Genomic DNA, 72,089 nt, shown 5'->3' with positions numbered 1-72,089 from the left:
TCCCATCAGGGATGTCTGATACAGATTGTAACTTCTTAAGGAAAGATGCCGTATCCTTCAAGAATGAGTCCCGATGCATAAGCAACGGTTGCAAGATGGAATCTAGCAGCTGAGCAACAGATCTATATAAGGAATCAGGGGCCGAGATGATCGGGCGTCTCGGGAGTTTATGTGGATCCTTATGTAGTTTAGGAAGTGTGTATAGTAGAGGAACCCTAGGATGTTTCACATTAAGAGCTTTAAGAATTTTATCCGGGAGTTTGCCGGCCAGATTAGCTGAATTCAGAATCCCGTCCAGTTCTTTCTGAAAGGGAATCGTGGGGTCCGCGGACAATTTCTGATATACTTCTGTATCGGCCAACTGGGCATAGATCTCTTCCCTGTAAAACTGTAAATCCAGAACCACAATTGCCCCGCCTTTATCGGCGGGCCTGATTATTATATCTTCGTAGGATGCCAAAGCTGTTAAGGCCTTGGTTTCAGCCTTAGATAGATTAAACTTCATTTTAGCCGGTGCGGCTGCAAATTTTGTAATAGAATCGTCCAATAACCGATGGAAAGACTTCAAGGACGCATTCGTGGACACTGGATCAAAGGAAGATTTGGATGAGCGTTTCAAAAAATTAGAGAATATGGAGGTTTCACAGGTTTCAGGTGTATTCTGAAAGAATTCTTTACGCCTCAATTTACGTGAAAAAGAGTGAATATCTTTAGTCCAGCTGTAGGCATCGTGGAGATTGGTAGGGACAAAACTCAGGCCTTTGTTCAACACCGCCAATTCAGCCGGCTCCAATTTCCGCTGGGATAAATTAAAGATTAGCGAGGTGCTTTCTAGGTTACGGCCCGGTGTATATCATTACATGCCCGTGTGGGTTAATGTATGTAGGTCAGACTATCCGTAAATTCTCGGAAAGGATGGCGGCACATAGATCGGCCATCAAACTCATCTTAGAGGGTAAACTTATTGATCAGCCGGTAGCTAAGCACTTCAAGGATGCTAAACACACCTTAGAGTCTCTCCGGTATTTCATGATTGACCATGTACCTTTTAGTTTGCGGGGTGGGGATAGGGCCAAATCCCTCCTTACCAAAGAAACTAGATGGATTCTGAGACTGGGCACTTGTGCCCCAGATGGTTTAAATGAAAAAATTAATTTGAACATGTTGTTGTAGTTTATGGTTCGGTGTATGTAGTCTATATGTATGAATTGCACCTGCTAGGGTGCTGTTTCTCCGTATATGTACATGTATGTGTAGTGTATGTTTTATTCTTGTATATATATTCAGTGTATTTATATATCTCGAATTTTTTTCTGTTGGTTTTAATGTATGTAGATTTGCTGACTTCACTGTCCATCTCTCGTTTTGCAGCCCCTCCGCCCCCTGGTGTCTAGCATGCGCCACTTCCTGTCTGGTGGAACGCAGGTTGGAGTCAGGTGGAACGCATGAGGACGTTCCCTTGACGACGGCCGGAAACGGAGGTAGATGCCTAGTGACGGATGCGGAAGCAGGTCCGGAGTGCGGGCGCGAATGTGGAGGACGGCGGCGTCAGCTTTAGACGGATATTTAGGAGGGTAAGTGCAATATTGTTTTGTCTGTACTGTTGCTGTATGTCCTGACGACGAGGCTTTGAGCCTCGAAACGTTGACTTTGGAAATGAATAGCCTTTTGCTGCAATTTTGTCTTTGAGCGCCATTCTTTGTTGGAACTTTATTCTTTGTTTGGTTTGGCACCTGAGCATGTTGAAAATTATTACTGGAGTGCCGGCTGCTGCTGTATCTATATCTATATATATATATATATATATATATATATATATATATATTAGTGATGTGCACCGGAAATTTTTCGGGTTTTGTGTTTTGGTTTTGGATTCGGTTCCGCGGCCGTGTTTTGGATTCGGACGGGTTTTGGCAAAACCTCCCTGAAAATTTTTTGTCGGATTCGGGTGTGTTTTGGATTCGGGTGTTTTTTTTTTACAAAAAACCCTCAAAAACAGCTTAAATCATAGAATTTGGGGGTCATTTTGATCCCATAGTATTATTAACCTCAATAACCATAATTTCCACTCATTTTCAGTCTATTCTGATCACCTCACACCTCACAATATTATTTTTAGTCCTAAAATTTGCACCGAGGTCGCTGTATGACTAAGCTAAGCGACCCAAGTGGCCGACACAAACACCTGGCCCATCTAGGAGTGGCTCTGCAGTGTCAGACAGGATGGCACTTCCAAAAAATAGTCCCCAAACAGCACATGATGCAAAGAAAAAAAGAGGCGCAATGAGGTAGCTGTGTGACTAAGCTAAGTGACCCAAGTGGCCGACACAAAGACCTGGCCCATCTAGGAGTGGCACTGCAGTGTCAGACAGGATGGCACTCCCATAAAATAGTCCCCAAACAGCACATGATGCAAAGAAAAAAAGAGGCACAATGAGGTCGCTGGATGACTAAGCTAAGCGACCCAAGTGGCCGACACAAACACCTGGCCCATCTTGGAGTGGCACTGCAGTGTCAGACAGGATGGCAGATTTAAAATATAGTCCCCAAACAGCACATGATGCAAAGAAAAAAAGAGGTGCACCAAGGTCGCTGGATGGCTAAGCTAAGCGACACAAGTGGCCAACACAAACACCTGGCCCATCTAGGAGTGGCACTGCAGTGTCAGACAGGATGGCAGATTTAAAAAATAGTCCCCAAATAGCACATGATGCAAAGAAATAAAGAGGTGCACCAAGGTCGCTGGATGGCTAAGCTAAGCGACACAAGTATCCGACACAAACACCTGGCCCATCTAGGAGTGGCACTGCAATGTCAGACAGGATGGCAGATTTAAAAAATAGTCCCCAAACAGCACATGATGCAAAGAAAAAAAGAGGTGCACCAAGGTCGCTGGATGGCTAAGCTAAGCGACACAAGTGGCCGACACAAACACCTGGCCCATCTTGGAGTGGCACTGCAGTGTCAGACAGGATGGCAGATTTAAAATATAGTCCCCAAACAGCACATGATGCAAAGAAAAAAAGAGGTGCACCAAGGTCGCTGGATGGCTTAGCTAAGCGACACAAGTAGCCAACACAAACACCTGGCCCATCTAGGAGTGGCACTGCAGTATCAGACAGGATGGCAGATTTAAAAAATAGTCCCCAAACAGCACATGATGCAAACAAAAAAAGAGGTGCACCAAGGTCGCTGGATGGCTAAGCTAAGCGACACAAGTGGCCGACACAAACACCTGGCCCATCTAGGAGTGGCACTGCAGTGTCAGGCAGGATGGCACTTCAAAAAAATAGTCCCCAAACAGCACATGATGCAAAGAAAAATGAAAGAAAAAAGAGGTGCAAGATGGAATTGTCCTTGGGCCCTCCCACCCACCCTTATGTTGTATAAACAGGACATGCACACTTTAACGAACCCATCATTTCAGCGACAGGGTCTGCCACACGACTGTGACTGAAATGACTGGTTGGTTTGGGCCCCCACCAAAAAAGAAGCAATCAATCTCTCCTTGCACAAACTGGCTCTACAGAGGCAAGATGTCCACCTCCTCCTCATCGTCCGATTCCTCACCCCTTTCACTGTGTACATCCTCCTCCTCACAGATTATTAATTCGTCCCCACTGGAATCCACGATCTCAGGTCCCTGTGTACTTTCTGGAGGCAATTGCGGGTGAATGTCTCCACGGAGGAATTGATTATAATTAATTTTGATGAACATCATCTTCTCCACATTTTCTGGAAGTAACCTCGTACGCCGATTGCTGACAAGGTGAGCGGCTGCACTAAACACTCTTTCGGAGTACACACTGGAGGGGGGGCAACTTAGGTAAAATAAAGCCAGTTTGTGCAAGGGCCTCCAAATTGCCTCATTTTCCTGCCAGTATACGTACGGACTGTCTGACGTGCCTACTTGGATGCAGTCACTCATATAATCCTCCACCATTCTTTCAATGGTGACAGAATCATATGCAGTGACAGTAGACGACATGTCAGTAATTGTTGGCAGGTCCTTCAGTCTGGACCAGATGTCAGCACTCGCTCCAGACTGCCCTGCATCACCGCCAGCGGGTGGGCTCGGAATTCTTAGCCTTTTCCTCGCAGCCCCAGTTGCGGGAGAATGTGAAGGAGGAGCTGTTGACGGGTCACGTTCTGCTTGACTTGACAATTGTCTCACCAGCAGGTATTTGAACCTCTGCAGACTTGTGTCTGCCGGAAAGAGAGATACAACGTAGGTTTTAAATCTAGGATCGAGCACGGTGGTGCTCTGATTTCAACAGATTGACGACCTGTGAATTCTGGTTAAGCGAATTAAGGGTTCCATCCACAAGTCCCACATGCCTAGCGGAATCGCTCTGATTTAGCTCCTCCTTCAATGTCTCCAGCTTATTCTGCAAATGCCTGATGAGGGGAATGACCTGACTCAGGCTGGCAGTGTCTGAACTGACTTCACGTGTGGCAAATTCAAAGGGTTGCAGAACCTTGCACAATGTTGAAATCATTCTCCACTGTGCTTGAGTCAGGTGCATTCCCCCTCCTTTGCCTATATCGTAGGCAGCTGTATAGGCTTGAATGGCCTTTTGCTGCTCCTCCATCCTCTGAAGCATATAGAGGGTTGAATTCCACCTCGTTACCACCTCTTGCTTCAGATGATGGCAAGGCAGGTTCAGGACTGTTTGCTGGTGCTCCAGTCTTCGGCATGCGGTGGCTGAATGCCGAAAGTGGACCGCAATTCTTCGGGTCACCGACAGCATCTCTTGCACGCCCCTGTCAATTTTTAAATAATTCTGCACCACCAAATTCAATGTATGTGCAAAACATGGGACGTGCTGGAATTTGCCCAGATGTAATGCACGCACAATATTGGTGGCGTTGTCCGATGTCACAAATCCCCAGGAGAGTCCAATTGGGGTAAACCATTCTGCGATGATGTTCCTCAGTTTCCATAAGAGGTTGTCAGCTGTGTGCCTCTTATGTAAAGCGGTGATACAAAGCGTAACCTGCCTAGGAACGAGTTGGCGTTTGCGAGATGCTGCTACTGGTGCCACCGCTGCTGTTCTTGCTGCGGGAGGCAATACATCTACCCAGTGGGCTGTCACAGTCATATAGTCCTGAGTCTGCCCTGCTCCACTTCTCCACATGTCCATGGTTAAGTGGACATTGGGTACAACTGCAATTTTTGGGACACTGGTGACTCTTTTTCTGACGTCTGTGTACATTTTCGGTATCGCCAGCCTAGAGAAATGGAACCTAGATGGTTTTTGGTACCGGGGACACAGTACCTCAATCAAGTCTCTAGTTACCTGTGAATTAACGGTGGATACCGGAAACACGTTTCTCACCACCCAGGCTGCCAAGGCCTGAGTGATCCGCTTTGCAGCAGGATGACTGCTGTGATATTTCATCTTTCTCGCAAAGGACTGTTGGACAGTCAATTGCTTACTGGAAGTAGTACAAGCGGTCTACCGACTTCCCCTCTGGGATGAGGATCGACTCCCAGCAGCAACAACAGCAGCACCAGCAGCAGTAGGCGTTACACTCAAGGATGCATCGGAGGAATCCCAGGCAGGAGAGGACTCATCAGACTTGACAGTGACATGGCCTGCAGGACTATTGGCTTTCCTGTCTAAGGTGGAAATTGACATTGAGGGAGTTGGTGGTGTGGTTTGCGTGAGCTTGGTTACAAGAGGAAGGGATTTAGTGGTCAGTGGACTGCTTCCGCTGTCATCCAAAGTTTTTGAACCTGTCACTGACTTCTGATGAATGCGGTCCAGGTGACGTATAAGGGAGGATGTTCCTAGGTGGTTAACGTCCTTACCCCTACTTATTACAGCTTGACAAAGGCAACACACGGCTAGACACCTGTTGTCCGCATTTGTGTTGAAATAATTCCACACCGAAGAGGTGATTTTTTTTGTATTTTGATCAGGCATGTCAATGGCCATATTCGTCCCACGGACAACAGGTGTCTCCCTGGGTGCCTGACTTAAACAAACCACCTCACCATCAGAATCCTCCTTGTCAATTTCCTCCCCAGCGCCAGCAACACCCATATCCTCATCCTGGTGTACTTCAACAGTGACATCTACAATTTGACTATCAGGAACTGGACTGTGGGTGCTCCTTCCAGCACTTGCAGGGGGCGTGCAAATGGTGGAAGGCGCAACCTCTTCCCGTCCAGTGTTGTAAAGAGCAGGCATCGCAAACGACACAATTGGACTCTCCTTGGGGATTTGTGATTTAGAAGAACGCACAGTTCTTTGCTGTGCTTTTGCCATCTTGACTCTTTTAAGTTTTCTAGCAGGAGGATGAGTGCTTCCATCCTCAGGTGAAGCTGAACCACTAGCCTTGAACATAGGCCAGGGCCTCAGCCGTTCCTTGCCACTCCGTGTCGTAAATGGCACATTGGCAAGTTTACGCTTCTCCTCAGACGATTTAGATTTAGATTTTTGGGTCATTTTACTGAGCTTTATTTTTTTGGATTTTACATGCTCTCTACTATGACATTGGGCATCGGCCTTGGCAGACGATGTTGATGGCATTTCATCAACTCGGCCACGACTAGTGGCAGCAGCTTCAGCACGAGGTGGAAGTGGATCTTGATCTTTCCCTATTTTACCCTCCACATTTTTGTTCTCCATTTTTTAATGTGTGGAATTATATGCCAGTAATATATCAATAGCAATGGCCTACTACTATATATACTGTGCAAAACTGAAATGCACCACACGTATGGATGGATAGTATACTTGATGACACAGAGGTAGGTAGAGCAGTGGCCTACTGTACCGTACTGCTACATATTATATACTGGTGGACAGCAAACTGTGCAAAACTGAAATGCACCACAGGTATGGATGGATAGTATACTTGACGACACAGAGGTAGGTAGAGCAGTGGCCTACTGTACCATACTGCTATATATTATATACTGGTGGACAGCAAACTGTGCAAAACTGAAATGCACCACAGGTATGGATGGATAGTATACTTGACGACACAGAGGTAGGTGGAGCAGTGGCCTACTGTACCGTACTGCTATATAGTATATACTGGTGGTCAGCAAACTGTGCAAAACTGAAATGCACCACAGGTATGGATGGATAGTATACTTGACGACACAGAGGTAGGTAGAGCAGTGGCCTACTGTACCGTACTGCTATATAGTATATACTGGTGGTAAGCAAACTGTGCAAAACTGAAATGCACCACAGGTATGGATGGATAGTATACTTGACGACACAGAGGTAGGTAGAGCAGTGGCCTACTGTACCGTACTGCTATATATTATATACTGGTGGACAGCAAACTGTGCAAAACTGAAATGCACCACAGGTATGGATGGATAGTATACTTGACGACACAGAGGTAGGTAGAGCAGTGGCCTACTGTACCGTACTGCTATATAGTATATACTGGTGGTCAGGAAACTGTGCAAAACTGAAATGCACCACAGGTATGGATGGATAGTATACTTGACGACACAGAGGTAGGTAGAGCAGTGGCCTACTGTACCGTACTGCTATATAGTATATACAGGTGGTCAGCAAACTGTGCAAAACTGAAATGCACCACAGGTATGGATGGATAGTATACTTGACGACACAGAGGTAGGTAGAGCAGTGGCCTACTGTGCCGTACTGCTATATATATAGTTATACTGGTGGTCAGCAAACTGTGCAAAACTGAAATACACCACAGGTATGGATGGATAGTATACTTGACGACACAGAGATAGGTAGAGCAGTGGCCTTCTGTATCGTACTGCTATATAGTATATACTGGTGGTCAGCAAACTGTGCAAAACTGAAATGCACCACAGGTATGGATGGATAGTATACTTGACGACACAGAGGTAGGTAGAGCAGTGGACTACTGTACCGTACTGCTATATATATAGTTATACTGGTGGTCAGCAAACTGTGCAAAACTGAAATGCACCACAGGTATGGATGGATAGTATACTTGACGACACAGAGGTAGGTAGAGCAGTGGCCTACTGTACCGTACTGCTATATAGTATATACTGGTGGTCAGCAAACTGTGCAAAACTGAAATGCACCACAGGTATGGATGGAAAGTATACTTGACGACACAGAGGTAGGTAGAGCAGTGGACTACTGTACCGTACTGCTATATATATAGTTATACTGGTGGTCAGCAAAATTCTGCACTGTCCTCCTACTATATACTACAATGCAGCACAGATATGGAGCCTTTTTCAGGCAGAGAACGTATAATACTGGTCACTGGTCAGCAAAACTCTGCACTTTCCTCCTACTATATAATACTGCTGGTCCCCAGTACCCACAATAAAGCAATTAGCACACTGAGCACAGATATTTGCAGCACACTGAGCACAGTCAGATATGAAGCGTTTTTCAGGCAGAGAACGTAGATATTTGCACTTGCAGCACACTGAGCACAGATATTTGCTGCACACTGAGCACAGATATTTGCAGCACAATTTGCAGCCCACTGAACATAGAAACAGAGAGGACGCCAGCCACGTCCTCTCACGATCATCTACAATGCACGAGTGAAAAATGGCGGTGATGCGCGGCTCCTTATATAGAATACGAATCTCGCGAGAATCCGACCGCGGGATGATGACGTTCGGGCGCGCTCGGGTTAACCGAGCAAGGCAGGAGGATCCGAGTCTGCCTCGGACCCGTGTAAAATGGGTGAAGTTCGGGGGGGTTCCGAGGATCCGAACCCGCTCATCACTAATATATATATATATATATATATACACACACACACACACACACACACATACATACATACATATACATAGAAAGAGAGAGATCTATATCTATTTATCTATTTATCTATCTATCTATCTACAGCCGGCACTCCCCGTTTGTCTAAATAATGTGCGTCGGTACCTACCAATTACCATACTCCTGCTCGAAGTTGGCACAAATATGTAAACCATGTGGCGGCACTCAGACATCTGAAATAAAGATCTTTATTTCAGACACATCTGAGTGCTGCCGAATGGTTTACACACACATATATATATATATATATATATATATATATATATATATTAGTGATGAGCGGGTTCGGTTCCTCGGAATCCGAACCCCCCCGAACTTCAGCCTTTTTACACGGATCCGAGGCAGACTCGGATCTTCCCGCCTTGCTCGGCTAACCCGAGCGCGCCCGAACGTCATCATCCCACTGTCGGATTCTCGCGAGGCTCGGATTCTATCGCGAGACTCGGATTCTATATAAGGAGCCGCGCGTCGCCGCCATTTTCACACGTGCATTGAGATTCATAGGGAGAGGACGTGGCTGGCGTCCTCTCCATTTAGATTAGAAGAGAGAGAGTGAGAGTGAGACACTTGATTTACTGGAGCTTAGGAGCACTCAGAGAGTGCAGAGTTTACTAGTGACTGACCAGTGACCACCAGTGCAGTTTTATTATATTATTATTTAATATAATCCGTTCTCTGCCTGAAAAAAAACGATACACAGTGACACAGTAACAGTATACCATATCTGTGCTCAGCCTCAGTGTGCTGCATCTTCTATGTATATCTGACTGTGCTGAGTGCTCAGTGCTCACACAGCTTAATTGTGGGGGAGACTGGGGAGCAGTAGCAGGAGTACATATTATTTATCAGTGCACACTTTTGCTGCCAGAGTGCCACTGCCAGTGTGACTGACCAGTGACCACTGACCACCAGTATATTGTGATTGTCTGCCTGAAAAAGTTAAACACTCGTCGTGTGGTGTTTTTATTCTATAAACGCATTCTGCTGAAAGTGTCCAGCAGGTCCGTCATTAATTATATAATATATACCTGTCCGGCTGCAGTAGTGATATATATATATATTTTTTTTATATCATTATCATCCAGTCTATATTAGCAGCAGACGCAGTACGGTAGTCCACGGCTGTAGCTACCTCTGTGTCGGCAGTCGCTCGTCCATCCATAATTGTATACCACCTACCTGTGGTGTTTTTTTTTTCTTTCTATCTTCTTGATACTAGTAGCTTACTTTAGGAGTCTGCAGTGCTGACAGTTTCCAGCAGGTCCATTATTATAATATATACCTGTCCGGCTGCAGTAGTGATATATATATATATTTTTATATCATTATCATCCAGTCTATATTAGCAGCAGACGCAGTACGGTAGTCCACGGCTGTAGCTACCTCTGTGTCGGCAGTCGCTCGTCCATCCATAATTGTATACCACCTACCTGTGGTGTTTTTTTTTTCTATCTTCTTGATACTACTAGTAGCTTACTTTAGGAGTCTGCAGTGCTGCTGATAGTGTCCAGCAGGTCCGTCATTATATAATATATATCTGTCCGGCTGCAGTAGTGATATATATATATTTTTTATATCATTATCATCCAGTCTATATTAGCAGCAGATGCAGTACGGTAGTCCACGGCTGTAGCTACCTCTGTGTCGGCAGTCGCTCGTCCATCCATAATTGTATACCACCTACCTGTGGTGTTTTTTTTTTCTATCTTCTTGATACTACTAGTAGCTTACTTTAGGAGTCTGCAGTGCTGCTGACAGTGTACAGCAGGTCCGTCATTATATAATATATACCTGTCCGGCTGCAGTAGTGATATATATATTTTTTTTATCATTATCATCCAGTCTATATTAGCAGCAGACGCAGTACGGTAGTCCACGGCTGTAGCTACCTCTGTGTCGGCAGTCGCTCGTCCATCCATAATTGTATACCACCTACCTGTGGTGTTTTTTTTTTTCTATCTTCTTGATACTACTAGTAGCTTACTTTAGGAGTCTGCAGTGCTGCTGACAGTGTCCAGCAGGTCCGTCATTATATAATATATACCTGTCCGGCTGCAGTAGTGATATATATATATATTTTATATCATTATCATCCAGTCTATATTAGCAGCAGACGCAGTACGGTAGTCCACGGCTGTAGCTACCTCTGTGTCGGCAGTCGCTCGTCCATCCATAATTGTATACCACCTACCTGTGGTGTTTTGTTTTTTTTCTATCTTCTTGATACTACTAGTAGCTTACTTTAGGAGTCTGCAGTGCTGCTGACAGTGTCCAGCAGGTCCGTCATTATATAATATATACCTGTCCGGCTGCAGTAGTGATATATATATATTTTTTATATCATTATCATCCAGTCTATATTAGCAGCAGACGCAGTACGGTAGACCACGGCTGTAGCTACCTCTGTGTCGGCAGTCGCTCGTCCATCCATAATTGTATACCACCTACCTGTTGTGTTTTTTTTTTCTATCTTCTTGATACTAGTAGCTTACTTTAGGAGTCTGCAGTGCTGACAGTGTCCAGCAAGTACGTCATTATATAATATATACCTGTCCGGCTGCAGTAGTGATATATATATATTTTTTATATCATTATCATCCAGTCTATATTAGCAGCAGACGCAGTACGGTAGTCCATGGCTGTAGCTACCTCTGTGTCGGCAGTCACTCGTCCATCCATAATTGTATACCACCTACCTGTGGTGTTTTTTTTCTTCTATCTTCTTGATACTAGCAGCTTACTTTAGGAGTCTGCAGTGCTGACAGTGTCCAGCAGGTCCGTCATTATATAATATATACCTGTCCGGCTGCAGTAGTGATATATATATATTTTTTATATCATTATCATCCAGTCTATATTAGCAGCAGACGCAGTACGGTAGTCCACGGCTGTAGCTACCTCTGTGTCGGCAGTCGCTCGTCCATCCATAAGTATACTAGTATCCATCCATCTCCATTGTTTACCTGAGGTGCCTTTTAGATGTGCCTATTAAAATATGGAGAACAAAAATGTTGAGGTTCCAAAAATAGGGAAAGATCAAGATCCACTTCCACCTCGTGCTGAAGCTGCTGCCACTAGTCATGGCCGAGACGATGAAATGCCAGCAACGTCGTCTGCCAAGGCCGATGCCCAATGTCATAGTACAGAGCATGTAAAATCCAAAACACCAAATATCAGTAAAAAAAGGACTCAAAAATCTAAAATAAAATTGTCAGAGGAGAAGCGTAAACTTGCCAATATGCCATTTACCACACGGAGTGGCAAGGAACGGCTGAGGCCCTGGCCTATGTTCATGGCTAGTGGTTCAGCTTCACATGAGGATGGAAGCACTCAGCCTCTCGCTAGAAAAATGAAAAGACTCAAGCTGGCAAAAGCACAGCAAAGAACTGTGCGTTCTTCGAAATCACAAATCCACAAGGAGAGTCCAATTGTGTCGTTTGCGATGCCTGACCTTCCCAACACTGGACGTGAAGAGCATGCGCCTTCCACCATTTGCACGCCCCCTGCAAGTGCTGGAAGGAGCACCCGCAGTCCAGTTCCTAATAGTCAGATTGAAGATGTCAGTGTTGAAGTACACCAGGATGAGGAGGATATGGGTGTTGCTGGCGCTGGGGAGGAAATTGACCAGGAGGATTCTGATGGTGAGGTGGTTTGTTTAAGTCAGGCACCCGGGGAGACACCTGTTGTCCGTGGGAGGAATATGGCCATTGACATGCCTTGTGAAAATACCAAAAAAATCAGCTCTTCGGTGTGGAAGTATTTCAACAGAAATGCGGACAACATTTGTCAAGCCGTGTGTTGCCTTTGTCAAGCTGTAATAAGTAGGGGTAAGGACGTTAACCACCTCGGAACATCCTCCCTTATACGTCACCTGCAGCGCATTCATCATAAGTCAGTGACAAGTTCAAAAACTTTGGGCGACAGCGGAAGCAGTCCACTGGCCAGTAAATCCCTTCCTCTTGTAACCAAGCTCACGCAAACCACCCCACCAACTCCCTCAGTGTCAATTTCCTCCTTCCCCAGGAATGCCAATAGTCCTGCAGGCCATGTCACTGGCAATTCTGACGAGTCCTCTCCTGCCTGGGATTCCTCCGATGCATCCTTGCGTGTAACGCCTACTGCTGCTGGCGCTGCTGTTGTTGCTGCTGGGAGTCGATGGTCATCCCAGAGGGGAAGTCGTACTCGTAAGACCACTTTTACTACTTCCACCAAGCAATTGACTGTCCAACAGTCCTTTGCGAGGAAGATGAAATATCACAGCAGTCATCCTGCTGCAAAGCGGATAACTGAGGCCTTGGCATCCTGGGCGGTGAGAAACGTGGTTCCGGTATCCATCATTACTGCAGAGCCAACTAGAGACTTGTTGGAGGTACTGTGTCCCCGGTACCAAATACCATCTAGGTTCCATTTCTCTAGGCAGGCGATACCGAAAATGTACACAGACCTCAGAAAAAGACTCACCAGTGTCCTAAAAAATACAGTTGTACCCAATGTCCACTTAACAACGGACATGTGGACAAGTGGAGCAGGGCAAGCTCAGGACTATATGACTGTGACAGCCCACTGGGTAGATGTATGGACTCCCGCCGCAAGAACAGCAGCGGCGGCACCAGTAGCAGCATCTCGCAAACGCCAACTCTTTCCTAGGCAGGCTACGCTTTGTATCACCGCTTTCCAGAATATGCACACAGCTAAAAACCTCTTACGGCAACTGAGGAAGATCATCGCAGAATGGCTTACCCCAATTGGACTCTCCTGTGGATTTGTGGCATCGGACAACGCCAGCAATATTGTGTGTGCATTAAATCTGGGCAAATTCCAGCACGTCCCATGTTTTGCACATACCTTGAATTTGGTGGTGCAGAATAATTTAAAAAACGAGAGGGGCGTGCAAGAGATGCTGTCGGTGGCCAGAAGAATTGCGGGACACTTTCGGCGTACAGGCACCATGTACAGAAGACTGGAGCACCACCAAAAACGCCTGAACCTGCCCTGCCATCATCTGAAGCAAGAACTGAGCACGATATAGGAGGTGGAATGCACCTGTCTCAAGCGCAGTGGAGAATGATTTCAACGTTGTGCAAGGTTCTGCAACCTTTTGAACTTGCCACACGTGAAGTCAGTTCAGACACTGCCAGCCTGAGTCAGGTCATTCCCCTCATCAGGCTTTTGCAGAAGAAGCTGGAGACATTGAAGGAGGAGCTAACACAGAGCGATTCCGCTAGGCATGTGGGACTTGTGGATGGAGCCCTTAATTCGTTTAACAAGGATTCACGGGTGGTCAATCTGTTGAAATCAGAGCACTACATTTTGGCCACCGTGCTCGATCCTAGATTTAAAACCTACCTTGGATCTCTCTTTCCGGCAGACACAAGTCTGCTGGGGTTCAAAGAACTGCTGGTGACAAAATTGTCAAGTCAAGCGGAACGCGACCTGTCAACATCTCCTCCTTCACATTCTCCCGCAACTGGGGGTGCGAGGAAAAGGCTCAGAATTCCGAGCCCACCCGCTGGCGGTGATGCAGGGCAGTCTGGAGCGACTGCTGATGCTGACATCTGATCCGGACTGAAGGACCTGACAACGATTACGGACATGTCGTCTACTGTCACTGCATATGATTCTCTCCCCATTGAAAGAATGGTGGAGGATTATATGAGTGACCGCATCCAAGTAGGCACGTCACACAGTCCGTACTTATACTGGCAGGAAAAAGAGGCAATTTGGAGGCCCTTGCACAAACTGGCTTTATTCTACCTAAGTTGCCCTCCCACAAGTGTGTACTCCGAAAGAGTGTTTAGTGCCGCCGCTCACCTTGTCAGCAATCGGCGTACGAGGTTACATCCAGAAAATGTGGAGAAGATGATGTTCATTAAAATAAATTATAATCAATTCCTCCGTGGAGACATTCACCAGCAGCAATTGCCTCCACAAAGTACACAGGGAGCTGAGATGGTGGATTCCAGTGGGGACGAATTAATAATCTGTGAGGAGGGGGATGTACACGGTGATATATCGGAGGATGATGATGAGGTGGACATCTTGCCTCTGTAGAGCCAGTTTGTGCAAGGAGAGATTAATTGCTTCTTTTTTGGTGGGGGTCCAAACCAACCCGTCATTTCAGTCACAGTCGTGTGGCAGACCCTGTCACTGAAATGATGGGTTGGTTAAAGTGTGCATGTCCTGTTTATACAACATAAGGGTGGGTGGGAGGGCCCAAGGACAATTCCATCTTGCACCTCTTTTTTCTTTCATTTTTCTTTGCGTCATGTGCTGTTTGGGGGGTGTTTTTTGGAAGGGCCATCCTGCGTGACACTGCAGTGCCACTCCTAGATGGGCCAGGTGTTTGTGTCGGCCACTAGGGTCGCTTAGCTTAGTCACACAGCTACCTCATTGCGCCTCTTTTTTTTCTTCTTTGCGTCATGTGCTGTTTGGGGACTAGTTTTTTGAAGGGCCATCCTGCGTGACACTGCAGTGCCACTCCTAGATGGGCCAGGTGTTTGTGTCGGCCACTTGGGTCGCTTATCTTAGTCACACAGCTACCTCATTGCGCCTCTTTTTTTTCTTCTTTGCGTCATGTGCTGTTTGGGGAGTGTTTTTTGGAAGGGCCATCCTGCGTGACACTGCAGTGCCACTCCTAGATGGGCCAGGTGTTTGTGTCGGCCACTTGGGTCGCTTATCTTACTCACACAGCTACCTAATTGCGCCTCTTTTTTTCTTTGCGTCATGTGCTGTTTGGGGAGTGTTTTTTGGAAGGGCCATCCTGCGTGACACTGCAGTGCCACTCTTAGATGGGCCAGGTGTTTGTGTCGGCCACTTGGGTCGCTTATCTTACTCACACAGCTACCTCATTGCGCCTCTTTTTTTTCTTCTTTGCGTCATGTGCTGTTTGGGGACTAGTTTTTTGAAGGGCCATCCTGCGTGACACTGCAGTGCCACTCCTAGATGGGCCAGGTGTTTGTGTCGGCCACTTGGGTCGCTTATCTTACTCACACAGCTACCTAATTGCGCCTCTTTTTTTCTTTGCGTCATGTGCTGTTTGGGGAGTGTTTTTTGGAAGGGCCATCCTGCGTGACACTGCAGTGCCACTCCTAGATGGGCCAGGTGTTTGTGTCGGCCACTTGGGTCGCTTATCTTACTCACACAGCTACCTCATTGCGCCTCTTTTTTTCTTTTCGTCATGTGCTGTTTGGGGAGTGTTTTTTGGAAGGGCCATCCTGCGTGACACTGCAGTGCCACTCCTAGATGGGTCAGGTGTTTGTGTCGGCCACTTGGGTCGCTGAGCTTAGTCATCCTGCGACCTCGGTGCAAATTTTAGGACTAAAAATAATATTGTGAGGTGTGAGGTGTTCAGAATAGACTGAAAATGAGTGGAAATAATGGTTATTGAGGTTAATAATACTTTGGGATCAAAATGACCCCCAAATTCTATGATTTAAGCTGTTTTTTAGGGTTTTTTGAAAAAAAAAACCCGAATCCAAAACACACCCGAATCCGACAAAAAAAATTCGGTGAGGTTTTGCCAAAACGCGTTCGAACCCAAAATACGGCCGCGGAACCGAACCCAAAACCAAAACACAAAACCCGGAAAATTTCCGGTGCTCATCACTAATATATATATATAGATAGATAGGAGAATAGGCGGCACTCAGGAGACTGTTCAAACGACTTTCTTTATTGAAGTGACATCCAACAATTGTTTCGGGCGTCCGCCCGTCGTCAGGGATGTACAACACAGAGATGACAAACATTATATACCCTCCCAGAAACTTCCCCACATATGCAATCAAGTTTACTTACCTCACCTGCGAACCTGCCCTCCGATCAGAACACCACGCTGACCGCCGCTAGCACAAACTGTGCAGCGGCTTCCGTGTAGCGGGTGACGTCATCAGAAGGCACCCGCAGGGAGGGACAAAACTACGTGCTGAGTTGCCTAGGCAACGTCTGAACAAAAACAAAATCATGCACGAGAGGCATCACATCCATGATCTATGAGAAACATAGATATCATGATGCAACCCCAGCGCATGGACAGATATTAATAAAGCAAACAAAAAAATACAAATACAGATATACAAAAAATACTAAATATACAAAATACACAAAATATACAAATGTACAAAAAACGAACCATGGGACACTATAAACAAACTAAGACCCAAACATATAAAATACATATTGGTATCGTTATATATAGCCTCCCAAAAAAAAGAGAGATTTTGTTAGAAAAAAACAAATTGTGATGTAGGTATATCCCACATTTCCAATGAGTATAAACATCAAACACCAAGTATCAACAATTGATCATTCATTAGTTATGACGCATTAATACCACCCAGCTAGAACTACAAAAAACTGTGTAGTCCATGCTGTTCATTCAACCCTTTCGGGGACAATGTGTCCAACCTAAAAATCCACCGACTTTCTAACTGAAGGAGTCTTTTACCTCGATCACCACCACGAATAGATGGTGGCACATGATCTATTATCTTACTTCTAATGCTAGCAATACTGTGCGACCGCTGAGCGCAATGGCGAGCCATAGGTTGATCACTAGAACCTGACTCTAAAGCGGCTCTGATTGCAGATCTATGATTTGCCATTCTTTCTTTAAATTGACACTCTGTCTTGCCCACATAGTAAAAACCACATGGGCAAGACAGGACATATACCACATATCGAGAGGTGCATGTAAGCGGAAAACAAATAGAATATTTTTTGCCTGATCTAGGATGGCAAATAAAATCTCCTACCAGCATAGAGCGACAAGTAACACATCCTATACACCTAAAGCATCCAGGTTTACGTGACAGGAAGTGTGGAACAGATTTTACTTTATTTAATTCCGTCACATCAATCTTAACTAAAAGATCTTTCAAATTTTTTCCCCTAGAATATGCCGGCATAATACGAGTGTTATAAAGACCCGAAAGGTCCTTATCAGTGTTTACAATAGGCCAGATTTTCTTAATTTCCTTGTTAGTTTTTAGACTAGCTTCTGTATATCTATTGACCCAAGGTATCCTTTGCTGGTCAACATCTACAGAAATTTTGCCCTTAAGGGAAACCTCCCTAGGGATTTGAATTACTCTCTGTTTTGTGGCCATTAATAATTCACTATTATAACCTCTCTGTTTAAACTTGGACACCATACCATCCAAAGCATGGTCAATTTTGGAGGGATCACTCGTAATTCGCCGTGCTCTCAGCATCTGCGAATATGGCAGACCATATTTTAAAGCAGGAGGATGGAAACTCTCTGCTTTAAGGACAGTGTTCCGATCCGTTGCCTTAACATATAGGGATGTACAGATTTGGCCATCATTGCATGCAATATTGACGTCCAAAAAATTAACATTAGTTGTGCTTAAATCATAAGTGAATTTCACCACACTAGAGGATGTATTATGCCTGTCTAGGAGATCACGTAAGCATTCCTGAGAACCACCCCACAGAATCAACAAGTCATCTATGTATCTCACATACATGATGACCTGATGGCTGAAGGGATTGTCCAAAAGAAGAGGTTTTTCGATCCAACACATGAACGCATTGGCGTACGATGGGGCCACATTGGACCCCATCGCACAGCCAAGGCGTTGCAAGTAAAAACTACCATTAAAGAAAAAGTAATTTCTGGTCAACACTAAAGACAGCAATTCCAAGAACAATTCTATAGGTGGACCAACATAGTGGGGATTGTTCTCAATTAATGCTGCTACCGCTGATATCCCCAAATCATGGGGAATACAGGTATATAGCCCCACCACATCTGCACTGCAAAATATTGTACCAGGTGGAAGTGAGTCTAAAGCACTTAGCCGTGTTAATAAGTCATTAGTATCATTAAGATACGATACAGTGTACTGGATGCATGGATTTAATAATGCATCCAAATAAACTGAGATTTTTTGAAATAAGGAACCCCTGGCAGAAATGATTGGTCTGCCAGGGGGTGTCTGACTATTCTTGTGGAGTTTAGGCAAGGTGTAAAATAGGGGCACCACAGGATTTGCTGTTTTTAATGCATTAAACAATTCATTGGAAATCCAAGAATTGGTGACCGCCCTAGATAACACCCTGTCCAACTCCAATTTGAAATCATCAGTAGGGTCCCGTGTCAATTTTTCATAGATGTCAACATTTGATAATTGCCTATTACATTCAGCAATATAATCTGACAGGTCCTGGACCACTATCGCTCCACCTTTATCAGCACTTCTGATTATAATATCGGAGCGAGATTGTAAATTTTTTAGTGCCTGTCGCTCAGGACCCGTCAGATTATTATGATGTCCACTATCATAATTGCAATCATCACCCAACCTCTCCATGAGACGTGAAAATGTTTTAATGGATGGATTGTTTGACACAGGATCAAATTTTGATTTAGACTGTATACTCTTAAGCTGTTTCGGTACATCAGTAATAGCAACAATTGCAGCTGCAGGAACCGTACTAAAATGTTCACGTAACTTTAATGTCCTGTTGAATTTAAATGATTCAACCTTCCACTGAAAAGGGTCATGACGGACAGTAGGAATAAATGACAGTCCTTTTGCTAGCACCTGATATTCCAAATCATCAAGTGGAGTTTTAGAAAGGTTGAAGACAAGGTCCCTTACTTGCGAGTCTTTGCTTTTGCCTTGCCTTTTTCCTTGGCCACCTCTCCTCGTCCTTTTGGTGGCTTGCCATACGTGGCACGGGTTTTTACCCCTAAAGGGTGCTCTTGGTGAGATGTGGTCGCGACTTGTACATCATTATCACTTGCGGAGGTGCTCGATCCTTCATAGTCAGTGAATTGTGCCCTTCTACGATTGCGATTAAATGGTCTCTGTTGGTTACGCGCCACTGGGGTATTCAACCAAACATAAACTCTGTTTTGGTCATAATCCTGTTGGACCACACGTTTTTTATCACGCTTAAACTTAATCAGATCTTTTTTATATTGGTCCATTTGTGCAGATAGTTTCTCAAGCCAGTTTGTTTGAGTGTCCTGAATTAATACCGACTTATGTTTTGACTCAAACTCAGCAATCTTGATTTTAACAGCTGTCAGCTCCTTAGATGATTCTTCAATGACCAGCAACAGCAGGTCCATGGAGCATTTATTGAGAATGCCGACCCATTTCTTACAAAGAAGCACATTGTGTCGACCAATTGTAGGGGTGTTTCTCACTCTAAAACCCCTTGGGATTTGCTTATCCTTATAGTAATCGGATAGGGTCAACGCATGATACATATAGTCTAGTTCACGTTTTTTAAGAAAATAGAGATCTTTGTACAGGTCAGCATTATCAGGCTCTGAGGAATCAACCTGCACTTTACAGGTATTCAGTATGTGTTCAGCCTCCGCATCAGAGTAACTGAAACATTCCCTTGTGTTCAGCTGGGCAATGGCACACCCTGGCTCAGGGACATCCTCCATGATATACAATGTACTTTGGTATATAACGATACCATAAAAAAATCAGTGTCCCATGTATTAAAACAGAGAAGCATCCACTGGTAATAAAATAACAGCGTAGGGTGCCTTGCTATAAGATATGCTAATGCAACATATCCCAAATCCAAATTTCCCAAACAGCCGGCACTCCCCTTGCTTACATGTCATCTGCTCCGGTGCCCTCCCTAGGAAAGAATTCCAATTGTAGATAGGAGAATAGGCGGCACTCAGGAGACTGTTCAAACGACTTTCTTTATTGAAGTGACATCCAACAATTGTTTCGGGCGTCCGCCCGTCGTCAGGGATGTACAACACAGAGATGACAAACATTATATACCCTCCCAGAAACTTCCCCACATATGCAATCAAGTTTACTTACCTCACCTGCGAACCTGCCCTCCGATCAGAACACCACGCTGACCGCCGCTAGCACAAACTGTGCAGCGGCTTCCGTGTAGCGGGTGACGTCATCAGAAGGCACCCGCAGGGAGGGACAAAACTACGTGCTGAGTTGCCTAGGCAACGTCTGAACAAAAACAAAATCATGCACGAGAGGCATCACATCCATGATCTATGAGAAACATAGATATCATGATGCAACCCCAGCGCATGGACAGATATTAATAAAGCAAACAAAAAAATACAAATACAGATATACAAAAAATACTAAATATACAAAATACACAAAATATACAAATGTACAAAAAACGAACCATGGGACACTATAAACAAACTAAGACCCAAACATATAAAATACATATTGGTATCGTTATATATAGCCTCCAAAAAAAAAGAGAGATTTTGTTAGAAAAAAACAAATTGTGATGTAGGTATATCCCACATTTCCAATGAGTATAAACATCAAACACCAAGTATCAACAATTGATCATTCATTAGTTATGACGCATTAATACCACCCAGCTAGAACTACAAAAAACTGTGTAGTCCATGCTGTTCATTCAACCCTTTCAGGGACAATGTGTCCAACCTAAAAATCCACCGACTTTCTAACTGAAGGAGTCTTTTACCTCGATCACCACCACGAATAGATGGTGGCACATGATCTATTATCTTACTTCTAATGCTAGCAATACTGTGCAACCGTTGAGCGCAATGGCGAGCCATAGGTTGATCACTAGAACCTGACTCTAAAGCGGCTCTGATTGCAGATCTATGATTTGCCATTCTTTCTTTAAATTGACACTCTGTCTTGCCCACATAGTAAAAACCACATGGGCAAGACAGGACATATACCACATATCGAGAGGTGCATGTAAGCGGAAAACAAATAGAATATTTTTTGCCTGATCTAGGATGGCAAATAAAATCTCCTACCAGCATAGAGCGACAAGTAACACATCCTATGCACCTAAAGCATCCAGGTTTACGTGACAGGAAGTGTGGAACAGATTTTACTTTATTTAATTCCGTCACATCAATCTTAACTAAAAGATCTTTCAAATTTTTTCCCCTAGAATATGCCGGCATAATACGAGTGTTATAAAGACCCGAAAGGTCCTTATCAGTGTTTACAATAGGCCAGATTTTCTTAATTTCCTTGTTAGTTTTTAGACTAGCTTCTGTATATCTATTGACCCAAGGTATCCTTTGCTGGTCAACATCTACAGAAATTTTGCCCTTAAGGGAAACCTCCCTAGGGATTTGAATTACTCTCTGTTTTGTGGCCATTAATAATTCACTATTATAACCTCTCTGTTTAAACTTGGACACCATACCATCCAAAGCATGGTCAATTTTGGAGGGATCACTCGTAATTCGCCGTGCTCTCAGCATCTGCGAATATGGCAGACCATATTTTAAAGCAGGAGGATGGAAACTATCTGCTTTAAGGACAGTGTTCCGATCCGTTGCCTTAACATATAGGGATGTACAGATTTGGCCATCATTGCATGCAATATTGACGTCCAAAAAATTTAAGCACAACTAATGTTAATTTTTTGGACGTCAATATTGCATGCAATGATGGCCAAATCTGTACATCCCATGGTTCGTTTTTTGTACATTTGTATATTTTGTGTATTTTGTATATTTAGTATTTTTTGTATATCTGTATTTGTATTTTTTTGTTTGTTTTATTAATATCTGTCCATGCGCTGGGGTTGCATCATGATATCTATGTTTCTCATAGATCATGGATGTGATGCCTCTCGTGCATGATTTTGTTTTTGTTCAGACGCTGCCTAGGCAACTCAGCACGTAGTTTTGTCCCTCCCTGCGGGTGCCTTCTGATGACGTCACCCGCTACACGGAAGCCGCTGCACAGTTTGTGCTAGCGGCGGTCAGCGTGGTGTTCTGATCGGAGGGCAGGTTCGCAGGTGAGGTAAGTAAACTTGATTGCATATGTGGGGAAGTTTCTGGGAGGGTATATAATGTTTGTCATCTCTGTGTTGTACATCCCTGACGACGGGCGGACGCCCGAAACAATTGTTGGATGTCACTTCAATAAAGAAAGTCGTTTGAACAGTCTCCTGAGTGCCGCCTATTCTCCTATCTACAATTGGAATTCTTTCCTAGGGAGGGCACCGGAGCAGATGACATGTAAGCAAGGGGAGTGCCGGCTGTTTGGGAAATTTATATTTATATATATATATATATATATATATATATTTATTACGGATATCTTCAGGGGCGCCTATTGTACATGCAAATTTTGTTGGTAACCGATTGGCTTCAATACAAATGGTATCTTCATACAACCACTGACCTTGCAAACAATTTAATACATGATTTGAAAACATTAAAACATTAAAAATAGTTTTTTAATCCATACAATACATTAGCAGAATGCTTTTTTTAGTTGACAGTCTATCTTGTAGATCCAATTTTTTTTTATCTACAAGATAGACTGTCAGATACCATTTGTATTGAAGCCAATAGGTTACCAACAATATTTGCATTTACAATAGGCGCCCCTGAAGATATCCGTACCATATTTCTACTATCATATGGCCCCCGTCTGGCAGAGGACCATCCTCAGGGATTTAGCAGCTGAATTTATTATATCATCCCTAAAAAGAGTAATTGCACTAAGAGGCACAAGTGCAGTATCGGTAACACACACACACACACACACACACACACACACACACACACACACACACACACACACACACACACACATAATTCTAGTTAAACTACACAAAGGGAACACAGTGAAACAATATAGAACTTGTAGAATGATTGATTGTGAAGTAGGTTGTATATTAGATATGTACCTTTAACACTCTGCCAGTAGTCTACGTAAATGATGTTTATTTCATTTGAATTTGTGATTGAAAAAATATATTATGTGTTTAAATTTGAAATTGGAACAGGTCCAGATAATCATCAGAATCCTTTTGATTAGAAATCCTCAGTTTATTAAAATCTGAGAGTTTGCTCCTATATCTTTATTAGATGGACTAATAAAGTTCTCTCCATATACCCAATTACTGACTTTGATACAGAATCATCTGTTCTTTATTACATTGGGACTGTTTATCTTCTAACTTTTTAATATGCATTGCTTTATAAAAAAAAGTTTAAAGACAGAAGATAGATTACTCCAACATTTGCAACATAACTGTCAACTCCACCACACGTAAGCAGATTTTCTAATGAATTTATATTTTCCTCTGTGTATTTGTGACACAACCAAAGCTGTTGGTTCTAGGAAGAAGGTAAATTTCACATAATGCATTTGTGTTATTTGCTACAGCAATCCAAATATACTGTATCTGCATGAACCTCCATCTGTTTAGTTCCAGAGACAATTTATGGAGATATTTGAAAAATTCTAATAAAACCTTTATGTCTCACACATGAGTATATTTGGATGCCAAGAAAACGCAGCACTATTTATCACCAATTAAAAGAGGTTGTTGAGTAACTTTTTTAAAGTTCGTAAATGCTAATTACAAGAAGTCGAGAATTCAGCTTCTCTGCATTGAGGATAATTAGGATTGATGAATATATCCTCAGAACATCTCCACAGGCCTTGCAGTCATATCGGAAAGAAAAGAGACACACTTGGATGCAGATATTACAGTAATAACAAAATTCAGGGAGTTTAATATCACCCAAAAACGTATGAAATTGATGTCGGCAGAGAATGGCCGTCTTTTTTTATGCAACAATCATTTATAAGGCAAAACTTTTTAAGAATGCTATGCACGGTCTGTGTAGTCAGTAAATGTTTCTTACACTTTAGAAGTACAGTATGTAGTAATCTGATGTTAGCAGAGAGAGAGACTACGGGGGAGTTCAATTAGCATCAAAAATGCATTTTCTTAGTAAAAATATGTGAAATTACCGCATACAGTATATTAGCCAAATGCCTATTCAATTGTCTGTGAAAACTTTTTTGGGGTAATTTTACTGCAAATTTCAATTCACCAACTCTGAGCTGGTGATAAAACTGTGGAAAATCCCTATTTTAAGTTAAAAATGTCGGGATTTGGTTCTGAACCCCTGGAACAACCCCTGAATCACTAATGAGGCACTTAGAAGTTTTTAATTATTTTTAATTAGCCAATAATGACATGTCATTTTTGGCTGAAACAGTGCAAAATGATGGAAACTGGGGTACAAGGTATGGGACCAGTGGCGGTTCTTGCCACGGGCAAGCGGTACTTTTGCCCGGGGCGCCGCCTTCCGGAGGGCGCCGGCGCCATCCGGAGGGCGCCGCACCAGGGCAAGATCCGCCACTGTGCCCCCCGTAGTGCCCTGCTGTGCCCCCCCGCTTTGAAGGGAACCAGACGCGTAGCGTCTAGTTTCCCTTCATGGAGAGGACCTTAGTTGTGCGGTGCGCGATGACGTCATCGCGCACCGCACAGCAAAGGTCCTCTCCATGAAGGGAAACTAGACGCTACGGTCTAGTTTCCCTTCGTCTTGAGGACCTCTGCTGTGCGATGCGCGATGACGTCATCGCGCACCGCACAGCATAGTGGCACAGACACTAGGGGTCATAATTGACCTCTAGTGTCTATGCTGTTCTATGGGAGAGACGTAATAACGTCTCTCCCATAGATCGAAGAGAACAGAGGAGAGGAGAAGAGCGGCGCCGCCGGCGGAGGGGGTCTGGATCAGGAACGGGGATGGTAAGTATAGTTTTTATTTATTTTTATTTTTTCTTTCAGCGAGCTGACCACGCCCCCAATCGAAGCCACGCCCCCCATATTTTGCCCGGGGCGCCACAGATCACAGAACCGGCCCTGTATGGGACAGGTATATTGGGGTGCTTTATGAGTGTAACAAGTGTTTTTAGACTTGCAGATGGGAGTAATCGGTCTGTTTCCACTTTATTTTTTAAAAGTCCCCTAAAATGACCCAAATATATATTTTTACCCATTTTTATGTACCCCAAGTTTAATTTTAGCACTTTTTTTGCTGAAAAAAATTAACTTTCAGTAATTTTTTTCCATTTTAAAAAAAAATGCATATAACAGCCTTTTGACCCAATTTAAGTACCAGAAATACGGTTATTATAACCAATAAAAAAATGTTATACTGTTATCCAATGTTACAGTAGTTTCTCTTACGTCCTAGAGGATACTGGGGTCCACATTAGTATAATGGGTATAGACGGGTCCACTAGGAGCCATGGGCACTGTATGGGCTGGCTTCTCCCTCTATGCCCCTCCTGCCAGACTCAGTTTAGAAAATGTGCCCGGTCAGGTCTGTTTTGGCAGCAGTCTGACTGCTTCATGGGACATAGGGGGGAGAACGGCCCAACTTCCTTAGAGATAATGGTCCCGTTTCTCTGCTGACAGGACACTGAGCTCCTGAGGGAGCCATTCGCAATCCACACCACAGTGCAGCGTACCCTCCCGCAGCATGCCACCACCACCCCCTAACAGAGCCTGAAGACAGAAGAGTGGTGAATACAGCGCCGGCGTCCCAGTTAGTGGGTCTTCGACGGGAATGGTGGTACAAGGGTGGGAGCACAGTTCTGAGTACAGGCTGCGCTCCAGGGGGCTCAAAAGGCACACACTGTAGTGTGTCCCGCTGTGAGGGGTGCTCTGAGCCACCATTGATACCCACACTGGCCGCAACTATCTAACAGGGATTTTAACCCTTGGTTGGACATTATTTTACCTCAGGCCAATATAATAAATGCGGGAAGCCGCTCACCATTACAGGGGACGGGGCTTCACTCAAAGCAGATCCTACAGCTCTCTGGCACCAAATTCCCTCTGCAGCTCATACAGGCAGCATTCACAGGGAAGCGCAGCTCCTCCATAAGGACTCCAAGACTCCTCAGCGGTACCAGGGGGACTTAGTGAAGGGGGGGGGAGCAGTGTTAAGATTATAAACACTTTTGAGGTGTTAGTTCTTGCGACCTAGCTAAGTTTCACTTTTGATAAAAGGTCGCTGTGTGGCTGGCTCTGACTTCTGTGTCTCTCTGAAGACCCTGCCTACATATACTGTGTTTTCACCTGGTGTGTGTGTGTGTGTGTGTGTGTGTGTGTGTGTCCCTTCACAATTATGTCCAAGGACTGTGTTTCTTGTACAGCGGAATGTCTCTCATCCCCTGAGGACTCACTACCCTGTACCCAGGATTGTGCTCACTCCCAGTCCAGTGGGGCTGAACCCCGTAGTTAGCTTCCATAAAAGGGATGATTTCTAATATTTTCACTAAACTGTCTCATAATGAGGAGACACAATTCTTACGGCAGTCTATGGATGACCTGATAAATAAAGATTCAGCTCACATGCCTGCGTCTCAAGCACTCCCCATTTGCCCACAAAAGCGAACTCTGGCCAAATCATGCAGGATGATACTGATCCTGATACATCAGATCCAGAGGAGGGTGAAGTGGATGCGAGTGGGGGGATGCAGTCCTGTCACAGGGGATTCAGGCCCTCATTGAGGCTATCAGAACTGTCCTGCACATTCCTCACAGGACAGAGGAGGTAGAGCTTTCCCACTTCAAAGAAATTGAATGCCCTCTTTGAAGAGGCTTGGGTAAACCCTGACAAGAAATTTCAGATCCCTGACAGGTTGATTTCTTCTTTTCCCTTTCCATTAGATGATAGGAAGAAATAGGAGAACATGCAAATTGTGGACGCATCGGTGACCAGGTTGTCGCGTAAGATAGTCTTACCGGTTCCAGGGACTGCGTCCTTAAAAGACGCTGCTAACCACAAGATTGAGACCACTCTCAAATCTTTATACACGGCGGCGGGGGTGGCCCAGAGACCCACTATTGCTTGTGCATGGATCACTAGGGTGATCGCTAAATGGTCAGGTAACCTAATTGATGGTTTAGGTTCCTTAACCAGGGATGATATTATTTTACTCCTACAGCATATCCAGGACTCTGCTAACTTTATGGTGGAAGCCATAAAAGAAATATGTGTGCTCAATGCACGTACCACTGCTACGGCAGTGTCAGCATGCAATGGACTGCGGATCTGGACTCCAGGAAAGGATTGGAAAATCTGCCTTTCACTGGAGAGGTCCTGTTCAGGGATGAACTGCATAAGCTAATATCCAAGGCTACAGTGGGTAAGTCTACATACCTTCCTACCACAGCTACCCCAGCTAGGAAACCTACTCTGCTCCAACTCTGCAGTCCTTTCGGACGGCTAAATTCAAGGGCAAATCCAAGGGTTCTTCTACAGCCTTCAAAGGGAATAGAAGTAAGCCCATAAAACCCACAGCTGCAGGTTCTCAGGCACAGGCCTCAGGGTCTGCTTCCTCAAAGCCTTCAGCATGATGGTGGAACACACTGCCTGGAAGATAGGCAGTTGGGAGCCCAGTTACGTTGTTTCAGTCACATTTGGGCAACATCATGCCAGGATCCCTGGGTCAAAGATCTTATAGCACAGGGATACAGACTGGAGTTTCAGGAACTCCAACCTCCCAGATTCTTTAAATCCAGCTTACCAGCTTCTCCAGAAGCCAGTTTGACCTTACAAGCAGCAATTCAAAAACTGGTACTGACTCAGGTCATTGTTCCAGTTCCTGTTTACCTGCAAAACAAAGGTTTTTATTCCAACCTGTTTGTGGTACCGAAACCGGATGGTTCGGTAAGGCCCATTTTAAACCTCAAGTCACTGAACCCCATACTTATGGGTGTTCAAGTTCAAGATGGAGTCTCTGAGAGCGGTGATCTCAGGTCTGGAGGAGGGGAAAACCTGGTATCTCTCGACATCAAGGATACATGCCTTCACATACCGATTTGGCCGCTTCATCAGGCGTATCTAAGGATTGCACTGCTGGACTGTCACTTTTAGTTTCAGGCCCTGCTATTTGGCCTCTCCACAGCACCAAGAGTTTTCACCAAGGTGATGGTAGAGATGATGTTTCTCCTCTGCAAACAGGGAGTGAACATCATACTATACCTGGATGACCTGCTGATAAAAGCACCTTCCAGGGAGAGGTTGTTGGACAGCATTGCCCTCTCAACCAGACTTCTCCAGGATCACGGGTGGATTCTGAACCTGCCAAAATCACACCTGGACCCTACATGGAAGCTTCCATTCCTAGTAATGATACTGGATACAGGGGAACAAAAGGTGTTCCTTCCATTGGAAAAGGCATTGGTAATACAGTCAATGGTGCAGGATGTCCTAAAACCAACCCGGATATTGGTTCATCTGTGCGTTTGCCTTCTGGGGAAAATGGTAGCCTCTTACGAGGCTCTGCAGTATGGAAGGTTTCATGCCAGGCCATTCAGACTGGATCTGTTGGACAAATGGTCCGGATCACATCTTCACATGCACCAGAGGATACAGCTGTCGCCAAAAGCCAGGATTTCTCTTCTATAGTGGCTACAGACTTCTCACCTGACCGAGGGTCAATGGTTCAGGATTTAAAATTTGATTCTGCTAACCATGAACACAAGCCTCAGAGGTTGGTGAGCAGTCACTCAGGGGGAACGGTTCCAAGGAAAATGGTCAAGTCAGGAAGCCATCAACATTCTGGAACTAAAGGCCATTTACAAAGTCCTTCTACAGGCATCACATCATCTTCAAGATCAAGCCATTCAGGTTCAGTCGGACACTGTGACGGTCATAACGTACATAAACCGACAGGGCGGAACGAAGAGAAGAGCTGCAATTTTAGAGGTAACAAAAATTCTCCTGTTGGCAGAAAGACACGCGGTGGCGCTGACGGCAATATTCATTATGGAAAGCAGACTTCCTCAGCAGACATGACCTCTATCCAGGAGAGTGGGGACTCCACCCGCAGGTGTTCGAGTCTTTAACAAGTTAATGGGGAATTCCACAGATAGACATGATGGCTTTTCATCTCAACAAGAAGCTAAAGCACTATTGTTCCAGGTCGAGGGACCCACAAGCAGTGGCGGTGGATGCTCTGGTGACTCCATGGGTTTACCAGATGGAGACCTCTTCCACTAATCCCAAGAATTCTCAAGAGAATAAAAAGAGAAAAGGTTTAAGCACTTCTCATTACTCCAGATTGGGTGAGAAGGGCCTAGTATACGGATCTACTGGAGTTGCTCCTGGAGAACCTGTGGCCTCTACCTCTGCAAGAGGATCTTCTGCAACAAGGGCCGTCTGTCTATCAAGACTTACTGTAGCTACGTTTGATGGCATGAAAGTTGAACATCAGATTTTAGCCCAGAAAGGCATTCCGAACAAGGTTAGTCCAACCCTGATCCAAGCTAGGAAAGGAATAATGTCTAAACATTACCACCGTTTTGGAAAAAATACGTCTCGTGGTGTGAAAGCAGTAAATTTCCTGCAGTGGAATTTCAACTGGGACATTTTCTCCTTTTTCTACAGTCAGGTGTGGATGTGGGTCTACGTTTGGGCTCCTTGAAAGTCCAGATTTCAGCCTTGTCCATTTTCTTCCAGAAACAATTGACTTCCCTCCCTGAGGTTCAGACATTCTTGATGGGTGTTCTGCACATCCAACCGCCCTTTGTGCCTCCCACGGCACCTTGGGATCTTAACGTGGTGTTGCAGTTTCTGCAATCAGACTGGTTTGAACCTTTACAGGAGGTTGACGTTAAGTTTCTTACGTGGAAGACTGTTACACTGTTAGCCTTGGCTTCCGCAAGGCGTGTGTCCGAACTGGGGGCATTGTCTCACAAAACCTCTATTTGGTTTTTCATGAGGATAGAGCTGAACTCAGAACTCGTCAGCAATTTCTTCCTAAGGTGGTGGCTGTGTTTCATATCAACCAACCTATTGTGGTTCCGGTGCTTACTGACACCTCTGCTACCTCAAAGTCCCTGGATGTTGTGAGGGCTTTGAGAATCTATGTGAAGAGGACAGCTCGTCACAGAAAATCGCTGTTTGTTCTCTGTGATCCTAAGAAAATTGGTTGTACTGCTTCAAAGCAGTCTATTGCTCGCTGGATCAGGCTTACTATCCAGCAGGCTTACTCATCGGCAGGATTGCCAGTTCCTAAAGTACAGGCCCACTCTACTAGGTCAGTGGGTTCTTCCTGGGTGGCTGCCCGGGGTGTCTTGGCTTTACAACTGCCGAGCAGCGACTTGGTCAGTATCAAACAGGTTTGCTAAATTCTACAAGTTCGATACTTTGGCTTCTGAGGACCTTCAGTTTGGTCAATCAGTTCTGCAGGAACCTCAGCACTCTCCCACCCGGTTTGGGAGCTTTGGTACATCCCCATGGTACTAATGTGGACCCCAGTATCCTCTATGGACTACGAGAAAAGGATTTACTGGTAGGTAAATAAAATCCTATTTTAACTTTTTGGGGAGGAACGGACAGATTTACCCTTTTTGACTTTTCACTTCCAGCACCAAATTTCACAGCAATCCCATTTTCACTTATATACACTTGAATAAGGTGAATTGCGGTAGCGTGCATACCGGCAAAAAGTCAGTTTTTGCGGCAAAAGAGATGCAAAAATGGTGCAAATGGCAATTGCAGTAAATTGCTGCTATTTTGCTGCTAATTGAATACCCCCTATATTTACTAATTATTTGTACACATTGTCCATTTTATGTTAAGTGGAGTTGAATGGTATACTTCTGTTTTTACATATGGCAAGCTAATGTTTATACTGTAAGATGGGTGGTCTTCAGTATGCCGGCTGTCGGAATCCCGGCGCACAGTATAACGGCGCCGGAATCCCGACAGCTGGCATACCGACACTTATTCTCCCTCGTGGGGGTCCATAACCCCCCTGGAGGGAGAATAAAACAGTGTGGTGCGCGTAGCACGCCACCGTGCCTGCAGCATGGCGAGTGCAGCGAGCCCGCAAGGGGCTCATTTGCGCTCGCCACACTGTCGGTATGCTGGCGGTCAGTCTCCCGGCGCTGGTATGCTGGTCGCCGGGAGCATGACCGCCGGCATACCATACTACACCCTGTAAGATTATATCGACAATCTCATGTCTTCTTGCCATGTTAAGAGAAATGATGATGAAATGTAAAGAGAGAATGCATTTATAATCTCATTTGATATAGAAATATTGTTCATTGTATGACTATGTTAAGAGGAAAAATAATTTCTATAGCGCTTAAACAAAAGCCAATGCTTTACAGAGAATATTTAGTTATTCATACAAGCCAGTTTGGAATGGGGGGAGGAAACCAGAGTGCCTGGAGGAAATCAGCTAACAAACAAAGCCCAAACCTAGTGCTGAGACAGCAATGCTAACCACTGTGCATATGTATTTTATTTATACAAACTTGAAAATAATTTACATATTGCATAGCAATGAAAAGGAGCAAGCTATTAGACTCCCTGCTGAGAATGAATGATAACACTGGTGCTGAGTAACTACGCCATAAGCTTGAAAAACTTTATTAAATTTATTTATGCTTTACAGTGCAGTCATTATTAAGATACTAATTTACAATTATTATGAGAGATGCATATAATTCATGAATACATTGTCTAATTTAAGATACTGTGTGTGTGTGTGTGTGTGTGTGTGTGTGTGTGTATATATATATATATATATGTATATATATAAAATAGAACGAGTTTATTGTGCCACTTGTGTTCACCAACGATCACAAACCATTATCATACAGGTATAATTGACACTCCCTAGAGATTCAAAAGGGCGTCTGCTGACCCCCAAACAGGGATGGCGATTCCCTGTGGCATAAACTTAGATAAAAAAAGTGTGGGGGGGGGTTATAGCGACCAGTGGTGTCTAAAAAGATAAAAGCTCACACTATAGGTGGATAAATATAAATATAAAATGCAATTTATTCACATAATTTTTTTTACAACAAATCTCTTTAAAAAATGGGATAAAAACAACATACACATAGAATATAATACCAGTTAAAATATATAAGTAAGAAGATTTTGCTTAACTTGGTATGTGGTCACTGCCAGGTTGCTCAACGCGTTTCGTCACTCAGACTTCATCAAGGGGTATTGGTACAGTAGTACCAGGCTTCTATTTATACCAGTACTAATCTAATAACAATTGTGACATCACTTCCTGTTGTTTGCACATGGTATTGTATAACAGACTAAAACCTAGTAATTACAGTTAATATACAACCTAATTAGATAATGTATGTACATACAATGTTAAATGGATGCTTTAGAAGCAGGTTTGGAGCAATAAAAGTGGATAAACAGTCTCCTATAAGTGCGCCGTCGGGTCTTCTGCCACACTTCCGGTATCTTGACGTTGCGTCACTTCTGACCCACTTCCGGAAACGAGACCGCGCATGCGCCCGCAGTTTTCATTAGTTCTGTTACTCCTAGAGGCCATGAGTGCTTGGTCAGGTTACTCCAGCGGCGGCCATCTTTGTGTTGATTTTTTATTGTCATCTCTATGCGGCGGCCATGTTTGTGGGGATCAAGATCAGGGATGTTAGTGTCAATCCTCCGTGGTATTCAACATAAGAATAAATAAGGAGGTTTAATTAATGGATGAAGAAACAATCTATTTACCATAATGACAGTACTTATGTATATATACTAATAAAAGTAGTATTCATTATTACTGTTAGGATAAGGCCAGCATATATACATATAAATAAATGAATTACAAGTAGCTGCGTGTAATTGGTATAATTATGACCAATTAATATTAGGGGATATTCATAAGGTGCAGATTAGATAAATAACTAATTACATATAAAAAATATATATCTTTTTAAAAAAGTATATATAAAAATTATAATTATAACAATAAGAGTGAAAATAATTATAAAGTGCTTAGTGCAATTATCAAAATAAGGATAAAAGTATAAATAAGGTGCAGATTGAAATATTAGAGTTAGTGTAAATGTAGTAATGGTGTTGGCTTTTTAGTCGTAAAAATAAAATTAAAGTAGTAATAGTGACAGGCTCATGTAGGCTTTTTGCATTAGTTTAGTTACAGTACCTGATCTTCGCAGGTGGTCTCCCTAGTCTGGTACTGATCAGGCCCAACACTGCTTCGCTTCCAAGATCGGGCAAGATTGGGCATTTCCAGTGTGGTTTGACTGTAATAATTACTTACCATACATGTGTCAATACTACTCAATAACATATAGTGACTGACTACAATTGGGGGGTGGGTGGGGGATGGTGATGGGAAGGGAGTATATGTGGAGTGAGGAAAGGGGTGGGTGGGAAGGGGGGGGTTAGGGGGTTTTTGGGAGGGGGGGTTTGGGTGGGGGGAGTGTTGGCAGTGGGTGGGCAGAAAGAAAAGAGTGGGTTGGGATCCAACCGTAAGAACGATTTCACAGGAACGGAGCAATTTCATAATAGTCATTGAATCCCTTCGGGTGGAGTGTCTGCAGTTGAAATATCCAATACATTTCTCTGCGTGAGAGTTTGTTAGCCAGGTCACCACCCCTCTCTCCCAGCTTTACAAGTTCAATTGCTTTAAAAGTCAATGCTTCTGGGTTGGAGTTGTGTGCTATATTGAAGTGTTTGGATACTGCATGGTTCTCCATTTTGTTCTTTATATTGCGGACATGTTCTTGGATCCTTATTTTAAGTGGTCTCTTTGTTTTTCCCACATATTGTTTACCGCACTCACATTCCAATAAATAGATCACTGATTGGGTATTACAGTTTATGAAGTCTTTAATTTTGTATACTTCCTTTTTCTCTGTGTCCGTGAATGTTTTCCTCACTGGGCTTAGGTACCTGCAGATGTTACATCGGCCACATTTGAAGGATCCAGTGCATTTTGGCATTCGTGATTCTTCTTTAAAATCCTTACGTAGCATACTTGGGGCTAATACATCTTTAAGATTTTTTTATTTCCTGAAGACGATCTCGGGGCGAGGAGGCAGGATTTCTTTAAGGACGGGGTCCATTAATCGGATTCCCCAGTGATTACTGAGTGAGTCTCTAATGGATTTCTCATGACGGTTATATGTTGTAATGAATGAAACGGAATCTTTTTTGGTTTCTTTGGTCTTGTATTCTAGCAACGTTAATCTCTCTAGTGCCTTCACTTTGGTGGCTGCTTCTTCCAGGATGTTAGTTGGATATTCTTTATCCTTAAATCTATTTTTGTACTTCTCAATTTGGGCTTCACATTCTTCCTGATTGCTGCAATTTCTCTTAATTCTGTTAAATTGGGAGAAGGGGATGTTATTTTCCATTTCTTTAAGTGGTTACTTTTGTAGTGCAGGTAACTGTGTCAACTTGTTTGATGAAGTTCTTGGTTTCGACTTTCCCATCCATCCCCATTAAAATCAGATCGAGGAATTCAATTGACTCTTTATTGATCTTAGATGTAAAAACGAGATTCATCTCGTTGTTGCTCAGGAACTCAAGGAACTTATAAAAACATTCTACTGTACCGTCCCAAATAATTAAAATGTCATCTATGTAATGACGATAAAAGATCAGATGATTCTTAAAATCATGGTTACCATAGATAAAATTTCTCTCCCAACTGCCCATGAAGAGATTTGCGAAGTTCGGTGCAAAAATCGTACCCATAGCGGTCCCACATCGTTGTAGATAAAAATCATCTAAAAATTTAAAATAATTATGCTGAAGAATAAAATACATGACATCGCAAATAAAATCTTTATGGATGGCTGTTAGTGAGGTATCATTCTCCATAAATTCTCAACATGCTGTTACACCTTTTTCGTGGTTTATACACGTGTATAACGACTGAACGTCTATTGTTGCCCACCTAAAGGTGTCTTTCCATTCAAAATCTTTCAGGGAGTTCAATACGGCAGTGGTGTCCTTTAAATATGATGGTTACTCTTTGACATAGGTTTTTAGGAAGACATCAACATATTCTGATAAATTTGACGTAAGCGAATCTATACCCGCCACAATAGGTCTTCCGGGCGGGTTTGTCAGATTTTTATATATTTTTGGCAGAAAATAGAAGATAGGGGTAATGGGGTCTGATTTCATCAAGAATTGGAATTCTTCCTTTGTAATAATGTACTAAAAGTGTACTAAAAGTGTTCTTAATTCTACAACAAAGACATCTTTGGGGTCACCGGACAGTTTAATGTAGGAGACGTCATCTCCCACTAGGCTCTGAGCTTCATTAATGTATTTCTCACGGTCCATGATAACCAGACCCCCCCCCCCTTTATCAGCTTGTTTTATAACAATTCCTTGATTTTTCTGTAGCTTCTTCAAAGCCTTTTTTTCTCGATTCGTGATGGTCCTCTCCTTAATTTTTTCCAAATCGGTTTCACATAAATCTTTCTTTACCATTTTGTAAAAAATGCTAATATTACTCCTTTTTGACTCCAAAGGATAAAACTTAGAGGTCGGTTTTAGACCTGATTTTTATTGTTTTTCATAATTACTGATAACAGCGTCCTCTTTCCTTAGAAAATGTCTCTTCAGTGTTAGTTTTCTGATGAATTTGTTTAGATCGATGAAGGTCTCAAACTTATTGAGACCCCCCGTGGGCGCAAATGTAAGGCCTTTATTGAGTAAGGATGTTTCCGGTTTTGACAGGGTGTATTGTGAGAGATTGAAGATTCCTTTTTCCTTTTTATCCGTCACTGTAATGCTCTTTTTTTGTTCACTCTCCCTCCTACTGCCCCGTTTTCCTCTTCCTCTGTATACCTTCTTTTGAGAGATGATGCAAGGCGGACATCTTCCTTCAGGGAATTTCTTGTGGCTTCTTTGGGTCTTGTTCCTGTTCTTTGGGCTAAAAAAGTCTGGTCACTGTTAGAGTTGAATCTTTGTAGTGTTGTGAATCTGTTCTGCATCCTTAATGTTGGAGATGGTGTATTCACTTCTGAATTCCGTGAGGGTTTTTTTTTACTGGTACAGTTTTCCAGTACTGTCTGTCTGTTCGGTTTATTTGTTGAGTCATGGTTCCAAACCTGCTCCAATTCTTTATTTTCCTTGTTTGTAGTCTGTTTTGTCTCTGAGAAACTTTTTCTCTTTATTCTTGGTGACCTCTTCTTCGATATGTTCCATTTTCCTGTTAAGAACCTTTTCATTAATTTTATAGTCCTCTTTATCTTTAAAAGGTTCAAGTTCTGTTTCTTTGCACTTGATGTTCTTCTCTAATTCTAAGAGGGAGTTTTTCTTTTCCTCAATCAAAAGTTTCATTAGGTCAATGGAACAGTTGTGTAATGTTTTATCCCATTTTTCTAAAAAGGCTGCATCAAGGTTGCCGAATGTAGGTGGTTTTAGGAGTCTAAGTCCCCTAGGAATTCTATTAACCGAAATATTATGCTCCAAGCCCTTAATATCCCACCATGTCTTCACTTCTTTAGTAAGGAGTCTCTCTATACCCCAGAATAATTCATCTAAATCACATGGTGGGGAAGGGTCATTGGATTGCTGTTTCCCATTAAATATTTTTTGGCACCAATTGTGTCTTTTGGTTGCCCGATCTGAATTCCTCCACATTTCTAAAAAACGTTGTAATACACCAGGCAGCAATAAAGATTAATACCAAAGAATTAAAAAATAGAATGAGTTTATTGCGCCACTTGTGTTCACCAACGATCACAGACCATAGGTATATGATGTATCATACAGGTATAATTGACACTCCCTAGAGATTCAAAAGGGCGTCTGCTGACCCCCAAACAGGGATGCGATTCCCTGTGGCATAAACTTAGATAAAAAAGGGGGTGGGGGTTATAGCGACCAGTGGTGTCTAAAAAGATAAAAGCTCACACTATAGTTGGATAAATATAAATATAAAATGCAATTTATTCACATAATTTTTTTTACAACAAATCTCTTTAAAAAATGGGATAAAAACAACATACACATAGAATATAATACCAGTTAAAATATATAAGTAAGAAGATTTTGCTTAACTTGGTATGTGGTCACTGCCAGGTTGCTCAACGCGTTTCATCACTCAGACTTCATCAAGGGGTATTGGTACAGTGGGACCAGGCTTCTATTTATACCAGTACTAATCTAATAACAATTGTGACATCACTTCCTGTTGTTTGCACATGGTATTGTATAACAGACTAAAACCTAGTAATTACAGTTAATATACAACCTAATTAGATAATGTATGTACATACAATGTTAAATGGATGCTTTAGAAGCAGGTTTGGAGCAATAAAAGTGGGTAAACAGTCTCCTATAAGTGCGCCGGCGGGTCTTCCGCCACACTTCCGGTATCTTGACGTCGCGTCACTTCCGCCCCACTTCCGAAAATGAGACCGCGCATGCGCCCGCGGTTTTCATTAGCTCTGTTACTCCTAGAGGCCATGAGTGCTTGGTCAGGTTACTCCAGCGGCGGCCATCTTTGTGTTGATTTTTTATTGTCATCTCTATGCGGTGGCCATGTTTGTGGGGATCAAGATCAGGGATGTTAGTGTCAATCCTCCGTGGTATTCAACATAAGAATAAATAAAGAGGTTTAATTAATGGATGAAGAAACGATCTATTTACCATAATGACAGTACTTATGTATATATACTAATAAAAGAAGTATTCATTATTACTGTTAGGATAAGGCCAGCATATATACATATAAATAAATGAATTACAAGTAGCTGCGTGTAATTGGTATAATTATGACCAATTAATATTAGGGGATATTCATAAGGTGCAGATTAGATAAATAACTAATTACATATAAAAAATATATATCTTTTTTTTTTAAATATATATAAAAAATATAATTATAACAATAAGAGTGAAAATAATTATAAAGTGCTTTGTGCAATTATCAAAATAAGGATAAAAGTATAAATAAGGTGCAGGTTGAAATATTAGAGTTAGTGTAAATGTAGCAATGGTGTGGGATTTTTAGTCGTAACAATAAAATTAAAGTAGTAATAGTGACAGGCTCATGTAGGCTTTTTGCATTAGTTTAGTTACTGTACCTGATCTTCCCAGGTGGTGTCCCTAGTCTGGTACTGATCAGGCCCGACACTGCTTCGCTTCCAAGATCGGGCGAGATTGGGCATTTCCAGTGTGGTTTGACTGTAATAATTACTTACCATACATGTGTCAATACTACTCATACTAAGACCAATAACATATAGTGACTGACTACAATTGGGGGGTGGGTGGGGGATGGTGATGGGAAGGGTGTGTACGTGGAGTGAGGAAAGGGGGGGGGGTTGGGGGGGTTTGGGAGGGGGGGTTGGGTGGAGGTGGGGTTAGGGGGGAGTGTTGGCAGTGGGTGGGCAGAAAGAAAAGAGTGGGTTGGGATCCAACCGTAAGAACGATTTCACAGGAACGGAGCAATTTCATAATAGTCATTGAATCCCTTCAGGTGGAGTGTCTGCAGTTGAAATATCCAATACATTTCTCTGCTTGAGAAAAAAGAGAATGGCCCAGACGCGCTGTCACAGCTGCCAGAAGGGATTGTCAGTCCCTGAAAAATGTTTTAGAATGAGAAAGTGAAAACTGGCGCTTATGTGTTTCTCCAATAATAATTAATGACTGTGGATCTAGCAGCCACCTTTAAACATTTCTCAGCTCCATATATGCCTCAATTTTTTATCTGATTTATATGTTTAGGATGTTTTTAGTTTGTGATGTATAGGTAATAAATTTTATGTTATTTTTATTGAAATTGATCCACAGTCATTAATTATTATTGGAGAAACACATAAGCGCCAGTTTTCACTTTCTCTGCTTGAGAGTTTGTTAGCCAGGTCACCACCCCTCTCTCCCAGCTTCACAAGTTCAATTGCTTTAAAAGTCAATGCTTCTGGGTTGGAGTTGTGTGCTATATTGAAGTGTTTGGATACTGCATGGTTCTCCATTTTGTTCTTTATATTGCGGACATGTTCTTTGATCCTTATTTTAAGTGGTCCCTTTGTTTTTCCCACATATTGTTTTCCGCACTCACATTCCAATAAATAGATCACTGATTGGGTATTACAGTTTATGAAGTCTTTAATTTTGTATACTTCCTTTTTCTCTGTGTCCGTGAATGTTTTCCTCACTGGGTGTAGGTACCTGCAGATGTTACATCGGCCACATTTGAAAGATCCAGTGCATTTTGGCATTCGTGATTCTTGTTTAAAATCCTTACGTAGCATAATTGGGGCTAATACATCTTTAAGATTTTTTGATTTCCTGAAGACGATCTCGGGCGAGGAGGCAGGATTTCTTTAAGGACGGGGTCCATTAATAGGATTCCCCAGTGATTACTGAGTGAGTCTCTAATGGATTTCTCATGACGGTTATATGTTGTAATGAATGATACGGAATCTTTTTTGGTTTCTTTGGTCTTGTATTCTAGCAACGTTGATCTCTCTAGTGCCTTCGCTTTGGTGGCTGCTTCTTCCAGGATGTTAGTTGGATATTCTTTATCCTTAAATCAATTTTTGTACTTCTCAATTTGGGCTTCACATTCTTCCTGATTGCTGCAATTTCTCTTAATTCTGTTAAATTGGGAGAAGGGGATGTTATTTTTCCATTTCTTTAAGTGGTTACTTTTGTAGTGCAGGTAACTGTTTGTGTCAATATTTAGTTATTCATACAAGCCAGTTTGGAATAGGGGGAGGAAACCAGACTGCCTGGAGGAAATCAGCTAACAAACAAAGCCCAAACCTAGTGCTGAGACAGCAATGCTAACCACTGTGCATATGTATTTTATTTATTCAAACTTGTAGAAAATAATTTACATATTGCATAGCAATGAAAAGGAGCAAGATATTAGACTCCCTGCTGAGAATGAATGATAACACTGGTGCTGAGTAACTACGCCATAAGCTTGAAAAACGTTATTAAATTTATTTATGCTTTACAGTGCAGTCATTATTAAGATACTAATTTACAATTATTATGAGAGATGCATATAATTCATGAATACATTGTCTAATTTAAGATACTGTGTGTGTATGTATGTATGTATGTATGTATATATATATATATATATATATATATACTGCATACACACATTCAATTAACAACCAGCAGGAGATAATTAAATATCTACCCAGTGGCAAATGCAGGATTTGTAGGGGCAATGCAGTAATAATTGGAGGTGGTACTTACATGGACTTCCAAGTAAATAACGTTAACTGTAGCCACAGTTTGATTCTAATGTTTATATACATATACTTAAACATTACATATATGGAAACCAGTAGCGGATCTTGCTACAGGCACACAGGACTTTTGCCCGGGGCGCCGCCTTCCGGAGGGCGCCGCCGCCGTAGCAAGATCCGCTACTGGTGGTGCCCCCCGGTGCTGTGTTGTCACAGCTGTGTTGTGTGCTATGCACTGTATGGCATTGTGGAAGCGGCACATAGACACTAGGGGTCATAATTGACCTCTAGTGTCTATGCCAGGCATGTCCAAACTGCGGCCCTCCAGCTGTTGAGAAACTACATATCCCAGCATGCCCTGACACAGCTTCAGCATTCTCTGACAGCAAAACTGTGTCAGGGCATGCTGGGATATGTAGTTTCACAACAGCTGGAGGGCCGCACTTTGGACATGCCTGGTCTATGCGGTGCTATGGGAGAGATGTCATGATGTCTCTCCCATAGATCAGAGGAGCGGTGCCGGCGGGCGGAGATGGAGACAGAGAGCAGCAGCGGTCGGGAATAAGGAGCGGGTATGGTGAGTATTAATTTCTTTTTTTTGTAAGCGGCACAAATGGGGCACAAGTCTACATGGGACACAAATGGGGGCACAAGTCTACAGGGGGCACAAACAGGGGCACAAGTATACAGGCGGCACAAACGGGGGCACAAGTCTACAGGGGGCACAAACGGGGGCACAAGTCTACAGGGGCACAAACGGGGGCACAACTCTACAGGGGGCATACCTGGTCACACCCCTTTATGAAGCCATGCCCCTATTTTCACCCGAGGCGCCACAAGGGCTAGAACCGCCCTTGATGGTGTGTGTGTGTGTGTGTGTGTGTATATGTATATATATATATATATATATATATATGAAGAACAGGACGGAAAAGCCGCACACATTTCCATAGCTCAGTCCGGGTGCTGTAATTCCATATAGAAAGTATAATAAGACATTCCTATAACATGAGAATCCCTCCTCAGCCACAAGAAAGAAACCAGCACACCAGCAATAATCAATCAATCCAAAAGAAGCTCTATTTCAGCATGGCAACAGTCAGAGTTGAAACCACATTATTTTCCAGTAAGGATAAACATGATACATCACATGTCCCTCTGGTGAAAAGGAGAATCCTGATCCCCTCTGCCCAACAGCTGTTTCGATGTCACCACCTTCCTCAAGGGCATCCATACTAACACTGAGCCAAACGCTGCCATTTATCCACAGCCTGACGCCTGTCAACAACCTCATAATCCCACTCACCTGTCCACACGAACCACCATCACCTAGGACCAGTCACGTCCGCACCGCTCAGGGCTGGAAGTCCCCATCTTGGAACGCATTCAGCCAGCGGTGGAACGCACTTCCTGTCCCGGCTTCCGTCAGGGGAGCACCATACATCCGCATGACGCGGCCGGGCGCTCGCGTGAGCCAGTCCAGTGCGTGTGTAAAAAATTCACCTAGGCAACCAGGGTAAACAAAGCTTCTCATAATATAAGCTCATCTAGAACCATACTTTGGTTATCACAATGTTGCGATCCCAGCATACCCGTAAACCTTAATGTGACAGGGACTGAGGCTTGCCTGACAGGCGCCATACTGCGGAACCTATGTCGGATCAATACAGAACCCAAAATCAACAACAAAAACAAAATAAAAAAACATACATAGCATAATATACATACAGATCAAAACATAATAGTAAATAATAACCATTAGGCAGCCCTCAGAGTCCAATTATCTGAACTAGCTATAACAGTCATATGGCTAGCAAAAAACCGCGGCAAAAGTAGGATCCTATAGAAAACAATCAAAAGTTCTCCATTCGTTTATAAGAAACAAGTAAAAGTTAATTCCTCGTTTAACCCGTGTGGTGAGACAGTATTGAAGTTATAGATCAGTTCACACTCTCTCTGTAACAGCCTCTTATTCCGATCACCCCCTCTCTTCCATGGTTTGATCTGATCCAATGGCATAAATTTAAAGTCACGTAATGTGTGACCATGAGTCACAAAATGTCTCGCTACTGGAGGTGTAGCTTGTTCAACCTTGGACATAGCATTTTTGATCGAAGAGCAATGCATGGCTATACGTTCTTTCAATCTCCGGATCGTTTTGCCTATATAAATCAGCTTGCATGGGCACAGAACCAGGTACACCACATATTTGCTTTCACAGGTCATATGATGCCTGAGGAAAAATTTCTTTCCAGATTGTGGATGGATAAAGTTGTCACCAGTAATCATGTGCTGGCAATTGACACAGCCACTACACCCATAGGCTCCATTTTTCAAGGATAGCCAGTTTGCTCTAGGGATTACTGGGCTAATGTCAGAGGATGTAATAATTTCCTTCAGGTTATGGCTTCTTTTATATGCAAATAGCGGCTTATTACTGCAAAAGGGACCCATTGTCTGGTCTGACTGTAATATATGCCAATGCCGATAAATTGAGCTTCATAAATACTGTGATGAGATGGAAAATGTATTAGGGAAAATCATCCGGTCCAAGGCTGCTTTGTTCTGGGATTTATTCAACAAAGAGTTCTGATCTAGTGTGTGGCATCTCTGGATAGCCTCTTCAATCTCTACTTTAGGGTAACCGCGTTCAATGAAGTCATTACCCATTTTATACAATGCATCCTTTAACATGGTATTATCCGATGTTATCCTCACCACACGGATCAATTGTGAGAACGGAAGTCCTTTTTTAAGTGGTCTAGGATGGAAACTCTCACACAACAATACCGTATTCTTATCAGTCGGTTTTTTAAAGATTGCCGTAACAAACCTGCCTTTATTAACTACGATGGAGGTATTGGCTTTAAGATTTTCAATGGCCATCTGTTCCTCTCTCTTGGTGTTAGAGAAAGAACGCTTCTGTTTTTTCATAAAGGGGATGATATCCCTTTTCACAAGCTTCATACATATGTCAATGGCTGGATTATTAGACGGTGGTTCAAAAGTACTTTTGCTTGGGAATGGAGTAACTGGGCTATCCCTAGTCCCCTGTTTACTAAAGAAATCTCTTAGTTTAAGCTGTCTCTGAAATTTATATAACTCCACTTTGCAGTCAAAAGCACTCTGTCTAAATGTTTGAACAAAGGAAAGTCCCTTTGATAAAACCCCTAATTCTATATCGGTAAGGGCATAATCAGAGAGGTTATAAACCTTTATTTCCTCCTGTTTTTCCAGGAGTTTTCCTTTTGAGCCGTTAGCTTTCCGTTTTCCCCTCCTACAGCGCCCTGATCTTTTTTGTTTCGAGTACGCGCAAGGCCCGCCTCCCGTAAAAAAGGGCCACTCTGGGTGGTAGACTGATCCGAGTCAGAAGTATGAGACTCAATATCAGTATATGACCTCTCAAAGCGTTTTCTGCCTAGCTGTTTGGGACGCCATTGTCGAGTCCCACCTTGAAAAAATACCCAAGGGTATACTCTTAGTTCTTTATAGTCATCTCTCACCTTTTTGTATTTATTCTTTTTAAAGGTAAGTAACTCGGTTTTAAAGGTCATGATGTTATTTTCTAACCTGGATAACCATTCAGTTGAAGTATCAGACTTTAATAAGTCTAGTCCCGAAGCCTCACATGCACTAATCTCCTTCTCAAGAATACTAATCTCTGTATTAACCTGCTGTATTACAAGCACCATCAGGTCGAGGCTGCATTGATTAAGGATATGACACCACTGCTTACAAAAATCCTTGTTGTTTCTTCCGATGGTCGGTTGGTTCTTAATCCTAAAACCCCTCGGTATTAGCTTGTCCTTGTGGTACTGGGACAACGTGAGTCCATGTAAGTTTAATTCCACAAGTCGTTTCTGCATCTTTAATAAATCGGAAAAGATTTCTGCAGGGCTGTCAGTATCAAATTTTAACTGATCCATATTAGTGAATAAAATCTTAGATATGTCCTTTTCAAGGAACCTCTTGGTCCTTGCCAAATCACTGGCATCAAGATCCATATTGAAAGACACTCAAAAAATATTGTAAAACAATTGTAAAAGTAAAAAATGAACTTTAAATGATGGTGCTGGCTCCACATAAAGTATTACAAAGAACAGGACGGAAAAGCCGCACACATTTCCATAGCTCAGTCCGGGTGCTGTAATTCCATATAGAAAGGACATATCTAAGATTTTATTCACTAATACGGATCAGTTAAAATTTGATACTGACAGCCCTGCAGAAATCTTTTCCGATTTATTAAAGATGCAGAAACGACTTGTGGAATTAAACTTACATGGACTCACGTTGTCCCAGTACCACAAGGACAAGCTAATACCGAGGGGTTTTAGGATTAAGAACCAACCGACCATCGGAAGAAACAACAAGGATTTTTGTAAGCAGTGGTGTCATATCCTTAATCAATGGCTGTTGTATAACAAACCGAAGACAAATTCCTAGTATACGTAAGTATACCTGGCCAATAAAGCTGATTCTGATTCTGATCAATGCAGCCTCGACCTGATGGTGCTTGTAATACAGCAGGTTAATACAGAGATTAGTATTCTTGAGAAGGAGATTAGTGCATGTGAGGCTTCAGGACTAGACTTATTAAAGTCTGATACTTCAACTGAATGGTTATCCAGGTTAGAAAATAACATCATGACCTTTAAAACCGAGTTACTTACCTTTAAAAAAAATAAATACAAAAAGGTGAGAGATGACTATAAAGAACTAAGAGTATACCCTTGGGTATTTTTTCAAGGTGGGACTCGACAATAGCGTCCCAAACAGCTAGGCAGAAAACGCTTTGAGAGGTCATATACTGATATTGAGTCTCATACTTCTGACTCGGATCAGTCTACCACCCAGAGTGGCCCTTTTTTACGGGAGGCGGGCCTTGCGCGTACTCGAAACAAAAAAGATCAGGGCGCTGTAGGAGGGGAAAACGGAAAGCTAACGGCTCAAAAGGAAAACTCCTGGAAAAACAGGAGGAAATAAAGGTTTATAACCTCTCTGATTATGCCCTTACCGATATAGAATTAGGGGTTTTATCAAAGGGACTTTCCTTTGTTCAAACATTTAGACAGAGTGCTTTTGACTGCGAAGTGGAGTTATATAAATTTCAGAGACAGCTTAAACTAAGAGATTTCTTTAGTAAACAGGGGACTAGGGATAACCCAGTTACTCCATTCCCAAGCAAAAGTACTTTTGAACCACCGTCTAATAATCCAGCCATTGACATATTTATGAAGCTTGTGAAAAGGGATATTATCCCCTTTATGAAAAAACAGAAGCGTTCTTTCTCTAACACCACGAGAGAGGAACAGATGGCCATTGAAAATCTTAAAGCCAATACCTCCATCGTAGTGCGGGCAGCTGATAAAGGTGGAGGGGTGGTAGTTTTGAATAAAAGCGACTACATAGCTGAAGTATATAGACAACTTGATGACCAAATGTGTTACAAGAGATTACAATATGACCCTACATTTGGTTATAAAAAAGAGATTGACGCTGCTATCTCCCTGGGGCTTGGCAATGGATGGATTGATGAACCTACTGCGAAATTTTTAACTCAAGAACATCCTATTATTCCCATTTTATATATATTGCTTAAGGTTCACAAGTCCCTAGCCAAGCCTCCAGGGAGGCCGATTATCTCTTCTAGGGGCTCACTGTGTCAGAGTCTATCACAGTTTGTAGATTACTTTTTGCAGCCAGTGGTACTGTCCGCACCGACAGTTTTAAAAGATACGACAGATTTTTTGCAGAGGTTAGCTGCATTTGGTCCTCCGCCTGAAAAATGCCTTTTGGTTACATGTGACATTACAAGTCTTTATACCAACATTGGACATAAAGAGGGTATTGATGCAATAAGAAATTCTATTACCACAAACATTGCATATACAGGTCCCCCTTGTGACTATCTGGTGCTGCTTTTGGATATGATCCTGCATAAAAATTATTTTATTTTTGAAAACTCTTTTTTTCTACAGCTACGAGGGATGGCGATGGGGTCCAATGTGGCCCCATCGTACGCCAACTTATTTATGCATGAGTATGAAAAGAAATATATTTTAGGCAGCACTATGTATTCACAATATATTGCTTTCTATGTACGATTTATTGACGATATCTTCTTTGTATGGACAGGGGATAGTAGCACGTTGTCCAAATTTATTGATGAATTAAATATGCAAGCAAGCACCATCAGGTTGACGTTTAACAGCAGCCCTCAGAGTATAGATTTTTTAGACGTTACGGTCTCTATTAATAAAGGCAGGTTTGTTACGGCAATCTTTAAAAAACCGACTGATAAGAATACGGTATTGTTGTGTGAGAGTTTCCATCCTAGACCATTTAAAAAAGGACTTCCGTTCTCACAATTGATCCGTGTGGTGAGGATAACATCGGATAATACCATGTTTAAGGATGCATTGTATAAAATGGGTAATGACTTCATTGAACGCGGTTACCCTAAATTAGAGGTTGAAGAGGCTATCCAGAGATGCCTCACACTAGATCGGAACTCTTTGTTGAATAAATCCCAGAACAAAGCAGCCTTGGACCGGATGATTTTCCCTAATACATTTTCCATCTCATCACAGTATTTAAGAAGCTCAATTTATCGGCATTGGCATATATTACAGTCAGACCAGACAATGGGTCCCTTTTGCAGTAATAAGCCGCTATTTGCATATAAAAGAAGCCATAACCTTAATTAAATTATTACATCCTCTGACATTAGCCCAGGAATCCCTAGAGCAAACTGGCTATCCTTGAAAAATGGAGCCTATGGGTGTAGTGGCTGTGTCAATTGCCAGCACATGATTACTGGTGACAAATTTATCCATCCACAATCTGGAAAGAAATTTTTCCTCAGGCATCATATGACCTGTGAAAGCAAATATGTGGTGTACCTGGTTCTGTGCCCATGCAAGCTGATTTATATAGGGAAAACGATCCGGAGATTGAAAGAACGTATAGCCATGCATCGCTCTTCGATCAAAAAAGCTATGTCCAAGGTTGAACAAGCTACACCTCCAGTAGCGAGACACTTTGTGACTCATGGTCACACATTACGTGACTTTAAATTTATGCCATTGGATCAGATCAAACCATGGAAGAGAGGGGGTGATCGGCATAAGAGGCTGTTACAGAGAGAGTGTGAACTGATCTATAACTTCAATACTGTCTCACCACACGGGTTAAACGAGGAATTAACTTTTACTTGTTTCTTATAAACGAATGGAGAACTTTTGATTGTTTTCTATAGGATCCTACTTTTGCCGTGGTTTTTTGCTAGCCATATGACTGTTATAGCTAGTTCAGATAATTGGACTCTGAGGGCTGCCTAATGGTTATTATTTACTATTATGTTTTGATCTGTATGTATATTATGCTATGTATGTTTTTTGATTTTGTTTTTGTTGTTGATTTTGGGTTCTGTATTGATCCGACATAGGTTCCGCAGTATGGCGCCTGTCAGGCAAGCCTCAGTCCCTGTCACATTAAGGTTTACGGGTATGCTGGGATCGCAACATTGTGATAACCAAAGTATGGTTCTAGATGAGCTTATATTATGAGAAGGCTTTGTTTACCCTGGTTGCCTAGGTGAATTTTTTACACATGCACTGGACTGGCTCACGCGAGCGCCCGGCCGCGTCATGCGGCTGTATGGTGCTCCCCTGACGGAAGCCGGGACAGGAAGTGCGTTCCACCGCGGGCTGAATGCGTTCCAAGATGGGGACTTCCGGTTCATGTAGACAGGTGAGTGGGATTATGAGGTTGTTGACAGGCGTCAGGCTGTGGATAAATGGCAGCGTTTGGCTCAGTGTTAGTATGGATGCCCTTGAGGAAGGTGGTGACATCGAAACAGCTGTTGGGCAGAGGGGATCAGGATTCTCCTTTTCACCAGAGGGACATGTGATGTATCATGTTTATCCTTACTGGAAAATAATGTGATTTCAACTCTGACTGTTGCCATGCTGAAATAGAGCTTCTTTTGGATTGATTATTGCTGGTGTGCTGGTTTCTTTCTTGTGGCTGAGGAGGGATTCTCATGTTATAGGAATGTCTTATTTTATATATATATATATATATATATATATCAAATTTCTATAAATAGGAAGGGGATACGTCCCCGAAACGTAACACGCATTAAAACAACATCCACACGTGGATGTTTTTTCACTACTTGTGTAAGTCTTTGAGTGCCGCCTTCAAAACAATCTCTACATGTATGTGGGCATGTCCCACAGGGAAGGCACCTGAGCAAGCTGTTCATAGCTGGAGTGCCGGAGCCAAGCAGTTGTATATATATATATATATATATATATATATATATATATACAATGTCCACAGCAGATATGCAAAAAAGAAAGAGAAAAAAATCCAATGTGTAGTTTTGTTTGGGAGTCTGTTTCGTGGTATCCAGAAATAGAGCCCTAGTGTACGGGTAAACTTGATAGAAGGGAGTATAGGATCTCACCACCAATTTAATACAGAGTAGAGCGTACCAAAACTCACATAGCAAGGGATAGAGAAAAGCACATAAAGGTATCTTTTTCTAATGATACCACATCAGTTCATATAGGCACAGCGTACCCCACTCAGGTGTTAGAGGAGTTCATTCCACATGTAAAGGTATCTTTAAATAACGATCCAATAAAGTTGACTTTGTACTAAGAAACCGGGTAATATCCACAATTTTATTGCATTGAGGACTATTTGGAAGAATGAGCCCTAGTCGGAAATAAGTATCATTTGCTTTAATGGGGATAGAAGTGGTCCTACTTGCTTACTTGAGAGACTCTCAAATCTTTTTAAGTCCACTATACTGAAGCTTTTTTTAACAGTTATTTATATGGTTAAATTTTTCCAGTACATATTGTAATAAATTGATAAATTTGGTTTTTACAAATACGTTTATCCGTTCATTAATTGAAACTCAGCCGGCGCCAGTATATACTCTTACCCTAGATCCATTTTTTTTCAGGGACTAACCATCCCTATACCGGCAGCCGTTGACAGCGCACTCACTTCTGTAACCTTGTTAATCCCGGAACTAGCCTCATACATTGCGGAAGATCCTTCAAAGTGCCTTGCGTCAATAAATAGACAAATAAAACATCCACAAAAGTCCATAAAATGTCCATGAAATGTCCATACATATGTAAGAGAGGGAAAAAGGAATAAGATAGTATTAAGAATTATAAATATTATAAAAAAACATTTAATTTCAAATTCACCATTTAACCCATTAGGAACTAATGTTTTTTAGCTTAAAAATCCATTTAATTTCCGCTTTAGCCAATCTTGATTCCAGATCCCTATGTCTCCAGTTTGTTAAAATAGTTTGTATACCAAAAAAGGACTTAATTCCATTCGGGTTACAATTGTGTTTAAGTTTACAGTGCATTGAAAAAGTATGGGACTCAAGACCTGTCTTTACATTATAGATGTGCTCAGCGAGGCGGGTCTTTAGGTTCCTTGTGGTTTTGCCCACATAAAACAGGCCACACGTACATTCCATCACATATATGACGTTTTTCGTATTACACGTGATGAAGTCCCTAATAGAGTACTTCACTCCATTTATCTCAAAATCTTTGACCTTACTTGTCCCTTTCACATTACGGCACATCACACACATCCCGCACCTATGAAAGCCCTGAGTCCTGATACTGATTCTCTTAGTATCTTCTATTGCACCAATTTGTCCTTCAACGTTTTAGCTCGTCTGTAAATAAAAAATGGTTTTTCAGGTATTTGAATTTTTACACCATGAGGAGGAAATACGCTCCCCTTTTTTAGATGGAGGTCACAGGACAAGAAAAAGATTTTGAAGACCTGTAAATCAGCCTCTATAAAGGAAAAAATGGGCAAAAGGGGAGGTCAACAGAAATGTAGAAATAAGATTAAAATCTTAAATGCAGAACCTGCTAGTGTAAGGCAGAAGGATGAGATGAAAATATTTAACTTGAGTAAGAGAGAGCTCACTCACAGTGAATTGATGGTTTTTAAAAAAGGACTGAAGTACTCTCCAACTAGTCAGTTGGATTCTTTTCAGTTTTATATTGATTTAAATAAATATGAACATAAACTTACAATTAAAAGGTTCTTTGCTAATAAAGATAGTAATGATGATGAGATGGGAGTTTCTTCCCACTCATCTTTTAAACCAAAATCAACTTTCTTCCCTATACATCAAAAAGGGAGTCATATTAAGTGTTTTACTAAATTAGGTAATAGTGAGGTTGATCAGATTTTAAAGAAAAAGAGTAGAAGAAGGTGCAATCTCACGAAGAAGGAATTTTTAGCTCTTGGTTCTCTGAAAGAGGATAAGGATTTAATAATTAAACCTGCAGATAAGGGTGGAAGGGTGGTCTTGATGGATAAGGATTTATATGTGGCTGAGATTATTAAACAATTAGAAAGTGGTGACACTTATAAAAAACTTAAAAGTTATCCCACTCTTAGAATAATGAAAGCACTACAGGAGTTTTTAAGTGGGGCACTACAGAGTGGAGCACTTACTAAATCAGAGTTTGATTTTATAAATATTAAAACTCCCTCAACACCCACTATTTATATATTACCCAAAATCCATAAAGACCCCCTCCACCCTCCGGGAAGACCAATTATAGCAGGCATCAATAGTTTGACGTCGAACTTATCTGCAGTGATTGATTTTTATTTACAGCCACTTGTGAGACAAATGAAGGCATTTCTAAAGGACACGAAAGATGTCCTTAATATGTTAGATAAAATAGAGTGGAAAGAATGTTATTTCTTGGCAAGTGGAGATGTATCAACTTTGTATACAATCATTGATATGGATATAGGACTGCGGGCGGTGGCGTATTTTTTGGAAAAATCGGACCTCTCAAGGGAAATTAAGGAATTTATTTTAGCAGGAATAAAATTTATTCTGAAAAATAATTATTTTTACTTTAATGGGACATATTATGTCCAGAATATTGGTACGGCCATGGGCACCAGGTTCGCCCCCAGCTATGCCAATTTATTTATGGCATATTGGGAAGATTCTGTCATCTGGAATGATGACAAGCTGGGGGCGGGCCTGGTGACATGGACCAGATATATTGATGATGTCCTTTTTATATGGAATAAGTCAGAGGTTGATCCTTGAATATAAATGATGTGAACATTAAATTAATTTTTTCAGTAAGTACCATTGAAATTAACTTTTTGGATTTATCAATTTATAGCCAGAATGGTAAATTACAAACAAAAATCTTTAGAAAAAGTACAGACTCAAATGCCTATATTGATAGATCAAGTATGCATAGATAGATCAAGTAGATAACTGGCTAGATGGAGTACCCTATGGACAGTTCCTTTGTGTGAAAAGGAACTGTACAGATAATGAAGTTTGTAGTTAGCAATTGAATGAGATGGCATTACGATTTGAAGATAAGGGCTATGATCCAAGTGTAGTAAAAAGGGCACGAGGAAAAGTTGATAATATAGAGAGAGAGAAGTTATTAGAGGAAAAACAAAAAGGTAAACAGAAAAGTACCAATCAGTGGGCGTTTATATGTGATTTTAATAATCAATATAAAGAAATTTAATCTGTTTTTAGGAAACATTGGAATATTTTAAGAGAAGACCCTATTTTAAAAATTCAAATACCTGAAAAACCATTTTTTATTTACAGACGAGCTAAAACGTTGAAGGACAAATTGGTCCATAGTGCAATAGAAGATACTAAGAGAATCAGTATCAGGACTCAGGGCTTTCATAGGTGCGGGATGTGTGTGATGTGCCGCAATGTGAAAGGGGCAAGTAAGGTCAAAGATTTTGAGATAAATGGTGTGAAGTACCCTATTAGGGACTTCATCACGTGTAATACGAAAAACGTTATATATGTGATGGAATGTACATGTGGCCTGTTTTATGTGGGCAAAACCACAAGGAACCTAAAGACCCGCCTCGCTGAGCACATCTATAATGTAAAAAAAGGTCTTGAGTCCCATACTTTTTCAATGCACTGTAAACTTAAACACAATTGTAACCTGAATGGAATTAAGTCCTTTTTTGGTATACAAACTATTTTAACAAACTGGAGACATAGGGATCTGGAATCAAGATTGGCTAAAGCGGAAATGAAATGGATTTTTAAGCTAAAAACAGTTCCTAATGGGTTAAATGGTGAATTTGAAATGAAATGGTTTTTATAATTTTTATAATATTTATAATTCTTAATACTATTTTATTTCTTTTTCCCTCTCTTACATATGTATGGACATTTCATGGACATTTTATGGACTTTTGTGGACGTTTTATTTGTCTATTTATTGACGCACGGCACTTTGAAGGATCTTCCGCAATGTATGAGGCTAGTTCCGGGATTAACATTGCCTCTGGAACGCAATCACGGAATCCCACTGAGACGCAAAGAGGAGTTCCGGGTGTGACGTCACTTCCGCTAGAGAACGGGAGACAAACGCGACGTCACGTCCGTGAGGAGTGTCTTTTTGGACGGTTTCCTGTTGTATTTGTCGGATGCCTGAATGTACTTGGGAACAGGAAGTTCCTAACAATGTTATGGACGTTTGTTTATGACGGACTTCAGTGATGTCACTTCCGCTGATGTCATGTATGATGCTGTGGCGGGAAAATTTAATCCAATTAGAAGGGGTATAAAATACAGGAGGTTTAGCACTACTCACCGTGCTTCTGACGAAGGACATGGTGTCCGAAAAGCTTTAGGCTGCTGGTGAGAATATTCAAAGGGAGAGCTCTTTTTCGTCCAAAACGTACCTGAGGAGGTGAAAGGAACCCGGGCCGTCAGTCTCCAATCCCTTATTCCATCTGGGACGGGTAACGAAGTGGAACATTGAGCTTATGTGATCCCCTACCACTATATGTGGTGATATGCTGTTTTAATTCCATGTTATTGTGAGTCTTATGTAATAAAAATTCATTTTGTCTTGTTTATCAGACAATATTGCACTAGATTCTTTTGCTTTTATCTTTGAGATTGGGAAACACTCTGGAAGTTTCAAGTGGATATCCTCATGATGTACGATTGAGAACCTCTCCATTCTTTGATATAAGAAATTGGACCTCATTTTCTATCAAAAATTTCACGAGGAAAGTACTTTATTTAGTGATATGCGCCATTGTGAGAATCATTTTTTGTAGGAGAATTATTAAAGTACCAAACAGAAAAGGAGGATACAAAGAAATATAAAAATCTGTTTATTACACAATTCAACAGTCATTACAGAGAACTAGAAATAATTATCAATAAACATTGTCATATCCTCACAAAGGACCCAACCTTAAAGGAAATAATCCCTGAAAAACCCAATTTTGTATACAGATGAGCCAACAATTTAAAAAACGTCTAATAAGGAGTGCAGTCCTTGAAAGAAGAAATGGGCGCATCAAAACTATCATTTTCCATAGGTATGGGAACTGCATTATGTGCAGGGCCTATAAAAACACTAACAAAAAAGTAGAAGAATTCCCTTTGGTCTAAATGCCAATTTTGAAATAAAATGGCTTTTATGATATTTATTTCACAGAAACAAATTACACGGTTTTAACGAATAATTTCATGCATTTTTTCCTTTTTTGTCTTTTTCTTATGCATCTGGATAATTCTTATGTGTCAGAACTCTGGTATTTTGTGAACCTAAGTTTGAATCTATGTGTGGTTCAGTGGTAAGCACACGGTGCAGGAAACTCGGTGGATGTAGGTATGTCTTGCGCATGAGGTACACAGGGAGATGATAATATCTTTAGGTATATTTATTGAAGAATGGCATAGAAAATATACTGCAATTAGATAAACTTGAACAGTTGACAAATGCAGGAAAGGATTAACTTGAACCAGAATAGCAATACAGACGAGTAAACACTGGATGGATTGCTCTGGGACTGGAATTGCAACACACTCTAGCACACACTGGAGAGATAGCGTAGCTCCTGAGATCACAGTACATGTGCAAGTACTTAATGCTGGAAACACTGAGCTGGCAATGCTGCTGTAATCACAGTACAGGTGCAAGTACTTAGTGCTGGAAACAGTGCTGGCAATGCTGCTGGAGTCTTTGTATAGGTGATATACCTGGAGCTGAATCACAGTGATGGTAATGCTGCTGAAGTCTTAGTGCAGATGAAGTACTCTGAGCTGCATCACAGTGCTGGTAGTACTGCTGGAACTTGGGATCGCTGGTATAGAACAAGGCAACAGGAACATAAAATGATCACTGGAATCTGAGCCTGAACGTAGCTGAGACAGCGATGTCGATCTGGGCGATTTGCTAGAGCTCGGTCTAGCCTTTTTATTCCCCTTGCTGGTTAACCATTGGAGAGTGGAATCATGTGACTAACTGATGCTTGTGGTTGGAGAACTTGTGATCAGCTGATCCACAGCAACATGGCGGTGCATGTGACAACGGGGGGCCAGAGTCAGTGCAGCAGAAGGCAGAATGGGGGGCGACATGGACCCCACGGGACCTCCAGAGTCAGACCAGAGTGCGCACTGGCAAGGTATGAGATGCTAAGTCCCGGTTCCTGACAGTACCCCCCCTTTTGAGGGTGGACACTGAACACCTTTTAGGCTTTGAAGGGAAATTACTGTGGAAGGCTTGGATTAAGCGAGGAGCATGTACATCAGAGGCATTGATCCATGCTCTTTCTTCAGGACCATATCCACTCCAATCAATTAAATATTGAAGATGACCATAATGACATCTTGAATCAAGGATTTTCTCAACCTCGAATTCCACACCACGGCTAATAAGGACCTTAGGAGTCTTTGGCAGTGTTTGTTGAAAACGGTTGAGGACCAGAGGCCGTAGGAGTGAAATATGGAATGAGTTTGGAATTTTTAGATAAGTCGGCAAAGTCAATTTTTTAAGCTGCTGGGTTAATTACCCATTCCACAGGGAAAGGTCCAATAAATCATGGAGCAAATTTCATAGACGGAACTTTGAGTCTAAGGTTACGAGTGGACAGCCAGACTCGATCTCCTGGCTTTAATCTGGGAACAGCTCGTCTCTTTCAATCAGCAAACGACTTATAACTGGCAGAAGCTTTTTTCAGAGACTGGTGAATTGACTTCCAAACTTTAGAGAATTGTTGCAAAGAAGCAGAGGCTGCCGGGACATCAACTGCTGGCAAGGATTGGAAATCTGTAACTCGAGGATGTTGACCATAAACTGCAAAGAAAGGCGTTGAGTCAGTAGCTGTTCTTTTTAATCAAGAACTATTTTTTTTTTTTTTTGCTATAGTGTTTTCCATGCAAACATGGATGCCTCATCTGGTACTATTCACACATGGTATACCATATGACTACACTCGTTTCAGCCTTCCCACATACTGTATGCCTTGGGTCCTTGTATGACTTATCTACCACATTGTAAACTTTTGTAGTGCACCCAACATGGCTGCCTTGTCTGGTATGGCCGTGGATGGGATGAAAAATACATGATGACCATATTGGGACCTACTCTTAGCATTAGGATGCTGCAACCACCCATTTTTGTCCATCTCTTCTAAGAGTAACCTATTCCACCCAGGGTAATCCTACATAGTGTGCCCAAGACGGCTGCCTCGTCTGGTACCTTTTGTGGGTGGAATATACAACCTGTGGAATTTATTGCCCAAAATGCCTGCACCAACCCTGCCATATGCTTATTGTACGTTTTATTTTCATTATTTCTGTGTGGCATTTTACTTGCTAAAATTATTATTCCTTTGTATAATGTATCATATTTTTCATGTCTGTAAAGCGACTTTGAGCTCTGTGAGAGAAAAGTGCTATATAAATAATATGATTATTAGTATTAGTTTATAAAATAGCAGACTTTGTTGAGCTACCATATTCTTCCTATGCAGACTGACTATTTAAATTATGACAACAAAAATGACATTTGTCAAAAATACATAGAATCCTGCTTTTTACTAGTTTTCAAAGTTGGAATATTGGTAAAACCAGAACCTTATTAGATGGGGAAAAAAATCACATTTGCTTTCGGTCTCCATTCTTGAAATTTTAAAAGTTTCAAGCAGGGGTGTATCTACCTATTGGCCAGGATGGCACTCGCCAGGGGCGCCAAGCAAGGAGGGGCCACCTGCGGCCAAAAGATAGAAAAGCAGTACTGTCAGACTGTACCTGGGTGAGAGTCTGTTACTGCTGGAGCGGCGCTGGTGTCCGGCAGCACCGCACTTGTAATCAGACTCAAAATAAACTACAGCTCCCAGAAGCCCTTGTTGCTGGGAGCTCCCGGCAGCAAGGGCTGCTGGGAACTGTAGTTTATTGTGAGTCTGATTTCAAGTGCGGTGCTGACGGACACTGGCGCCGCGCCGGCAGTAACAGACTCTCATCAGGTACACAGCAATTGTTATATAGCACAGTGGTGTAGATCTATTTGTTGTTGAAGAGAATATAAAAGTGCCAGTGTTTGGGAGAAGGGACTGTAGTACCTGGAAAACGACACGATTTTCATGCATGTTAGATGTAAGTTAGTAGTAAGCGAAAACCTTAACTATTTGAGTGTAATAAAGAAAATACATATCTTACCTATTTCAAGGCCAGGTTCAAGGAAATGTATGTCAGTTAATTGTATAATTGATCATTTTATCTTGGAAGTGATGGCACCCTGATGCTTTTTTCTAACAGGAAGCACTTCTACCATCCAACTAATGGTGTTTGGTTAATGGCTGGGTCCATATGAGGCTCATCTCACTGCAGCTCATTAGCATTTCATTCAGGATGCAGTCAAGATCCCGGCGGTTGGAAAGCTGACGCCAGCATCCCGAAACTGCTCGGAATGCTGATGCTGGCATCCCAACATAGATAGCGATGCAGAATGCCAAAATCCGGATCGAGTTGGGGCCAAAGTCTCCACTAGCAAGCCACGTGGGAGGGTTAGGGTTAGGCTGCGAGGGCCGGAGGGCTAGGGCTAGGCTGCAGGGAGGGAGATTAGGAAGGGTGGGTTAGGGTTAGGCACCACTGAAGAGGCTTTTGGAGGGGAGGCGGGTTAAGGTCAGGCTGTGGAAAAGGTGGGTTAGGGGGGAGGGATGGTGTATCGTGAATACGAGACACTACTGTGCGGTGTAATGTGAATAAGGGATAATACTGTGTGGCATAATTTTAATTGGAAGTACTATTGTGTCCACGCCCTTCCCCCACAAGACCATTCCCCATTTCCAATACTCACACCTTATTCCAAATGTGTGTGGGGTGGGGGTGCCAGCCCCTTACTTTGCCAGGGGCGCTCAGACCCCTAGATACACCCCTGGTTTCAAGTTGGTAGAATGAGTATAAAGACTAACGGTATTTTACGAAAATACAAAGTCTTCTGAGAAAAGCAAGGTATAAATTGTGAGGTACAGCATTAAAAAGTTAGTTATAACTATTCTGGTTTTCCCTGAATAAAACTCACCTTGCTTTCATTGTACTTATTGGAATGATGAAGAATCAGAGCTCTGACCTAGAAGTGATGGTCACATGGACTACCGGTACCAAGAAGAAGACACTGCAGCCGCCTTATAAGTAAGTCACTTCTTGGCCACCAGGACAAAATGTTGACATTCTAACATGTTTACACAGTCAATGTGGACATTATGATTGTGCCAACATGATGACTGTCAACATTTCATACTAAACCCAAGAAGTATGTAAACGGTATCATGTGCATTTTAGAATTTACACTTCTGTGTAGTAATTATGGGTTTATGTGGAACCCCATGTTTTGTTTGTTTTTGGCTCTAATCCATAATTGTGTTTGGTTTTGCCAAAGCCACCCTCACATGTTTTGGATCTGTTTTTTTTTTACATTTATAAAAAAGGTAAAATCATGCTTTTGTTCCTACTGTATTATTAACCTCAATAACATTAATTTAATTTCCAGTCATTTCCAGTCACTTTTGACCACCTCACAGCTCAGAATATTGTTCACCAATATTGGTCAAAGGCTGGCTGGCTAAACTAAACAAAATAAAAGAATATAGCACCTATATGACACATTGCGAGACAGCAGTGACAGACAGAATGGCAGCTTAATAAACCATACGACCCTATAGAAAAAATGTTTTCATTAATCAAGAATTTGACCAGAGACCCAAGGGCAATAAACAGAAATGGAGGAGGAGTTTGTACTGGAAAACAGGTAAAGGATTGATTGATTGATTGTTTGATTTATTGATTGATCAATTGATTTATTAAGAAAATTAAATTTAAGATGTTGTCTTGTGAGACAGAAGACTCTGTTTTGCCGCAACTGACAAGATAAAAGGCCATAAAAATACAATGTTTACAGCCAAGAATTCCTTACAAGGGTTGAAAGAGAAGCCTTGAAAATTAACAGTTGCACTGCGTACCTGCAAACTCCAAATCTGCCTATCTTACACTAATTACACAGTAATATACACTGCGTCACTCATCTGAACACACAATAAATAAATACACAATATAATTTTTTAATTCATTTAGAAAAGACTGCAGTTTTTTTGTTTTACACAACAACAGGAAAAATTATTTTGTTTTGCATTTTTTTCTATATAACTGGAACTCGTCAAAACAAAGAGGCCTCTTACACAGTTAAGTAAACATTAACAATAAATAAACAATATCATATTGTATACTGCAATTATATATTTCCTAAGGAAAAAAAGGTGCAGGTTCACTTTAATGGTATCCTAAGCTGAACACACAAACAACACAGTGCTTCTAGTAATAATGGCACACTAAATTATTATTTTTTTAACACTATGGGGTGCATTCAATTCATGTCTGATCCTTTCCGACGGAAAGAATCCGACATGAGTGTATTCAAATGGCCAGCCAAACCCGACAGGTTTGGCCCGTTCCCGACAATGGTAATCCGACTTTTTATTAAAGTTGGATTGACATTGTCGTAAACGGGGCTAAAACCTGTCGGGTGTGGCTGCGCTTCCAACAATATGGAGCCGCCCATCCGCGTGTATTCTGACAGGCTTCCGACGAGTCGGATTTCACGACTTGTTGAAAAGAAAGGGGTCACATTGAATAGGTTGGAACCCCTTCTGACCTAAACCTGTCGGAAACTGCCGTCTTTCCGACAAGACGGCAGTTTCAGACAATAATTGAATACGCCCCTATGCCTGAAGAACACACAGTGCCTCACCGTGCTCCTAATGAAGTTGCAACCTATGGCATTTTTTCTAATAACACAGTGCTTCAGCGCTCCTAATGGTGTTTTTTTAACACACTGCCTGAGAGACACATAATACAGTGCCTAACAGTGCAGCAGCCATCTCCCTCTGACCTCCTGTGTAAAATGAATGCCCCAGTGCTCTAAATTGCATTTTTTCTGCAGAGTGCCTTTCAGGCATACAAGACAGTGGCTGACAATGCAGCAGCCCTCTCCCTCCCATTTCCTGTGTGGAGAAAAACTTTAATTTTAGATTTCAGTTTAGCTCCAAGTGGACAAACTGTAATTTTAAAATTTGTATTCAAATGACTATTCACATACTATTCATCTTTCCTCTGAAATGACATGTATTTGCTACCTGAGGTAAATGCAAAAAATACGTATTGTACTATTTTCAACATAGTTCCTTCTATAAAGCATACTAGAAAATTTTACATTTAATCAGATCGTCAACAAAAACTAAAAGTCATTCTGTAACACTTGTCCAGAATGAAAATTATAAAGGACATTGGTTTTTAGACAGAAATTATAAAGGACACTGCTTTTTCACATGACAGTCTGCACATTCCTACATTACATTTTGTTTCTTGACAGAGCTATCATCTATTCACCCAGCATTGAACTATGACTTTGAGCTTTATTTACGAAGCGGTGGTGTCTTACAGAAGCCCCAAGAGGTCACAGGTGAAAATTTAAAATGGCACTCAGTCAGTGTAAAGTCTGCCGTGTATTACACTGACTGAGTGCTGCTTTAAATTTTCACCTCCAACCCAATGTGAAGCAGCTGCTTATAAAAGACGCATCTTTGTAAATGAAGCCCAATAGCTTTAATAGAGATCACTGATCTTTTATCTACAGTTGATTACATTGTAGTACAGATATCTTCTGAAACTCCTGTACTAGAAAAAAAAATGTTTTCTTCTCTGTTATCTTATTTATGTCATTTCTTATGTGCTAACTTTGATAATGGAGGTTATTCAGATGTGAAAGCAAACCAAAAAAAGCAGGCAACTGGGCAAAACCAGATTGCACTGCAGGTGAGGCAGATGCAACATGTGCAGAGAGAGTTAGATTTGGGGTGAGGTGTGTCCAAACTGAAATCTAAATTGCAGTGTAAAAATAAAGCTTTTTAATATTTGTGGGCTACATGCAAAAGCAGACTGTATTTAACCTGCACAGAAAAAAATATAAATGGCCACATGTTAAACATTGGTGCATCCTGCTTTGGGAGAGATAAAGTACCAACCAATCTGCTCCTTTTATTTTTCAAACACAGCCTGTAAACATGGCAGTTAGGAGCTGATTGGCTAGTACTTTATCTCTCTCTACTTTATCTCTCCCCATGCATTTATGCTTATGCCCCACAAGCTTAAAACTACACTTGTGATTAGTCATCTTTTCTCACTAAAATAGCTAACAGCTACAGACCACAAGGAAGTGACGAGGGAAGGAAAGTTTCTTCAGGGTAAGAGACCTGAGTAATTTCTTAAATTCACAAACCACACCCCTAGCACTGTCTATTGGCTATGAGCACAACAAGTCACTCAAGGCTTATGTCAGTGTTCTGCTACACAGATGTGGCCTCTTTTTACTACTGTCAATTTCAGACAAGTACTGATCTATTGTATGAAACAGAAATTCATATAGTTAGTGGTTATATAAAGCACTCACTGGTTAGTCTCTATATGTAACAACCCGGTGTTGTCAGGTGTGTCTAAGTGGCTGGAGGGTATCTCAGGAGTCAGGTGGCTATGTGATGGACCCTTTCCATATAGTGTTGTCCCCGTTCCTTGTTTCCTGAACCTTGTTCAGAGAGGTAGGGTAGACTGATACACAACAGAAATGCACTGACAGCAATGTCCAACAGGAAACATCTTTTATTGAGCAGCAAAGACCCTGGACTGAAGATGGTGAATGGTTAATTAGCAAAATAAGATAATCACAATGATAAGGAACAATAAAAGAAGACAAGGAAAATCACTTTTGACTACAGCTCATAATACACTAGATCACTCAAAAATGATATGGTTCAATAAATATAATCACAGGTACATGTGTAGTCCAACAAAATAATAATAAGGGTGATGAGATGAGTGATAAAAAATACTATCTCAATTACAATTTCTATAGTTCTTACTTTCACTAACAATAATTTTCTAATATTCACTGAAAAATTATGTTGGAGCTCTCTTTGGATCTGAAAGTGCCACAGTTTTGCAATGGGGCTGTTGTAAAGTGTTCTTGTTGCACAAGGGGATATGGTTCCTACAATGTCAACATATTGCAATGTGGTGGTAAATACACTGGTGTAGATAATATTACTCATTTGCTTTATTAGCAAAATGTCACTGTTCTTTGGAGTATTGCAAAAAGGATGAAATTAGCAAAGGTACGGCCTCATCTAGAATACTGTGTTCAATTCTGGAGGCCATATCTTCAAAAGGATATTAATACATTAGAAACTGTACAAAGAAGGACAACTAAAATGGTGCATGGCCTACATCACAAAACATACCCAGAAAGACTAAGAAATCTCAATATGTATAGTTTGGAGCAGAGAAGGGAAAGGAGAGACATGATAGAAACTTTCAAATATATCAAGGGTTTTAACAAAGTCCAGGAGGGAAACATTCTCCAAATGAAGAGAAGCAATAGGACACGTGGACATGCACTGAGACTGGAGGGGGGAGGTTCAGGGGAAATTTGAGGAAAATTACTTCACATAAAGTGTAGTGGATAAGTGGAAAGCCTCCCAACGGAGGTGGTAGAGGCTAAGACAGAGGAGCAATTTAAAACATGCATGGGATAGACATAAGGATATCCTTACAAAGAAATAAGGATCAAACAAGGTTAGAGAAAAAAATAATGTAAAATAAAGGGGGCAGACTATATGGGCCAAGTGGTTCTTATCTGCCATCAAATTCTATGTTTCTATGTTTCTAAAGGCACCATGGATTCTCTAATAATATAACTTTCCTTGTGGTAATTATTGTTTGAACAAATGACTCATTCTTTACTCTTTAAATTAGCTCCATGTCTCTCTTACTGGTCTTGCAAAAATAATGCTTCTGTAGTGGTCAACTGTACTCAAACATGGGATCACTCTGTGGAGTATTTTATTACGGACCTGATCACACCCCTTTTTTCCATGCAGTTATGAGCAGTGTGTGGGTAGCACATTGACAGTTACCCACTGTTAGTCCGCACCACAAAACAGTCTTTGTTTACCTACTCAAAACCTTTCAGGCTATTCCGCACTCTGGCTGGACCTGTCTCAGCAGTATTCAGATTCTCAAGATGGCAGCGGCATCCGTACCTCTGCATAGGCCTGAAGGTGTCCAGTCCCCGGCTGTGACGTCTCACGCCTGATCTCCTGGTTCTTTGCACTCCTGGAAGCACCCTGTTGCTCTAACTCTGCAGCGCTGTTCTCCACCGCTCAGTGTAACACCTGGTCTGCAACAATGCAGCTTCTCCCGCTTTGCTCCTCACACCACATCCAGCTCATTCAATGGCTTCTATCCAACACATCCTTCTTCTTCCCACAAGGCTCATCTGGCTCTCTGACACTCTGTTCAATCAGCGCTCACCAGCTCAGGTCTGTCCTTAACCCCTGCTGTACCAGCATGACATTTTCAGGCTGCAAACACCGTCTTTTACTCTTAATGGAGCATGCACACAATGTTCTAGGGTTCCACATATACAGCTATATTTTCACACTGCATTTTTCTATCAAGTATAAGGCATTAAATTGATTGTATAACTTTTAAATATGGACAGGAGGACTGGGTGTCAGGATCTCAGACATTTCTACTGTTTACACCGGTTGCCTTGACATTACATCCCTTACACTCATTTACTTAGTAACACCGATCAATTACTTAATGGCATTAACTCCAGTGACCTTTATAAGACTGTCAGCAGCATATTGCTTTTATAGTATTAATGTAGACGCTTGGATCTCTTTGGTTGACTGACATTTTTACCATCTTTGTTGTGATCCAAAAATTGTGCCTGGCCTCATAGGGCCTTATTCAGCATTGTTTGCAAATATGATGCAATCACATATTGCTGAAACTCAGCCTAGTGCACATGCGCAGGACCCATTCTGCACATGCTTGGGCCTGGCAATGCGGTCGCATCGCATTGTATCGAATGCCTCTGCCTGTTTGACAGGTCAAGGGTGGTCGGGGGTGTCTACTCAGCATTGTGGGGGCGTAGCATCAGAAACTGGGGCGGGTTTGCAGCGGCCACAAGATGTTACACGCGGCTGCTGTGACACGGAAAATGGCTGTGGCCCGACTGCCTTCACAGATAGGCACAGTTACTGACAGACTATTTTTGATATTGAGTTTTAAATGTTAGTAAATGTGCATTTTAGCCCATGAAGCAAAACATTTATTTATATCGATTTTAATCAATTTAAAATGGATGAAAATCGACCTATAGTAAACTTATTATCTTTTCTTGTGTACTCTTGGTTTCAAATCATTTGCAGTGTGAGAAAATGCACTGTACAAACAAGCATATGTTCAGCAAGGCTAGAAACAGTTATTACTTAGCGTATTTGCCTCACTATTAGTTCCTCTGAGCAATAACTACATCCTTTTACAGCAAGTAATGTTCAGGCTTTCTCCTGTGATTTGCTTTAAAATCAGTCATATCTATTTTAAGCACTGTTTTTGTTCTATTCAACTTTGTGTGAATAGAGCTGAGACAAATAGCTGATACCCATATATATGTAGCCTAAGGACTAATTCATAGGTTTTGAACAGAAAATTGATGCTTTTGACTTTTGCTACATGGTCATGTAGAATAAGACTATTACCCAATTGTGCTTTTAAATAATAATAATAATAATAATAATAATAATGATAATAATAATAATAATAATAATAATAATTTTATTTATATAGCGCTCTTTGGGACTAATTCAGACCTGAGCGCTAGCAAGCGATTTTTGCACTGCTGCAATCAGATAGTTGCAGCCTACAGGGGGGGTATATTTTTGCTGTGCAAGTGTGCGAACGCATGTGTAGCAGAGCTGTACAAACAGATTTTGTGCAGTCTCTGCACAGCCCAGGACTTACTCAGCCGCTGCGATCACATCAGCCTGTCCGAGAACCCTCCCTGCAAATGCATGGACACGCCTGCGTTTTTGCAGACACTCCCTGAAAACGGTCAGTTGACACCCACAAACGCCTTCTTCCTGTCAATATCCTTGCGATCGCCTGTGTGAACGGATCTGTCGCACAAACCCATCGCTGAGCGGCAATCCGCTTTGTACCCGTGCAACACGCCTGCGCATTGCGGTGCATACGTATGCGCAGTTTGGACCTGATCTCCCACTATGCAAAAATGCACAGCAGCGATCAGGTCTGAATTACCCCTTTTCTCCAAGAGAACTCAAGGCGCTCGATGTATAGAATGAACATAATAAAGTACAGAAACAATGAAGTACAGAAACAATGAAGTACAGAAAAGCTTTTCATAAAATACAGAGAGCATGGAAATACTAAAGGGACATTATGGAAATGCTTGAGTAAACAGGAAAAGTCTTGAGTCTGTTTATGAAGGATTCTAGAGTGGGGCCTCTTGAACTGTGTGGGGAAGTGAGTTTCATAGAGTCGGAGCCGCATGACTAAAAGCTCGATCTCCAGATGAATTCCGGGAGATTCGAGGTACTGCTAAAAGTCCTTCATCTACAGATCGCAGTAATCGAGTGGTGCAGTATGTAATCAGAAGCTGCTTCAGGTACCGTGAGCCCTGGTCATGTAGTGCTTTGAAACTCCGTAAGCTAATCTTGAAGATGATTTTCCATCTTACAGGCAACCAGTGAAGGGAGTAGAGAATGGTTGTTATGTGCTTAGAACGGGGCTGGATAGTTTTTGGTAAAAATAAATAAATAAATAAAGGTTCTGTTTAGGAAGGTTGAATTGCTTATGTTACACAGGGTTAAACTCAGACGTTTAAAGTTAAACTTTGCAGGAACGTTGTTGAGTGCTTTATCAAAGCGTTAATTTTAAATGTCTTCAGGATACACTTGTTGAGTGTAAAGTGATAAATTCCACTTGAGGCTGACATTATAAGCCCAGAGGGACATTAAACCATGAAGGATTTGAATGTTTCCCCTTTAATATCGTGCTTCTCTTTAAGGCAGTCACCTTAATTTTAACAGCCAATAGTAGTTTAGTGTTGAGTTTTTGTAGTAAAAGTGGTGTGAAGCAGCAGATCTCCCTCTTTGTTCAAGTTTTACCACCCTCCCAACCTTATTGTGCATGGTTTATTAGTGTGTGTAGTGGCAAAGAAGTTTGTTTGTTAAGTTACAGTTCAGGCTTAGTGGCTGTGCTTACCTTGCCGTGGGGTATGTAGTAAACCAATTGTCCTGGATGGGAAATGATTATCCCATCTGAATGGGTGGGTTGTGGAATGGAGAGATTGGTCACTGTGTGTGTGGGTGTGTTTGGTTGTACTGTCCATTTTATAGTGCCGCTACCATTTAAAATAATTTAATTTAAAAGTATATTTTCTCAATAATAACTTTGACAATTTTAAACACCAGCACTGTTCTCCATATTTTTATAAGTAGTGGTTAAGAATCCTGGGTCTTCGAGCTCACCCAGAGCCAGCAGGAAGTCAGAAGCAGAAGAGGGGTTTAAAACTCCCATACACTGCACAGTACACTGATGTCTGCAAGGGGCCAGTTAGTAGGCCGGAGTCTCCGTAGTGCCAGAGACTGATCACATTGGCTATGCCAGAAGAGGTGGCAAGTGTAGCTGCAAGCCATTGCTGAACACAAGGAGTGCTAGGACTTTTATGTTTGTGTGCTTTTTTTCTGTTTATACCTGCGTTTCCAGGCCTAAGCCTGAGTAAGCTGTGCTTCAGTGTCTGCTGCCAGTAAAAAGACACTGATGGCGGGATGTAATGCAGCCCGAGTCCGGCGGCCATGCGGGATGGCGGCCGACCTTGGACTTTTTTTTAAAGGGGCAAGCACTTACAAGGCATGGGTTTGCCTTGAAAGTGATTGCCCCTTTAAAAAAAGTCCAAGTTCGGCTGGCAACTCGCACGGGCCGCCGGACTCAGGAGGCATTACATCCCACAGTGTATATTCACTGGAAATCTGCCTACTGAGTCCTTATTCAAGTACCTGTTTTACAGTTTGTATATGGCAGTGGTGTATGGTGAGGTGAGAGGCTGGAAAGGCACAAATAGGGTGGGTCTGAGTCCCGGGAGCCTGTCTCAGCGCCTGCACAATTTAACTCTTATGTCCATGCTCTACATCCATGCAAACACAGAGAGAACATACCTAATAGCCAGGTCACAGCCACTACCCTAGTGGTGTGAGTAATCTGGTGGATACTAACTTCTGGGAGAGGTGCCCCCCTAATTTCCCCCTCACCTGCAGAACACCCCTTGCCTGGTACGGCAGGTTACAAAGAGCAATACTGTCATCAGTGATACTATCAGCAGCCCCTGGGGAGTGAGAGAGTCGGGGTTCAGTAGCAGCACTTAGGGAGGGATAGTAGAAACATATCTGTACACTATTGGTGGAATTCAATTGTTTGAAAAGTCACTTGGGTGTCTGTTTTATTGCTGTTTATTAGATAGGAAAAAACAGACTCCCAACTGACTCTTCAAACAATTGAATACCCCCATGGTCTCAGTACAGATGCCACACACACATACACACACACACACACACACACACACACACACACACACACACACACACCACACACAGGGGGGAATTCCAATTGTTTGAAAAGTCGGCTGGGTGTCTGTTTTTTCCTATCTAATAGACAGGAAAAAACAAACACCCAAGTAACTTTTCAAACAATTTAATATGCCCCACAGAATCATGTCACAACACTCACTACAGATGCCACACCACACAACACACACAGAGTCCTGTCCCCACACTCACTACAGATATCTCACACACACACACACACACACACACACACACACACACACACACACACACACACACACACACGCACACACGCACACACACACATCCCACACTCACTATAGATGCCTCACACACAGAGTACTCTTCCCACACTCACCATAGTTGACACACACACATACAGTACTGTACCTGCACTCACTACAAATGTTACACTCACACACACAGAATCCAGGTACCGGCTGCTACTCACCCCAGTCACTGTGCATGGGTGGCTGCTGCTGGCACTTCAGTTCTCCATTTCCCTCCTCCCCTGCCATGCTGCTCAGCTCTGGTGTCTGTCTTCTTACTCTTCCTGGATTGGTCACATGACCAATCCGAGGTGACCATCAGAGCTCAAGCACGCCCCCACACTGTTAGACATGCATCCCATTTCTCTATTCTATGCATTGTGATTGGGCACTGTGTAGCCCAGCCCCGCTCTACAGGCAGTGTTTGACAGGGGCAGATGTATTAACCTGGAGAAGGCATTAGGAAGTGATAAACCAGTGATAAGTGCAATGTGATAAATGCACCAGCCAGTCAGCTCCAATATGTAAATGAACAGTTAGGAGCTGATTGGCTGGTGCGTTTATCACTTTGCACTTATCACTGGTCTATCACTTCTTTATGACGTCTCCAGGCTTAACACATCTGAGAGATGAGGCTGAGTTCCCACTGCCTCATCTCTGTCTCTCCCTGCAATTTAAGGAGCCCTGCAAAACTGGCCAGTTTTGTCTATAAAAATGATTGCAATAATGCAAAGAAAATGTTATAAGCTATAAATATCTTATTTGTGTTATTCCAATCATTTATATAGTGAGAACTCTGAAGTATAATAGGTAGCATGACAAGTGAGGCCCTGCCTCCCCTGACTGCAAGTCCCTGGTATATAGTTGTTAAGTACAGGTAACATGAAAATATGCCACTAGAGAGTTGTGAGAAAAGCTTAATGAGTGTTCAAGAAATGTTTTTTGCTTTTTTCAACAACAAATAAAATGTATTTTTATTATTACAGAAAAGCATTCAGAGTCAGTTGTACTGAGATTGAGCATGTTAAAATAGAGCTACATAGATTTGGGGAGCATGATATGAGAACAGCATCCTTTCAGATAAAATGCTCAAGGTAAACAATACAGATTAGAGTGTTTTTTGTACAACATATAAATTAATAAAGATAGATGCTCTTACACACATTTATATATACTTATGTTTGTTAGCATTTAATTAAGCCTCATGAAAAGAATGTTCAATGCTTAAATTTAGCTCCTGTCCATACAAATCCTAATCTGTTTTTTTACTAAGAGGTTAAAAACCTTGTACTAAGAAAACAAATTTGCCTAATACCAAATTAGCAGTTAGCATTGGGAAACGCGCTGGTGGTTACCCTGAAACCCACCTTCCCCGCAGCCTGACCAGTGGCCGCTACATGCAGGAGCTGCTGTACATACCCAGTGGAAGCAGATTTTCCAAAAAAGGATGAGATGTACTAAGCCTTGGAGAGAGATAAAGTGGAGAGAGATAAAGTACCTGTCAATTAGCTCATAACTGTCATGTTACAGGTTGTGTTTGAAAAAGTGCAGTTAGGAGCTAATTAGTTGTTAGTTTATCTCTCCCCACTTTATCACTCTACAAGGCTTAATACATATGCCCCCAAGTCTGTTGTGGGTGTTTTTGTGGATTTAAAAGGTATATTTACTGCGCTTGGTAATTAAGCAGCTCTTCTTAAAAAACAAGTATTTATATGGCTTGAGAGAGCGCTATGTATATTCATAAAAAAGTGGCACCTGTGGAAAAAGATTATTATTAATATTAATAATATTATTATTATTATTATGAATAATGTTTACACACCTTTGGTGAATAGGTGGGTGACCTGCTAACCACTTGATCTTGGTATTCTGGTAGCCGTTTAAGATAGTATCTCACCCTGCCTACCTGTCCCTGTTCCCATTGTAGGTGTTTACAGCCGATGGCAAGGCTGACTGTGGCTTCCGTCCTTGCTGTTTACAGCCGATGGCAGGGCTGGCAGTGCTTCAGATCCCGCTGCGTCCAGCGGGGTTGTGAGCAGAGTGATGTCACCGGACAGGCTCTGGAATTGGCTCATGGTGCGGCTCGTGGTGTGGCCAACGCTAAGGCTGTGCAAGAAGTCCTAAACACTTTTTGTTATTGGTCCAACGTGTTTCATGCATACAAAGCGCACTTTTCCGAGGATGTACTCTTTTAATTAAAAGTACTGTTATTTATACTAAACTTTATTGATACTTTATTGATACTTTATTGATATAACTAAACATTATTAATACTAACAATTTCTTTTTCCACAGGTGCCACTTTTTTATGAATATACTGTACATAGCGCTCTCTCATGCCATATAAATGTTTGTGGATTTGAGTGTTCAGACATCTCACCAGAGAGAGAATCTGGTAAGTTGCTCACTGTGATCATTGGGCCTACACATGTCTGAGACTGGGTACTGTATTACATAAACTGCACTTTGTTTGGGGAAGACTATCAGCTAGATGCATCGTCGCTTGGAAGTGATAAAATGGAGAGTGAAAAAGTACCAACCAATCAGCTTCTAACTGCCATGTTACAGGCTGTGTTTGAAAAATAATGGTCAGAATCCCAACATATCCTGGTAAGTATGTTTACCTTACCCCTTATCCTTACCCTTTATCCTAACCCTATCCCACTCCTTTCACAGCCTAACCCTAATCCCCTCCGCAGCTACTACTATACCTCCTTTCACAGCCTAACCTAAAAAAAAAAAACTAGTGCCTAACCTTAGCCTTCAGGATCCTGAACGTTTGGATGCTGCTGTTGGTATTCCGGGATCCTGACAACTTCCCATTTATTCTATTGCTACAACATAAACAATACATAACTCTAAATACATTTTCATTTTGATGCTGGTAAGAAAGTGTGATACCCCATTAACATAAGGAAATTTTTGAAAACAGTGTAGTGGCCAGTGCATACCCTCCAACTATACCTTTTTGGCTGGTACAGTACCTTTTTTATCGTCTGTACCTGCCAAAAATGGCTTTGTACCAATTTTTGACTCTCTAAATTAACAATGAAAGTATAGGAAAGGGGGCGTGGCCACACCATCTTTATGTGTGGTCACGCCCCCTTCCCCAATTTGTACCGGTTTTCATGTGTAAAATATTGGAGGGTATGCCAGTGCCATTTTACATAAAGTTTGTTTTAAATAAACAGCAGTTTGAGGAGTGATAGTTAAAACTGTTGTGAGGGGATGGTTGGTGATTTTTAGTAGAGATGAGCAGTTGGGAAAGGGGAGACACATAAGCAGCAGAGAGAGTGTCCCACCAAGGGAGCTGTGTCATGAAGGATCTGGCTGCCCCCCTCAGAGAGCTGCAGAGTAAGAGAGCAGAGCTCTGGAAAGACTGTGAACACGAGGACTAGGGATAAATTTACTAAAGCTTTTAAAACAGAGAATTGGTGATGTTGCCCAAAGCAACCAATTAGATGCTATCATTTCCTGACAAGGCTGGAGAGGAGCAGTCAATGGGGCAGAACCTAAAGGTACCTGACAGGACGCAGTCAGCTTAATGTGCAAAGGAAACTCCTTATGTACAGCAGCCACTTAAAAGTCTAAGTAGAGAAAAAAATAGGAGCCCATCAATACTAAATATACTGCCCTCAGCAGACATTTACATTTTACTTGCTGTTGTGCATACAGAAAGAGATGTTAATAGCAAGTGTGACTGCAGCAGGGAAGGATTTAGCCTTCAGGGGGCCCGGGGTACTTAACACAGGGGAACCCCAATAGAACAAAAAACAAAGACACTGGTACCTACTGTACAGGAAAAAAAAATAAAACACCTCAGCCCCCACCAGGTGTCCTTGGGGCCAGTGGGGGGCAGAGTATGTTCCTGGGGCTAGGGCGGCTAGTGTATGTTCTGTGTATGTAGAAGTAATGGCAAACACCATCTGAAAATGACATTAGTCAGTTCGCTCCTATGGGTTACAGCATTTTTTGAGATGGATCTACTGTAGCTCTGGAATCTGACATTGCTGCAAATAGTAGTGATGAAAGATGATAGTTATCACTACCATTATAAAGTGTGAAAATTAATAAATAGACTGCTTAGTATTAATCAAATTTCTGTAGTTTATTAAACAACTAAGCAATTTTTAAATTTCATTTTGTACCTAGTTATATAATAAAGAAGATGTTTGTGTTACAAATTGATGTGAGTTTATAATAGCTTCTTTTTAAGATACCATTTTATCATCATGATTTAGCTATCAAATGCAGTCAGTCCCCTGAGTCTGACATGGTAAGAAATATTCCTGGTCTATTCTCCCGTGTAACAAACTTAGAAACTTAATAAGTCCATGGAACACAGAGCACAGTCTGGAATAAAATTGTATATGGTAAATGATTG

General features: G+C 41.9%; 2 pseudogenes; both read right to left on the bottom strand.

Moving 5' to 3' along the window:
* Positions 1–33,517: 33,517 nt before the first annotated feature.
* On the bottom strand, positions 33,518–33,637 carry LOC134930464 (5S ribosomal RNA; annotated as a pseudogene).
* A 4,792-nt stretch (positions 33,638–38,429) lies between these two features.
* Positions 38,430–38,549, bottom strand: LOC134930452 (5S ribosomal RNA; annotated as a pseudogene).
* Between the last annotated feature and the right edge of the window lie 33,540 nt (positions 38,550–72,089).

The sequence above is a fragment of the Pseudophryne corroboree genome, chromosome 5 (assembly GCF_028390025.1).
Source record: "Pseudophryne corroboree isolate aPseCor3 chromosome 5, aPseCor3.hap2, whole genome shotgun sequence".
In the NCBI taxonomy this organism is placed as follows: Eukaryota; Metazoa; Chordata; class Amphibia; order Anura; family Myobatrachidae; genus Pseudophryne; species Pseudophryne corroboree.
The sequence above is the reverse complement of the archived record's forward strand: the minus strand, read 5'-3'. Positions and strand labels throughout refer to the sequence as shown.